The 72,089-nt window shown below is 42.7% G+C and overlaps 3 protein-coding genes across 6 annotated transcripts in view; 1 reads left to right on the top strand and 2 right to left on the bottom strand.

Annotated features, from left to right (window-relative positions):
- egln2 (egl-9 family hypoxia-inducible factor 2) overlaps positions 1 to 3,751 on the bottom strand; it is a 19,424-nt gene extending 15,673 nt beyond the window's left edge. The window contains exons 1-2 of one of the 2 annotated variants that reach the window (XM_051957780.1): positions 3,436 to 3,751; positions 1,449 to 2,883 (exon numbers count right to left, since the gene is read on the bottom strand). In XM_051957780.1, the coding sequence (XP_051813740.1) occupies positions 1,449 to 2,672 (1,224 nt within the window). In that variant the 5' untranslated portion in view covers positions 2,673 to 2,883; positions 3,436 to 3,751. The remainder of the gene's footprint in view (positions 1 to 1,448; positions 2,884 to 3,435) is intronic. The other variant, XM_051957781.1, reaches the window with a different exon arrangement.
- Positions 3,752 to 13,532: 9,781 nt separating this feature from the next.
- On the top strand, positions 13,533 to 20,870 carry tmem160 (transmembrane protein 160). The gene is made up of 4 exons (XM_022220827.2): positions 13,533 to 13,877; positions 14,091 to 14,115; positions 18,668 to 18,760; positions 19,543 to 20,870. Exons 1-4 carry the CDS (start codon positions 13,656 to 13,658, stop codon positions 19,857 to 19,859), a joined length of 657 nt encoding a protein of 218 aa, XP_022076519.1. The 5' UTR covers positions 13,533 to 13,655; the 3' UTR covers positions 19,860 to 20,870.
- An 11,052-nt stretch (positions 20,871 to 31,922) lies between these two features.
- Positions 31,923 to 69,596, bottom strand: npas1 (neuronal PAS domain protein 1). 3 transcript variants are annotated; one of them, XM_051957779.1, is made up of 13 exons: positions 69,279 to 69,595; positions 68,821 to 69,022; positions 59,651 to 59,821; positions 58,011 to 58,249; positions 47,143 to 47,210; positions 45,349 to 45,438; positions 38,386 to 38,560; positions 38,079 to 38,194; positions 37,427 to 37,623; positions 37,165 to 37,271; positions 36,790 to 36,937; positions 35,390 to 35,502; positions 31,923 to 35,303 (listed from the first exon to the last, which is right to left on the bottom strand). In XM_051957779.1, exons 3-13 carry the CDS (start codon positions 59,743 to 59,745, stop codon positions 34,198 to 34,200), a joined length of 2,454 nt encoding a protein of 817 aa, XP_051813739.1. In that variant the 5' UTR covers positions 59,746 to 59,821; positions 68,821 to 69,022; positions 69,279 to 69,595; the 3' UTR covers positions 31,923 to 34,197. The 3 variants fall into 3 exon arrangements, with proteins under 3 accessions (XP_051813739.1, XP_022076536.1, XP_022076530.1); XM_022220844.2 differs by having other exon boundaries at positions 38,079 to 38,191; positions 68,821 to 69,596; XM_022220838.2 differs by having other exon boundaries at positions 68,821 to 69,595.
- Positions 69,597 to 72,089: the final 2,493 nt, after the last annotated feature.

Here is a 72,089-nt window from a genome sequence, read left to right as displayed (position 1 = left end):
AAAGGCTGCTGATGTGCAGTCGTCCCACAGTCCTTGTTCAAACACTGCCTCAAGCTTATGTAAATGACTAGAGGAGCATCGAGGCCAAGGTGTTACATGTGGCGTTGAACAGATGGAGGGAACAAGGCTGTGGGGCAAATACAGTACTTTAGGAAAGAACATGTTGTAGATTATTCTATCAAACATGGAGCAGTTTGATAGGAGGACAAAAGCCACCCATGACCAGCGATGGGTGACGGTTTTAAATGAATCCTTACATCTTAGTTCAATCGTAGACACTGAATGTGAATACTGGCCACTTAGCTTCATGATTGCTGCACATACATTTCTTAACATTTGTTTAACAGTCTCATTTGTGGCTCTCCTGATTAAGCAAAGACTGCAGGAGTCTGCCGGCTTGCAGGTAACAGTTTTCACCTAAATTCCCCAAAGGGAGAAGTAATGTTGTGTCTGCTTTTGAGATCAGAGCCCTCTTGCGTTTATTTTCCACCTGGGGACAGTTTAACATGTGCAAAATCATCATTTCTATTCATTTTGATCAACTTACAAGATAAAAAAAAGATTAAATGAACAGTTACTAAAAGAAGCTGCATTTCAAATTTCCTACACATGCATTATCTGGAGGTGTCATACTCTAAATCTTGAACCCAGAAGCTGCGGAAACACCAAGAACAAGTTGGGTAACAGTCTAATGTGTAATGGTTAACTCACAGCTGTTAGGGACACGGACCATGAAACTAGATCCTGAGAAACACAACCACAGTGACGGAATACACACAGACAGAGACGTACGGACAGGCAAAAGGTCCGATGAAGTTATATTTGGGTGTTTTCAACTTCATGGTTTTTGCCCAGTGCTACAAGGAAAGTAGTGTTTCAGGCCAATATCTAAAGAAGTGCACTGCAGTAATTGAGCATGGCATCTGAAAAATATCAATGGAAAAGAGAATCCGAGGCATGTAGTGTGGTCATGGTGGGATGAAGATTAAAAAAAACATGGGTTACGTGCCATGAGATAGGAGATAAAGGAGACAAAAACAAACAAACAACAAAACAAAAAAAGTCAACTCTTCTTGTGCTGCCATGCCAGGGCCGAGCTCATGTGATGATAGAAAAAGTTGGCAGAGATAAAGTCATGGCAGAGGAGATACAGCCACAGAGGATTGTTTTACTCCTGGGCACCAGTGGTATGAAGGCAGGGACAGAGGAGCAAATTTAGGCAGGTCTAAACCCGGGCACAGGGCCCACCTCCTGTACACCCATGTGACACCCTCTCACTGCAGTGTGTGTGTTTGCCTGCCTGCATGTTGGCATCACAAAGATAAAGCAGAACAGACAAGACACAATCAACTAACCCCAACTTTAATGATGTCACATTGACTTTTTTCTCATATCTGCTGTTTACCCCAGCTCCAAAACCTCTCCCCCTGTCTCCCCCGTCCTCTCACCTTAGTGCGTCCATTGATGACACAGCTCCCTAGCTGTCCATTGGCAGCGCTGTACATGACGGCCTCATCAATGTGAGCCATCAGCGCCGCGATGCTCTCGCACCCAGGCTCCTTCCCCTCCACCCAGGCGATCTGGTCGCCCCGGATGCTCCGAGACGGGATGCTCTTCTGGCTCACCAGCTGCCCGCCCCGAAACTTCCCACTGCGATTCAGAACCTCCACCTCCTCCAGCACCCTGTCGCCCAGCTGGGGGCCCAGGAAGTTGTCCTTCACGCAGATGCCGTAGTACTTCATGCAGGGGACGATGACCTGCTGGGCTATGTGCTCTGCCGACCAGCCGCTCCCTGCTGGAGGTGGTGGGGCAGGGATGGAGGCCTGGCTGGGTGCAGCTGGCAGGCCTGAAGCTGCCACCCTGTGTCCATTGTATTGGTTAGTGTGTGGGACCAGAGGCTGGCCGCTGTGGGAGCTGTTCATAGTGACCGTGAGAGGGGCAACTGCTCGGGTCACTCTGGAGGTCTCTGAGGATTTGTTTGCAACACTTCCATCCACCAGCCTCCTCCGTTTAAAGTCCGCCTCTCCTGAAGCAAACAGCAGGTCAGCAGAGCTTCCTCCCCCTGGTGACCCTATTAAAGGACCATTTTGAGTTTCTGCCCCAAAGTCCCAGTTCTCCCCCCCTCTCCTCTTCTGCTGCTGCTGTTGAGCCTGTCTGGCTTTCAAGTCCCCATTGATCCTCCTCACCACTAAAGGCAACTTCTCATGAGCAGTCCGGTCTCCGTTCTCCACCAAACATGCCCTGCTGGTGAGAGGACACCCAGGGGAACCAGTTTGCCCCGCTACCCCTTTCACTTGGTAACCATTGGGTGTGTGCGCCAGAACGCCCGAGTGGTTCCCCTCCACGGTGGCAGACGGAGACACCTCCCCGCCGTTGTAGAGCGGCACGCCGGTTTTGGACTGCTTGGTCGGAGTTGTGATTCCGGGGGAGTCGGTTTGAGAGGCGAGACCGGCGAGTAACTCCGCGGCGGTCGGGCTCCCCACCGGCGCCGCGCAGAATCCGTTCAGCCCCATGTCCGCCCGGTGCTGGCTGTGGTGGTGGTGGTGGTGGATCTCTGCAGGCGCACAGGCGAGCTGCTGGCCGCTCGCCCTTCTCTCTTGCGGCGGTGAAACAGAGACGGATCCGCGGGAAGAGCTTGGGTTTAAAAGGTCCGTCTGTCCCAAACTCTCCATTTCATCTCGTCATCTGCTGGGTGCGCACGTACTCCACGTCCTCGCCTCATTTTCTAGCTGAGCCGCCGCTGCCTCTGATGCACAAGAGCCCCGCCGAAGCTGCAACTTTCATGCCCTCCTCTGGCTTTTACGGTCTCGCCCATTGCTCTCGTGAAAATCACCTCTAAATCTTCGGGTTTGTTTGCATCCGTCCCCGAAACATCTTTGAGATCTGTGGAGAGTCAAACGAGACACTTTAGGCCTATTTATAGCACAGTACGGACCACCTGTCACACAAGTAAATAAATTTAATACTTATGTGGGGCAACAAGCATATGAATCATACTGTATGTATCATACTGTATGGCGTGCTGCTTATATATGGTTAAGTGGGGCAGGAAAACAGTGCTAGAGTTGTTTTTGGTAAAATGAAGATGATACATTAATACTGGCACTAACATGAGCAAAGAAAACACACAGACTGCAACATTTCTGCTATTAAATTAAGTTTAAAAGCATTAGTTTAAAAATGCAACATTTCAGCGAAACACCCTTGGAAATACTTATTTGTCTTTGTTTGCTATTGATCCCCAACTTAGCAGCCTCCTACTTAGACTCGCTTCTTAACAATGGAGCGGAATAACATCACGATCCGAGCACTGATTCCACGTAGAAATAACAATAATAATAATAATAATAAAAAGTCAAAAATGAAGCATATAGAGGTGGTGGTAGCAGTAATAATAAAATAAGTGGAACATTTTTCCTCGACCGCACCGCTTACCTACGGCAGCCTGCAGCAATGCAAATCCTCAGCGAGCGTACGTGACAGGCTGAGAGTACGCATGTTATTTCCGGGATTGTCTTGCTCGTGTGCGCGTCCCATCCAATTTTCTGCTAGGTTATAAATAAAAGCCAGGTGCCGACTTCGGGGGGCTTCTGACACCTTAAATCCAAAACCGGAGGGGAGGTTGGAAGGGGGACGAAGCGAGATGCTCTGGAGTCGCACAATCCTCTCAATCACCCAAAACAGCGTCCCCCAGTTTGAGTCTGCCTTCCCCCTGCTGTTCTTCCTCCTCCTCCTCCTCCTCCTCCTCCTCCTCCTCCTCCTCCTCCTCCTCTCTCTCTCTCCACTCCCGCTTGTCGTTTACATGCACACTAACCATGTGACCACTTGCTACTACAGCCGACCTTCGGCTACACCATCAGAAAACGCCCCACATCACAGCAGACAATAAAAGCTGCTTTAAAATAGTAATAGTAATAAAATAAATCTGCCGCAGAATATACAGATTCAAACATCTTCTGCTACAGATGTGCTTCCTTCTGTTGTATTCTAACATGCATGTACTTAATTGTGTGATAATGTCTCAAGGGGAAAACACACGTAAAAAAGTGCACTGACAATGTAACCAGAGTTAAAGGATGTCAGAATGCATGACGTAGCTGAAGTTAAAACAATGTCAGAAATGTCCCATGTGAGAGTTTTCTTTCTATTGATGCATTAATTTGTGTATTTTGATGTTGTAGCTGCATGAGGTGGACAAAAGATATTTATTTCAAAAACATGAAACTATAACAATACATATTGTCATTATTGTTGTTGTTGTTGTTGTTGTTGTTGTTAATATTATCATTATCAATAATACTAATCAAACTACTACCACTAATAATACTACTACTAATAATAATAATTGTATTTATATAGTAACTTTTAAAACTAATATAAATATACAGCACCCTCCATAATTATTGGCACCCCTGGCTAAAATGTGTTCTTTAGCTTCTAATAAATTCATTTTTTTTCTAAATAATATAGGACCACTATGAAAAAAAGAGCAAAATCCAACCTTTAATTAAAGCACATTTATTCAGTCGGGGAAAAAAATTACACATTAAGAAATAATTCTTTTACATCAAATCATGTGTGCCACCATTATTAGCACCACTGATGTTAATATTTTGGACAACCCCCTTTTGCCAACCAAACAGCACCTAATCTTCTCCTGTAATACATTTTTGTATAATTTTCAGTGTAAGAGTATGCTTCTGCAATAAAAATTGAATTTATTTTAAGGCTTTCAGCATGTCTTCACCAGGGGTGCCAATAATTATAGAGGGCACTGTAGAGGATACTCAGTACGACAGCAGACATGCATTAGTCGAGGAGTGTAAGAGTCAGCTTTTCTATTTTTCTTTGCAGGAGACGGTATCTTAGACAATTTAGACTTTGACTGCCTGCAACTAAATCCAAGTCAGGCCAGATAAAAAGTATAAGAGACCAGAGAAGCAAAAAGAAAAAGAAAAAGTGGATAAATACTGTAGAGGTAAATATGATAAAAGACACAAAATGCAGGATTTCACTATAAATAGATCAATAGAACAAGCCCCACACGATGCAAATAAAATAATAAAAGCTGCAAAATGCCAGAGCGCATTACAGAAAAGAAAATATACGGACATGAAGGGTGAAGAATAAACAGGATCAAAGAAAAACAGAGTGTAAAACGTTGAAAACTAAATAAAATGATCAACAATATGCATGGAAGTACTTCAGATTTATATGTCAGTATTGTTTTTCAGCAAATGTACAATTTATTTACATTCAACTGCTCTTTTTAAACAGGCATTGTCGTGACTTTATTGCTTTTTGAAATGTACAATATCGCAATGATGTTCATTTTATTACATCGATTTGAAAAACGGCCATAGTGTAAAATGCTGTGGTCTTTTATGGTGGCTTTATGATCGCAATATTACTAGTCATTTTACCCCCATGTTAAAAAACACAATTTCTCAGAATGTACTGTATATATACTGTGTGATGTGGGCAAGATTTCCTCTCACACCGAAGGTCACACAAAGCTTTTAGGTTTAGAATGAATTCACCAGTCATATGCATGCCTACTCACATACATGCTTTCCACCAGAGAGAAAGAAAGGCAGAGAGGTGTGCAGACACAGATGCAGATAATATACAGTATGTAGCATTTTTTTAAATTCAGTGAACACCAGAATGACATGGAAACAAAAGAAAATCCTGTTAATTATTGCATTGCAGACAATGGCCTAATACAACCGTATTTATTCAAAATATAAACCATCTTGGCAGAAACAACACAGTGTCTACCTGCTGACAAATTCCCACTTTTCGCAATTTTTACCGCAATGTTTCGCTGAGACCTTAAAGGATTGTAGTTATTACTGACAGTCAGCTGTTGTATAGTTTCCAGCTAGTATCAGAATTGACACTGATTTGTCCCTTGCTGCGCCCAAGATGTGAGAACTCCTCTGACCTCAGCACTAAACCCACGGGTGAGCTGTCTCTGCTTACACTGAACATATTATTGTCCACCTATATATTTGCATAGCTGGAGGAAATGAGGTAATGTGCTGTTCTGAAGCCAGGCCAGGGGTTAGGGCACTGGATTAGCGCCTCACCCTGATGGATTAGGGACAGAGGGTATTGACACAACACTGGCATGCCACATCCATCCTTTGCTTTCAGTGCAGCCATGTCTCAGCCCATAGATGGACCTGAACAGCAGCCATGTGAAGTGCTGAGGAATCTCACATATCAGCAGGTATGCATGCAGGTCTGCTTCTAATGCAAATGCACGTAAAAGCGCACACAACGGCATGTTAGTTTCAATGACGTGATCATCATTGTCACCGTATAGTAAGCAGTCACTTGCAATGAGACTTTAGAGGCCATAACAGACTAGAAACAGCACTCACAGGCATGTGCACAATCCCTGCTGTGATATCAATCAATCAATCAATCAATCAATCAAACAAACTTTATTTGTATAGCACTTTTCATACAAAATTTGTAGCACAAAGTGCTTTACATAGAAATAAAAGGACAAAATAAATAAAAAATGAGAAATACAACCACCCCTCCAACCCACCAATCCACCTGCAGCAAACACACTCACTTACACACACACACACACACACACACACACACACAAAGATATGTGGGACAGATTTTAACAGAAAAACGTAAAAAGAGGACTGAGGAAACGCTATCTTTCATTAAAAATGAGGGAACACTGGAGCTATATCTTATATATATATATATATATATATATACACTGCACGTACACTGTATCTACCCATATGTAGGTCGATGGTGTTTGTGTGCGACAGTGTGCATTACATGCTTGCACGTATTTCTGTATGGATAGCCACTAAACATTAACCACTATCTGTGTGCACTGAAGTGTCATTCTGAGGCTGTCAGGCAAACAGTGGTGACACCATTAAGTCTATTAAAACAAAAAAAAATGCCACTTTGATTTTGCACAAATTTATCACATGAAATCTAACTCTTACTTAATGAGTGCTGGGGTAGCTGGTCGATGGTTTTTGCCACATTGTGAGCCAGACTAGTTGGTTCCACCAGTTTAAAATTTGTGTTAAGATAAGCCAACCAACAAGCTCATATTTGCTGTGCAAACACAGTATTGATATTCTCATCAGAAAAAAAAAGATCACATTTCCTAAAAAGTTCAACTATTCATTCAAACACTCCTGATGAGGAGGAGGAATAGTCGTGAGGCTGAAGAGAAGATGTCATGAAAAAAGATGAGGTCTCCAGCAGGCCCAATGGGTGTTTTATCGATAGCGTCAGACTGCAGCATTTGTCAAGTCACTGAACTCAGCTGAGCAAAGACCACCTCACAGTTGGAGATCAAAACATAATTCCAGATTTTGTTTGTACTGCATCTGTGTAGGCAAAAAATCAACTTTCTTTCAAGTCTCTCTGGACATGGCTAGATTATACAACTGTAGAGCAAGAAAAAAAAGTTGTATTCACAGCTGAAAGCTATGTAGCAGAACACACTATATGTATAAGTAAAGACTTGTTGATGTGCACTATTTTGAATAAATTTTTCAAGTTTTTTCACAGTATAAAGGCTTCATGGTGCGCGAGATGTTCCTTCTCAGTTAAAATAAACCTCGCACTAACATTTTAGGAAAAGACGTCACACAGAAAATTAAAAATTACTCATGAAAGAGCTATCACACTTGGTTTATGCAACTGGCTTTGTGGGTGGATGCAAGAAATAGGAACTAATATTTTATGGTCAGGATAACGTCTAACACATTGTTGGCTTCAGGGACTTTGGGAAAATGTTTCATGTGTGGGTGGTTTCTGTTAATCATCACAGTACATCAGCCACATAAGGTAACCATAATGAACCATGTGATAACCTCACAGTCCTGTCAGTGTAAAGGTGAAAGAGCATTTTTTAGGGTAATAGAAACCAAGCCTGTCAATATGTTTTACTGCTGTCGATAGGGAGGCACATTTTATTGCCATTGATTTGGAAAAACAAGATGTGATAGGAAGTGCGTGACTCTCCAGCAGCGCTTCCTCAACAACACAGTGGCCCAAAGGTTAAGTCTAACGAAAAAATCCAAAGAGATAGCGTGCTTAAAGGGACAACGGAAACACTTACAAGTCAGCCCTGGACTGAATGAGTTCATTTTCAAGTCACACAGCGTACACAGTGAGCCAAGATTACGGGAAATAACACAGGCCTTCCAAGTTTTGCCACTGCCAAGCAACCACAGAAGTCAGATACTGCTGTAAGAATGATACCATTGTTTTCATAGCAGTGAGAGATGAATGATGAATCATTGTTTGGCTTCGATTGTAAGGGAGAAGCAAGTTCCTGCACCACTCAAGGAAGTGTTTGAGGAGCTCGCAGAACATTTAATATCTTGCATAGAAGTGAACGCTCAGCAGACGCCGGCAGTGATGGCTATAACGTACGCATAAAGCACACATATGTGGAATCAGCTCTGGATTTAGAGTCACGGACAGAGAAAACAGGTCACCTCAAAATAAATGAGGGTGTCCATGTTCCAGGAGATCAAAAGAGGAGCTGTACCAAAATTATAGGAAAAAACAAGCATGGAACAAACACATCCATACACCTGCAGCATTAAATAACCCCGACAACTTCCCATCCTGTATCCTGTAGAGTTGGGACATAGTAGTTTATAGCTTACAATGCACTGTTTATATAATAAAATGAGACAGAATTGTGTAATTCGAGGGAAAACAGTGCATCTGTAAATCCATAAAATGCTGGTTTTGTATTCTCATTCTTGTATATCTGTCAAATAGTGCGTCGACTTGTTAAGCAGCAACCTTTGTCAGTCCATTAAGGTCAGTAAATCATTTGTGAGCTGATCAGTTGACACTTATATCTAACACTTGTTTGTCCCAGAGACTGAAAAACAGTGTACTCTTTGCCAAGGTCAGTGCTCCCAGTGCAGCTGGCTGGAATCCCCCAGACTGTGTAACACTGACTAGTGCAGCTCCGCACGTATACACATCTCCTCCTCTCTGTCCCTCTCTCTATCTGTCTCTCCCTCTATTTCCTCTTGCAACAGAAATCAGGCCAAGGCGATAACAAAGAGTTAACACACAGCTGAGGCCTATAAGTGGATTTGTTTTCTTGTTGTGTTGCCGTTCTTTCAGATTTTTCTTTAAAAAGCCAAAGCACTGTTGGAACAGTTCTGTCTAAATGTATGTTTGTCCATAGAGCTATTATTACACAGAAAATATTTTAGGCTTAAACCATACTGGTTGCACCAAGGGGAAAGAAATGGATGCACAATGGCCCAAATGATGAAGGTCATTCCAGTTGGATGAGCTGCACGTTGAAACAGATAGTAGCACTTTGGTGTTATGGTTTTATAATATATATGAGAGGAAGTGAGGAAAAAGTGGTAAATGTGAAAAGGAGGCTGGAAGACATATCCTGAAAAATGCAAAGACAACGTTGAGGACGTGAAGTGAGGCGGCCTGAGAAGAGAACCTAAGCGAAGAAGCAACCAAGAAAACGCAATTTCACATTTTTAAAAAAATCCTCACAAGACCCATCAGCCAGACCTGCACGGTGCGCAAAAATAGAAATCTGAGGAAATGAGAGCAAAGGGGAAAGAAAGTGAGTGAGCAGAGAGGACAGAGAGGGATAGGGGTTAGTAAAGTGGTAAGGCAGGGGAATCTGAGGATCAACTGTGCTGCGAGCCCTCCTTAAAATAGCTCACGGAGATATACAGGAATTTTCTATCTGCCGTTAAAATGCTTAATCTGTTCTGTCCACGCAGAGCATTGTTAGAGCATCAAAACTAACCGTAGAAAAGTCAAATTCATCCCAAGTATTAACACAATCAAGATTCAGGTATACTCCAAAGATACAGATTCAGAATGTGACGATTTGAGTCTAGTTTGTTTGTGACCTCCTCGTTAAAATGCAGTCTTTCTCTGTGCTGTCCAATGTACTCTATCAGACCTTGCAGCTGTCTGATAGGCATACTGTGCAGTATTGATCTTCTCATATTTCAGGTCCTATGCAATTTGCAGACTCATGTGTTTGAGTTCAAGCACACCGTTTGAAAGGTTGCTTAGGAAACAGGTTAAACCGACTTCGTCCTATGTTCAGATACGTTGCCCTGCTCCCTTCACTGACTCACACCCACAGAGGAGCTTATTTATCAGAAAATATAGTGTGACGTGGACAGTGTCAAAGGGTTAGAAGGCATTTTAAAGTCACAAGAAAAATCAAATCTGGAAAATCCTTTGACTTCTCATGTGCTTGGACCTCTGGAGTGGTTCTGTGGTGATTGTTGCTGCAACACTGGGTCTCTATGTGTTGCAGAGTGGGGCATTCATGGATCTAAATTAATTTTGGATGCTTGATCTGATTGAAATTTGGAGGCCAGGCTGATGCCTAGGACTCTTGATTGTGTTACTTCAGTATTTTTAATGTTGTGGCTGATTGGTGTACAGAAAATCATAGTAATTGCAGTAACAAAGTTACACTGGGTGTAGCAACAGTAGGAGGTGGCTCTATTGGCAACAACTCCATATTTCCACTTCCAAAGAGTGTGGTTATTGTCTGATTGATTTATTTCTCCCATAATCCCCTCCTGACCTAAGTGAGGATGCCAACAGTCCATCTGCCATGTATTAGCTAACATTCAAGCACATCAGCAAATTCTTTTCAGTTTTATAAGACATCATTTTGCTGTAATGGTCTATAATGTTTCAGACCCTAAAAATAAATACCACATGTAATAAAGGGTTTACATGGGACGTTTTACAACAGAGAGCTTTTCTTCTCTTCACTATGCAGATACAGCACCAGCGGTACAATTACATTTCTGCTATCTCTCTTTTGATTTTGACAAAACAAATAAATTAAGAGTTGCATTGGTGCATTATGAGGCTTCATATCTGACAAATAAAACAAGTGAGTTTGGTGTCTTAAACTCTGGATGAACCTTGGTTTGAGCACTTCTTATAATGCATTTATCTACCTTTGCACAGGCAGTATGTGTGGTAAAATGTATGAAAAAGAAAACTCCCTTTCTGGTGTAGGTGTAAGCATGCGCATGTGTGCGCGTATGTATGTGCGTACACAAACATCAGTCTTTTTCGGTCCATTGTGTTGGGGACAGTAGCGTGCGAGTTGCCAGAGGTTCAGCTGCGACATCACATCAAAGATTTGGCTTCCTGTAAAAGACCCCACTGTCAGCGCACACACATTTACACACACGCAGGAATACAAACACAAATACAAACTCCCATCTGTGCGGCTCTCTGGGCTCCTCACACTAAACAATCAGGTATGATAGGCGTGGTCAGTCTGAGTCCCAGCAGGCCCAAAAAGACAAAAGACCCTCAGGAAGAGGGTGACCGCTCATCCTTACCAAGTGTACGTGAAAGCGCAGATCTGCCTCCCGAACACACACACACACGTACGCACAGGGTTATACAGCATCAGTGTGTGTCTGTGTGTGTGTCTGACATGTGTGGTAAATAGAGGAAATAATAATATCAGTGTGTGCATGTATCTAAAACCTGATGTGGCTTTGTTTTGTTTCACAACATACCAATCCCAGCAGATGTGTTCCACTCTTAAACACCGTCTTATCACTGAATTTGTTAACTTGAATTGCCTGCAAAGTACAGTGGATCTGAACAACACAAGGTTAGAAAAATACACCCAAAGAGCTTAATAATAGGAGCTATAAACTTAGCAATTCATAGTGCACATCTTTTTCTCATTCTTAGTTGATTTTCCACCCTACTCAGTTCCCTAAACAATGAAAGTGTTGTAGCTAAAATGAGATCTAAACATGTCTCTTTTAAATCTAACTTGCCAAGTAGCTCCAAGAGAGAAGAATGAACAGGACACATGACAGTTCGACATTGAACAAAAATATAAATTCAGCATACAAATAATGTTTAAAAGCCCATTTCTATTTTTTATATGCTCTGGTTAGAAAGCCGATACATTTAGCAAATCATGTGTAAAGTGTTTTTAAGCTGTCTAGCTGCTGACAAATTCTTGATCATTAAGTTAATCAATACCCTAATTAGGTGTGGTTTTCAGGAGCAATAATCAGAGAGTGTGACCAGACACTCCTCTGACTAGTGACTATAAAGGTCCACCATAAAAATGCTGCTTTATAAATGACATGATGCCACAGATGACAATATAAATATGACAACAGGGTGTTGATGTGCTGGATGTCAGTCAGGCCTGTAGGCAGATAATTAAATGTCAACATCTCAACTATTTGCCAACTAAGAAAGTAGTTTCCGACAGCTCTGGATGGACATGTCTGACAGAGTGATCCTGTCCCCCAAAATGTCCCCCAGCTTTGCCTAGTCCTTCAAAAAGACTGGAACCACACTCCCAAGTAGTATCGACCACCTCATTAACTCTGTGTGTCATAGATGTGTGGAAAATAGTGGAAACACTGACTTGGGATTGTTAATCTATGATCTCACTCTCCATCTGCCTATTATCATTTCCTACATAGTGCATACTTGTTTGTTTCATGACGTCTGTTCTGCTGTTGAGAAGTCATGTGTTGTGAGAACAAACACTTATTACACGATGTTTAAAAGAATGAGTGTACTTAATGGAGCATCACGTGCTTCATTTGTGCTTTTCTTCAGTAAAAATCCTGAGAGCAATTTCATGTGAAAAAAAAATTCACAAAAACTGCAAATGCTAACTTGCTTTCAAGCTCCTATAAAAAAAAGTCTTTCATGACTTACTTGACATGACATCCTATGGACCACTGAAGCTCAGTGTGACTGAGCTCAGTTCAGTTGTGGCTTTAATTAATATACATCCATTAATTTTGCTTTTATTACATTTCTTTTTAGTAAATGAAACTCTATACCTTTGTTTTTGAAAGTGCAGTCTGCAGTTACTTACCGGCTTTTAAAAAATCATATATATATATATATATATATATATATATATATATATATATATATATATATATATATATATATATATATATATAAATGTGATAAATGACTATTCTAGCTGGAAACGGCAGATTTTTAATAGAATATCTAGATAGGGGTACAGAGGCCCATTTCCAGCAACTATCACTCCTATGTTCTAATGGTACATTATGTTAGCTAATGGTGTTGAAAGGCTCATTGATGATTAGAAAATCCTTGTGCAATTATGTAAGAACATGAATGAAAGTGTGAGTTTTGAACAATAGTGTGCATTATATATAGCACTATCTATCTATCTATCTATCTATCTATCCTGTATTGAAGTTTTGCAATCAAATAAATAAATAAACTGTCTTAAGCCAGCTTGTCCTTTGGCGCCCTCTTGTGACGCGAATGTGCAATCGCGTGTTATTTTTGTTTGATTTAAAACGAAAATATGATTATAAAGCAAATGCTAAAAACGAAATAACAAAATAAGCAGTGAGTTAATTAATCTAATTTGAGTCTTTTCTGTAATTAAGCTGTGTTTGCGTCCCGACTGTCGCATGGCGGCGCTGTTTTATCACCGCCCACTTGCTTCACCGCATCGCGCTTTCAGAGAGTCTTCCGGCTTGTCGTCGACCGTGTGAGAGTTCACAGGTTATGCAGAGGTCGTGTTGTGTTTTTTTCCCTCTGCAGCTCGTATTTTACCCACCGGGACTAGTGATGTGATGGCTTTCCTGACTCTGTTCGTGAGGAAGCAGTTGCCGCAGGCTGTGAGCCACTACGCCCGGCTGGTGAAGCTGCCCGGGCCTCCCTCCGCCGGAGCCACTCTCAGGAGGCTGCACGGCTCAGCCCGGCGGCGGGTCGTGGAGAAGGGTCCGTGGGGGAAGAACCGGGGGCCGGAGCCGCAGCAGTACCCGCTCACAGACCTGGACAAGGCGGACGCTCTGGTGGGTTCAGCCCCGGAGGAAAATGCTCTGTAGGCAGACCATGCAGGGAGCGTTTCCTGCTTCGGTGTTGCTGCTTTTTCTTTCATTTCTGCTATGAAGGAAGTGAAATGCAGAATTACAGATAAAAGACATTTTCTGGTTTTAGTATTGCCAAATGTATTAACAGATAATTAAGCCTTTAATTTAATTTCTCCTTTCATTTTGTTATTGCAGATGCTGAGAAAGTCTCATGAAACAGGTAAATTCACCAGAGATATATAGTTGATCCCAGTATCATTTATACAAACACGTACCACAGAAAGGTTTAAGTTGAATTTAGCAATTTAAGACTATTTATTTAGGTCTCTCTTGAGAATGAAACCCAGTGTCTCAATGAGATTACCTGTATAAATTAAGGCAAAAAAAAAAGGTAATGATTAAATTGTAAACATTGCAATGAATACATACACACAGATACATAAATGTACACTTTGTCACATAACTAAAAAATAAATATCAGTAAAGGAATTATCTCATCTGGATACACTGTAAATGAAGAAAGTAAACCCAGAGGTGCACAGAGGGTGACCAAGGCAAAGCTGCTGCACCACCCTGAGGTTCAGCTTCCATGTGCCTGACCTGGACAGAGTATCACCAGATAATGACCATACACATTCCACTGCTCAGTCCGTCAGCCCTCGAAGCAGGCCATTAGAAGTGTTCAGGTGAAGATAGTGGGGGATTCACGGGTGTCTGAGAACTGAGGCCTGTGAGTGTAAGTAGGGGTGATGAAAGGCTCGGGTGGCCATGGACTAGCACTGAAGCCATGGGACCTGTAACAGAAGGTGAAGGGGCTCCATTATCAAGAGATACGATAAGCTAGTTAAGAGGCAGAGAAGGAGCATGGCTGGGTTTTTGTTCATGCAGCCAGACTTTGTGTTGTCATTGTGTGCTTTCATGGTGACTTGTATCTAATGCATTTGAGTGAAACTATCGAATAGTTTTCTTATTACATTGCTTGCTGCATTTTATTTTAAAGGCTTACTTCGACACACTTTTCATTAAATTCTTTCCTTTGCACACCGGCATTATTTGTGTAAGGATAGAGCATTACTGCTGCAGTGTTTGAGACTTTTCCCTGCTCTCGTGCCACTCAGTGGTGACATGGCAGGTGTTTTACCTGTAATGACTTGAAAAAGCCTTTAAAAAGCAGCTTGGTCATCATTAGTTGGGATTTTGGCCAGAGACTGAGAGGTGCAAAGCAGCAGCACTGGATTCAAAAGCAGTCCAAACAATGAGTCAAACATCCTGAAGCTATCTTATCAGCTGAAAATGTCACATATGAGCAATAGAGCTCAGCTCATAAATGATGCTGGCCTTTCAGAGATGTATCAGTGTATACTCCAATATGAAAGCTTTATTCTATAGAGCACAATACAGACAGCGATGCTCGGGGTAATTTAGAAATAGTATCATTACATAGTTTGTCCAGCAGAGTGGCTCTGACTGTTTGTTTTCACTCCTCTCAGTACTGAGCGGCACATTTAGCAGACTACAAGCTGGATCTTCATGGTAAACTGCTGATCAGTTGGTGAAATAAATTGCTGGAAAGTTAATAAATAGTGACCCCATCATTTTCCCGTTTCAGTGAAACTTAAATGCACTATTTACACACAATAATGCCCGATACATAGATATCAGAATTTTTTACTCGCTCCCTTAATGCGTAATGTTTGGAGGACATTTAAAACTTGGGTTCAGGCGTGTTGCTCTCAGTTGTACATTTTACAAACTGAAACAGTAAAAGTCCTCTCCAGTCATTGATTAAACCCCTAAAACTTCATCTCTGTGTTTCAGAAATACATACTTGTAAGTTTTTTTCTATAAATAAAATCCCTTCCTGCCTTAAAATAGCTTAAATGTAAACCTTGTGGTTCCTTTCAAATATGCAGAACTATGAAGTCCTCTGTCTTTATCCTACCTCACCCTTCCCCAAACACTGCAGTTCAAGCACTATAAACTACTAGTTATATATGTTTGGATAGGAAACCAGCTCTACAGAGGAATCATGATATGAAAAGCTCCACCCTGCAAGTTGACAGGGTTGGTTATTTTGGTTTGTTTTTTATGAAACCCATGTAGACATGGTCATCAGTAAACTGTAGTTTTAAGGCGGAAATACTCAGCCATGGTGTTAAATTCTTAGTTCTTTCACGATGCGTCTTCCGACACATTAAAAAACACCATACGGACAAGTTAACAAAGTAGAAAAAAAACACTTTCGACTCAAGGGTGTCTTCAAACTGTGGCCTCTTTTGTCTCCTTTAGTGATTCGGTATTGAGTTAGATGTTTAGTATCTTTTAACAATGACACAATGCAGCAATAAGAGTGCAGTGAAACTACATTTCATAGTTTACAAGAAAGCAGTAAGGAACACAGCTGTGCGGTGTGATTAAAATCAGCCTCACAATATAAAGTCTAATACAGCAGAGCTGCAATAAATCCTCAATTCATGAAGGTTATAGTGAAAGAAACCATTTCAGAGAAGTATTGATTCAACTTTTCTCATTCTGAAGGCCACAGTTTGGTCTATATTGTGTTATACTGATGAGTGTTACTGTTATTTTGTCCAATCCTTTTATGTCAGTGACTACAGGCTTCATAGTCGACATAAAGTTGAGTCTCTGAAATAGTTCCATGGAAGTTTATTGGAGGTCTGTCATGTTCATTAGTATTATCTAGGTGTACCTATGGAACTCGCAAAATAGTGCAGTGACGTCAACATATGCACAAATCACACTTTAACTTAAAGTACTGATGCTTTTTGCACAGAACGGTGTTCCGCTCCTCTGCATTACATCAGAGAAAACATCTCACACGTGTAAAACAATAATAATATTGATTTATTAGTGTCAGGAGGCTGGAGCCTCAGGGCCAACGTAACACTTCAGCAAATACTGAATGACTGTGTCACTGCAGCATCCATGACCATGCTATCACTTTACTCTGGTTTTTACAGAACTGAGTCAAAGATTAGACATGAAGACTCACTATAATAGTGTCTACATTTGATAGAGTTTTTTTCAATCCAAAGGCCCTCCAAGCCCACATAATTTTTCACATTTAGTTAGACCTTTTCTAGTAGTAGTAGTAGTAGTAGTGAGTATATTGAATGAATCCTTCTTGACAAATGTCCAAAATGAATACACATAGAAATACATTTAAATGAAAAGGTGAAGCTTTAGTTTATTATATCCAACCTCTTCACAGAACAAATGCAAAACAGATGAAAAAACCAAACTTCTAAATGTATCACACACAATAATTATCATACGTCATTTTAATAATTTGTTTATCACCTTCAGTTTTTGTGTTTTTTTTAAAAAGCTCAGCTAGTTAACTACATATTCCTAATTACTTGTTGCAACAATTTTACCATTTTTTTTCATTTATCTGTCCATTTGTCCTTACGAGCATACCTATTCTCCTCAATTCGTACTGGTTCTCTAATTTCAAACAACCTCAGAATCCTCTTGTTCCTCACTTTCATGCTAATTTTGTATAAATTAAATCATAGGACCCATCAGACACCGACATTATTCTCTTCTCCCTATATTATCTCTATCTTTAGGACTTTCCTATATCATTCCTCTCAGCTACAACCGTTACGGTGGAATTAGACAAACATTTCCTGCCTGTTCAGTTTTATGTCTGATGGGGTGAACAGACCAGCCTCCTGCAGTTGTGTCTGATTCAACTTTGACACCTAAAATGACAGTTTTTACCTGCAAAATCTCCAGGGTGCAGTCAGTTTGAAAGACAGGATTGGACTGACTTCACATTCAGGGAATGTTATTTATTTATATTCTGGTTTTAAAGCTGGCCAGCAGATAAGACGGGATGCTGTTTGGCTGCACTGAGTGTAAAGACAAAGTGACAAAGGTTATTGACAGTGAAATCTTTCATAAAACACTAACTTACACCTTTGTGAACTGCATTTGCTATATTTTACACCCCAACCTCCACTGTTTCCCGTTCTGCCTGATTTTGGCCAAAGTACACGTAAATCTCACCAGGCAGACTTTTGGACTGACGGCCCCGTGAGCACAGATCTAATGAGAGTGAAAACATCGGCGGGCCTTTAACTGACTGCTGCTCAGTCTGCCCAGTGTATTTTTTTAATTAAACCTGCAGTACAAAAAGACAAACCTAGAGTTTAGAAATGTCTTTTTCTTAATCTCTGCTTTTATCGGCCTCATTTTTGCCCTCAGGTTTAGTTGTAACTGCTGTAGCTCTTACCTGAGGTTGCAATTATTGGGATGTGAGCACAATTCAGCCAATTAACATTTATAAAGAGAAAGCTGGATTGTTCTCACACTTTAAAAGTCTTTCAAAGAAACTCCACTTCCTTTCAGTTTTACGTTGTGGTACAACACTGCATCAACAATTAACACTCGCAACAAACTTGAGTCTGAATATTTATCTGTGTATTTAATTTGATCACTTTTCTAGGCTCAAAATCTGCCAAAATCACTATGGAGTGCAGAGTTGTGGCATTCAAATCTTTACATGGTTTAATATAAGGTTGTGTTGCACAGCTGTGGCTGTAACTTAGCACCTTTTTATGGAAGTGTTAGAATTGCCAAATGTACTGAAAGGATCCGGATAAACTAAACAGGCTCTGAGGCCAGTAATTAGACTGTAGTATGCAGGTACAGTAAAGTGTGATTGATTCTGGCTCCCTGCACAGATCTTTCTGGTCAGTGTGTAACCTGCCAGCTGTTTATTTCCGGCTTTGACTTTTTTGCAGGATTCCTCTCATGGTTCAGAAACGGCCTGCTGGCGACTGGGATCGGAGTGATCGCATTCGTCCAGAGTGAAGTGGGACGAGAAGCAGGATATGGTACAGACGCAACTTTTTTTTTTTTCATACATAAAGCAGAGCTTCAAACTAACTCAGCTCAAGCTCTCAAGAGCTTGAGATTCAAAATCAGTATCAAAGGGTTACCGTGGTCCTGAATTCTTAAAAACTTGTGGTTTAAAGACGAAATGAAATAAAGATGCTTTTTGGAAATTGATTTAAACTACAGCATCTAAATGTGCGAAAACACCTGAGCTCCTTTTGTTCTAAAATCGATCGGTTTCTCAGAGAACCTTGTCATGAATATTTGCTTTGATGGAGCATCAGTTTTAAAATAAATGATTTCACAAGGATTTCTGCAATTGACAAAAATAGTTTCAAGTAAAAAGGGAGTGAAGGTCCTTGATTCATAGTTGTAACCAATGTCATAGTTACCTCAAATTCCAGATTAGGCCATTAAAATGTTATGAAACAAGACCTTCATGTAATTAATAGTAAGTAGGCATTGATTGATATCTGATGGACATTAATGTTTGAAAAAGCAACAAGACAAAACCCGTGATGCTTAAACCCAGCGTTGTGTTGTATTATTCGTGTCCATTGTACCATTTCATGCATTCTCAATGTAAAATCATGGGCACAGCTTGTGTAACTTCTTTAAAATCTTTTTGAAGACCAGTAAATATTCTGCTTAATCTTTTATTTTCATCTGAATAATTAAGAGGATGAGTAGATCCAAACCTGCCTCCATCCCAGATTTAATTACGGCGAGGAAAATTAATTGGGCATCCACAATAATACCGTGTCAATCTGTTTTTGCTCAGCCTTCTTCATCCTGGGAGGTGTGTGCGTGTCGTTTGGCGGCACCTCGTACATTGGCAGCCTCTTCGTCTTGCGGAGGATGATGCTGCTGTCTGTGCCGGCGCTGCTGCTCCAAGGAGCCGCGGTGGGCAGCGTCGCCCTCTTCTGGCTCTGCGCTGTGTCGCTCTACATCGGCCGGCTGGAGGTGGAGATCATCCACGAGGACGAGGAGGGGGAGGACGAGGAAGAGTGCCGGGAGTGCCGAGAGAGGCGCGAACACCGGGGCTACCGAGGCTCCAACGATAGCGAGAACAGTGACAGCAAAGGGCCAAACAAGTAGAGATCTTCCAGGAATGAAGTGTGGGAAGCTGTGTGTGTTTGTGTGCGCTGCTCTGATTCAGGGTTTCTCCTATTTGTGTGTGTGTGTGTGTGTGTGTGTGTGTGTGTGTGTGTTGTGTGCGTATGTGCAGGCTGTGTGTGAGTCTGTAGTTACAAATACATCATCTATTGTTATAAAGATTATTATTATTTTTAAGGTGGTAGAGAAAGACTTTAAGACCTTTTGTTAAACTGGTCAGAAAAATAGCTGATAATTTGACTACATTCACACTACACTGGTGAATAAATCAGCTTTTTTTGTAAGATTTCTTATGGGTAAATGCTGCCTCGCTGTCTGAAAATTATAGAGTTTTTTTTAAGTTATTTTTTACATTCTCGGTTCTACAAAGACTCACTGAGGACATAATTTGTTCAATTATCACTGCGCTATATGCAATCATTTCCAGGCCTCTGTTCTCAGCCACGCTGTTCGTCTTACCAGTATCACTTACTGTAATAGAGCACTTGAAGGTTTCAGAAAAATCTTAATATAAAACAAGCCGCTTGCGATATGCTGGGAGACCTCGAAACAACGGACATACAGTGTGTACATTTCAGGTCTGTCTTTTTTAAAACAAAATCATTGAGGGCTTAGAATAGCTTTTTACAGATTTTTTTTTTTCTTCTGTTTCATAAGGGCAATAGCACTTTTGTCAGCTTTTGTTTGTCACTGTAGGAGCTCCAGACTTTTGGAATATTTTTCTGTCATTATGTATTTTGCTCTGTATTGTTCATACTCATGTACAGTACCAAACTGCAACCAGAAAACCATGTGAGTGAATTTTACACCGTCTGGTGATCACTTTAGTTGCTGTTGTAATGGATGTAAAGAGTAGTTGATAGAACAGTTGATGATACTGAGTTTCTGTGCGGATGTGGGGTTTGCTATCATGGTTTTGTTTTTTGCACCACTTCCAATGCAGCCTACTGTACGTACAGAAATAAAGCAAGAAGAAATCTGTGCTGAAACAAAGTCAAAGCTTCTGTGTTTGTGCTTTTACCACTTCTCCAAGAGATCTTTGTACATGTGTTTTGAGATAGTTGGTAGGAAATACAATTTTCCTCAGTATTTTGGGTGATAATTACGGTGTCAAGAAGACAGGAGCCACTTAAATAGACTATGAAATAGAGATTACATCATTGAATAATGCAACACCTTCAAGAAATTTGTTTTTGTAACTACCTTTCCAATGCATTTTCCACCTCATTTGATGCAAACCACATATATTGAGATCATTAGTCCAAGTGTAAAGCTATACAGGCAGCAGTCCCACATCTGCTGGGGTCTAATAGTGTCCAGTAGGTTTTTGGTAATTAGAATAACACCAAATTTGTCAGGAAAGTTGCACCACTGCAGCACAACTGAGATGGGTTCTTAATTGTGACCTGGCCTTAGTCAGTTTATATTGTGCTTACATGCTGCATATGCCTCAATAAATTTGCATTTAATCAAAATAAATGACACATGGTTGCAGTGTAGTTTTTCTCCTGCATAGACACACTTTCTTCCTTTTGTTAATCTTGGGGCATGTAATAAAGCTCCTGTTAAGGGATTTAGGGAGAATTTAGTGGAATAAGCTTTCTGTTTTCATGTGTAAGAAATGGCAATATGGACGTTCTGGTGGGCTACAGAGTGGCTTGGTGGTTAGCACTTTAGCCTTGCAAGATCCCTGGTTTGCGTCCCAGGTTTCCCGAGATCTTTCTCCATGGAGGTTGCATGTTCCTGTGCATGCATGTGTTTTCTTTGGGTATTCCAGCTTCCTCCCACACTATTAAATTGATAATTCTAAACTGTCCGTAGGTGTGAATGTGAGTGTGCTTGGTTGTGTCTGTGTAGCCCTGTGATGGTCCAACCTGTCCAGGGCGACCCCCTGCCTTTGCCCAGAGTCTGCTGGGATAGACTCAACCCTCCAGCCCCAATGAGGATTAAACAGTGTAGATGATGATGCAATGGACATTTGGATCATGGGAAATGAGTTCAACTTCTAATTTTAAGTGTTCATTTTTCATTCTATAACTTCTGAACATAAAAACATGACTTATTCCAATTTGCGATCTTTTGAATTGAAATTAATCAGCGGAATTGTGCTGCTGAGAGTTTTTGAAGAAGCAGAATCAGCATTTTAGCAGACTTCCCAGCATTGCACTGTTTGAGAGTAAAAATTCTCCAGAGAGCCTTTCATTGGAATTTAGAGAAACATCTTCATGGCGAAAAATGTCATTTTGATGCATGTTGAAATGAGTCATTTACACAGTTATGACAACATTCCTCACTGTGATAAAGGGTTGTGTTGAATTCAGATCCCACATTTATGCATTTATAATGTAACTACTTAAATAGAGCAGCATCACGGTCCGTGTACGGATCTGGTAATTGGATTTTCCGTTCTGAAATGGGTATAGAAAAACAAAAAACGAGTGGTTATTTGATTTTCGTTTTAAAATGTAAAAATAAAATTGAAATATAAGGCGTTCTTCCTTTTCATGATCAAAAAGCGATATACTAAATTTTAAAAATGCTTTCAGTTTCATTTTATATTTAGAGTAACAAAAAAAATATATATATATAATCAAGAAGAGACAAAAACGAGAAAAGGTCCGTTTTTTCATTTTCTGAGACCAGAAGTGGTCATCAGAAAGTGTGGAGCCAAACTACAACAAGATTCTCAGAGGATGGAGCCAGAGAGGAGTGATTGGTCAGACCAAAGATATACACTGACAGTCAATAGAAACTTTGAGACCATATTTTTCAACATAATTTTTATTTTGAAGCCCGAAACTGGATTTTCTTCATATGAATCATTTGTTTAGCATACAGAAACAAAAATCTAGAGTTTCAAGAATGATTTCAAAATAAAGAATTTCACAAAAGAAAACGGCACCTGCCAAACACAGAGTCACAACAGTCAATACCGAGTATGGCCTCCATTTGCTTGGATGCAGGCAGCAATCCGTCGGCGCATGCTTTGGACCAGGCTTCTGATTGTGGGTTGGGAACAGCCCATACGCCTGGCTACATCACTGTAGCTCAAACCGGCCTCCACCATACCCAGAGACGTTGTTCATGTGATAGACGCGGCATGATGCTGTTCACTGGACTAACAATGGTGGCCTTTTTATAGGCCTTCAAAACCCATTCTCAAGTTGTGCAGATACTCACTGAGTATTGGTTGGTGTGTATTTGGTTCACTTTTGCAAAGTGACCAACCCATGTGCAATGAATCATGACAAAATGACAACCCATCATTATCTCAACTACCAGGGCACTAGATCATCAGTAAATCCACAATGAATAATTACAACCCCCCTACAAGTAGAATTCTGCCTACATTTCTACCTCAAAGTTTCTATTGACTGTCAGTATAGATAGAAGACAGCGTTAGCTATCTAGTTTTCTATCTATGTATTGTCGGTAAGTCTGCTAACATCTCTGGCTGCTGTTTAACTTGTTTTTAGAGTGAAATACGTTAAGAAGATAAATACTAGAGTTCCTATATTATCAGAGTAGCGACAACTGGGGATTTGAAGCCATTTTGTTTCCATTCACTCAATATATTACCCGCTGTGGTAATCACATCTGAAAGTGGTTTATACCGGCAGATTCATGACACACAACACAAGGGACACGTACTCACTACTGATAATCCTCTCCAAGATACGTACTCACAACAGGAAGGAAACAGAGGCGGCAAGTCCAAAAACGCAGAGTCTTAAAAGGAGTTGAATCCACAAACAAAAAACCACTAACGTCAAAAGCGTTAGAATCCAACAGTGGAGAATCTTCAAAAGTCCAGAGGCGGGGAAAAGCCATATATTGGAAGGTCTGAACTGTGATGCTCCCACACACACTGAGGGGAGCAGAGGACTTTTAAACAGAAAGGGGAAGGCAGGTGAATCGTGTTGGCTGATTACTCCACAGCTGAGTCTCATGCTGCAATTGTCTGTCCTTCAGCAGGTAATCAGCTGAGAGAGAGGGAGACAGGGACAAACACCAGGCAGGAGCTGAAACAGCATCCTGACAGGGGCAGAAACAAAAAACCAGTCAGGAGCCGGACGGCTTCCTGACAGCTAGTTTAACATTGTGCAACATTACCTCTCTGAATCTCCATAATTTCATTAAATTCCTTCTCTATTCCACTGCTCAAGTTCAATCCAGTATATAAAGTGACATTAATAGTAAATAAATGAACAACCAGCCATTGTATTTATTTATTATTGCATGTATTTGTAGTAAAAAAATGAGTTAAAACATCCTACTTTTGGATCTAGAACTGCACAAGCCGTTCATTTTCAGTCACCTGATGAGTTAAACTCCCTTTTTTATGTGAGGTTTAAGCAGAAAGTCTGAGTGAAAGAAAGTTGTTTATAATTTGTGATACCTGTTATCTCTGACTGAGGCTTTAGTTTTTTTTTTGAGCCGATTTCCACGAAGAAACTTTGTTCAGGAAGATTTCTCAGTAGCTCAGAGGATAGGCTGTTTTTTACACAACCTTGTAAGAGAATGTCTGTCAGTGCTTTAAGCAGAATTTAGAAAAACAACACTTCCTAAACAGATATTTTGAGGCTGTGATGTTGAACATTTGAGAGTCTATCAGTGTGTTTGTTTGTAGTCTTTGTGTTTCTAGGTGGAAGCTGAATTAGTGAGGATGACTCCTGCTACTGTCATCTCTAAGCTCCTCACACATCTTTACCCGCACAAGAGGAAAATCACTCCTGTAGAAAGCAGGTGTGCTTGTCATTACTATAAAAAGATGTTGCCTGGTGACCTGTCAGAAACCCGTTATACAGTCAGCCAAAATAATGTTTACACACATCAGGAAAGGAAAAACTTGCATAAATATTTCAATACCAGATTTATTCAGACATCACCAGTTATGTTTGGCCTCTACAATTACAAGAGGTGCTCAAAGTGGAGGCCACTGGCTTCCAGACATTTCTGTTCTGTTGTGGACGTCACTTGTTGATGCTCCATTCATGAGGGTGATGCCATCTGTTGGGAAAACCTCGTACAACAGGACATAGAGTTATCGTGACTTGATCAAACTTTGAAAGAGGTATCTAATTGTATAGAAGTACAAAAGAAATATTTATAAAAGTTTTTTTTTCCTGATGTTTTTCTTTTCCAAAGCTTCTTTGGTGAAATCTGGCTGATGTTTTGCTTTGAAACAAAGTGCTGTTGAGGTCTGTGTTTTTAGGTTTAACCCCACAGTTTCTGAATGAACTGGTAGTTGTTGTTTCTTTTTCTGATCAATGTGGACGTTATAATTGATGGTAACATTTACTGATCATATAATCTGCATGACAACATAACAGTCTAACATTATGACCACCTGACTAATACTGTGTTGGTCTAGCCTAGCCGCGCTAGACCCATGTTCTGAAGGCACAAGGGTCTAGGACCGCTCGACAGGGAGGGAGGCGGGCGAAAAGGTTGTCTATCAAATCCCTCTGCAGCAACTGGGTAGGTATACAACCAATCAGCGCAACGAATAGGCTGACGGAGTTCCTAGAGCGCCGGCGGATTGTGGCTAAGTCCCATTAGCTTCCCAACCAGCGGAGCCAACTGGTATATTAAGGATTTGCCATATCCTGTCGGCATAAGTCCAAATATGTCTTTCTTCTCAATGAAACACTTCAGTGCCGTCCTTTGTTTATCTTTCAAGTTGAATTTCAGCTTCAAATCTTTAAGGGCTGTGGCCAAAGCCGAGTCGAAAGATAACTGTTTATTGTGCGCCGGTTGTTTCTTTCAGAATCGTCGCGCCTCTGTCGTCACTTAGTTATGCCCGCCTTCTGACTCTACACTTCATGGTGATTCGTCCGGCCAGTTTTAGGAGCATCCAGCCTCGAGCCTTATGGAGGGTAACTAGACTCACCCTGGCAGAGAATTAAATTCGTTGCCGTGGGTTGTCTAGCGCGGCTAGGCTAGTTTTGGTCCCTTTATGCTGCTAAACTCCTCTGAGCCAGTGGTTCATCAGGACCTCTGGGGATGTCCTGTGGATCCTGTGGGTTGCAGGGTGGGTCCCACCTTGACCAGGCTGATCCTGGACCATCCCACAGATGCTCAGTCAGATCTGGATGTGGGGACTGTGGAACCCAGGTGAACAGCTGAGCTCTGTTGTGATCCTCGAACCACTCCTGAGCAGTTTGTCCTGCTGAGGGTGACAGCTGGTATCATGTACTCCTGTTGCCATGGAGACTGGGGGGTTGTTTGTCCTGCAGTGTTTAGGTCGTGGTACGTGTCAAACATCCACATGAATGTCAAGGTTTCCCAGCAGAATGTTGTTTTAGAATGAGATGATGGATGTTGTTCTCTTCAGCTGTCAGTGGTCAGAATGTTGGCTGATCAGTGGATCTGTCTGCCTTTACTTTGACATTCAGACTTATACAAAAGTGTAGCATGTGTGCAGTGCAGATGAGATTTACTTTATTGTGTGCAGGTTTTTTTTTTGTGTTGAGAGCATTTTTTTTAATCCACCTGAATGAAGACCCGATCTTTCCCTTCAAAGGATAGTTAATAATTACTACGGCTTCCATAGTGGGCCCATCAGAGAAAATCATATCCATATACAGATTTTTATTAATTCCAGGGCTGGTTCAGTAAAGATTATAATAATAATAACTAACTACATTAGATAATTCTTTGTCACAGTTGGAATTTTGCAGACAGAGAGATGGTTGAGAAGGTTTGCAGTTCTTGTTTTAGCAAAATATGTTAGAAGATCTTTATTGTCGTTGTACATGAAATTATCTGCAAACCAGCAAAGTGCATCAGTCTGACGTATCCAAAAATAAATAAGTAAAGAAAAATGCTTCTAAAGCAAATAATAAACAGAATATTTTGAGGGAATATTCTAAAAAGGAAAGAAAAGGTCCATTCTCACTCCTCTCAGGATAAACTGTCATTAAAATGACTTTAAATTTAACTTCAACACGAGATAAAAAACATTTGCTTTCATGACTGATGTCAAGTTTAAATAAAGTTCATGCTACTTCTATAAAATGATGAAAGTGAATAATTGTATTTCTGTGATCTGTGTTTCATTTCTGTCTTTTCTCCTGTCATCCAGGTGTTCAGAGGGAGCTGATGCCACATCTGGTCCAGCCGATGGAAGGTCTCGAAGTTCTCTGACTGAAGATGGTCCTCTGACTGGATTTAAGGTTCAGATGCTCAGTAACAAACTCCACCAATGAGCCAGCTGGGAAGCTTTAGGTTTATTAAATGTTGCTATGAAGGTATCACTGTTTTTCTTTGTGAATGCAATGTGCTCCAACTGAACCTTGAACTAGAACTTGAAAGTAAATCCTTCCATCTGGAAGGATTTAGTTGCATTAATAACCTCATAACTTTCTAATTTTTATTCCAGTCTTGGTTGGAAATACAATCTCTGTATTGATTCAGGTAAAAACTGAACTTCACAGCATGTTGGAGCAAAACAGCCAGATGAAAAGTGTGATGGTGTTGGATTGTCAGACCGTAATGTTGCAGCTCAAAGCAGCTTTTCTATCTCCCTTCATTCTGACATTCAGATCCAGTTGATGGTGATCCATGCTGTGGAAGTCTCACATCTCCTCATTTAATTACAGTGTTTGTTTACCAACTCTATTTAATAAAAGTCCATCTAGTTTTTAATGAGGAATGTGATGTTTTAATTTCTCTGTGAATAACTGCAATCTAATGGAACAGCTGGAGTTGTAACATCTGTCCTGATATTGATCATGAAGTATTGATCAGAATACTTATGTTCAGCAGTCATCCCTGAAATTTTACATTAAAATTGTTACTTTTGTTGTGAATTTTGGTAAGAAGCAGAAACTTTAGCGTTGCCATGGATACATGTGTGTTAAATTCTGTCCATGTTTCATTTTTGGAAATGCAGTCCGGCAGATGAGTTTGTTTTTACTGACAGTTACCATTCAGTCTGAGATATTAAGAATAAATAAATGTGCATAATGTGGAAATGAACAGATTCTATTTTTATTTATTCTACAGCTGCTGCAGGTAAAGTTCCAGAATGTGGAGGAATTTAGTCTCACAATCACAGACAACAAATATCTGAAAGTCGGGTTATTGTTGTTTATCAGCAAATACAAAAAGATTCATGTTAGACATATTCCAGTTAAGACTCTAGAATGTCATGATTTATGTAAATTTACCTCAATAATATAAATGTTCAGGTTAAGATTGTGCGTGTGATATTTATTATGTGAGATTAGCTGATAAAGGTTTATGACTCTGCACTATAATAATCTAATAATAATCTTGTAATGTTGGAGTAATTCTAGGGCTGGACCCGAATATCCGAATATTCGTTCGCTACGGCGGTATTCGACGTTACCGGGCAGAACGAATATTTGGCGTTACTGTCTATATATATACACACACACACACACACACACACACACACACACACACACACACACACACACACACACACACACACATATCTATATATATATATATCTATATATATCTATCTATCTATATATATATATATATATATATATATATATATATATATATATATATATATATGTAGAATAGTTTTTAACAAAACTGTGAAATCCAAGCACTGGAAACAGTTAGTCACTTGATTTAAAGTGAAAATGTACAAAAACATGGAAATGCTGAATACATCTAAACCAAGAATTGCAGAATTTCAACAACAGAACATCCACAACTAACTTTATTAATCCTGGACTGGGCTGTTGAAGTACATTCCTCATCATGAATTGGAGATTTCTTTCTGGAATGGAATCCTCTTCCCGGGGCTAGAGTTGACATCTGTGCAGTAGAAGAATGAAAATGATTTCATTACTGATGCAGAAAAGGAAAAACACCTTCTATTTCTATTTTAATTTTTGCATTATTAAACGAAAATCAAATAACCACTCCTTTTTTGTTTTTCAATAAACGTTTCAGAACGGAAAATCCAATTACCAAAATATACACGGACCCATCACATGTTGTCTTGGTGCTGACACTCATATAATGTCTTCACTAGATACAGATGTTTATTATTTTTTCCTGTTAAATAAAAGACTGGCTTGAAACTGAGAAAATGCAAATAAAAATATATTCTGTAAATACTGTCGGTGGGACTCATAAGGCGATTTTGATCTAATAATTCAGTCTTTCATTTCAATTAACTCAAGAACCTCCGATGATCCACAGTGTTTGTGTATAAAGTAGAGGGTCAGTAGAGACATCCTAACTGGTTAATCTGGCACACACTTAGATAAAGTTTAACATTTTTCTAGCAGTCAGAGATTTCACATTTTGTTTATTCAGTTAACTGTTCTCTTTCATTTTCAAAAAGTATATATTTCCCAAGGTATTAAGTCAGTTTCAAAGCCTTCTTCCACTGCCAGCAGTAAAATTGTGCATAATGAATCTCTCCTTTCTGTCTTTATTTTGGCCTAAACATCATCCATAGTGGGTCTGAAAATACTGGAATTAGCTTATAAAATACCCACCACATGTACATTTTAAACTGAGGAACGTCAGCTTTCCCAAATGTGTTTAAACTACTGAATTCCCACAGACACAGGGACATAAAGAAGATTTAACAACACACACTCCAAAATTAAATACTAGTACACTCATGAAAAATGAGAAAAAAAGTGCAAATATCTCTTTCCTTGATCATAAGGAATCAGCTTTACCACATTATCAGCGCTTTAAAGGCCTCTACCTGTAACTAAAGACCTCATAAGAAGTTGTCATATTTTTCTGGAATATGCAAACAAGGCCCGGTCTGAAGTGTAAGTGCTGTCAGAGTCAGTAGTTGCTCTCCCTACAGCAGGAGTCAAAAGATGTACAAACTGTCCGCACACGCTTGCTGTACATGAATAATTTTTATAATGAGCTGCTCATCTGCGAGCATGTATGAATATATGAACTGAGGCGAGCAGCATGTGGTTGTGAGTGTGTGTGTGTGTGTGGGAGTGTTGGCGATGGGGGGGCTTTGTCTGTGATAACTATCGCTGACTGGGTTAGGGCGAAGGTCTGTGATATCTCCCAGCCATCGACACACAGTGCTGCTGTTGAGACTCACCTCGGAGTCACCCTCTCTTCCTCACCCTCCTCCTCCTCCTCCTCCTCCTCCTCTCCTCCTCCTCTCCTGCGCTGAATCCCAGGGCGTCTCGGTGCAGTTGTGTTTCACATGCAGGGTGTGACTGGATGGCTGCTGCAGTGTGACCACCACCTCTACCTCCTCCTCAGCCTCGAGACCCTCTCGCCTCCTCAGATCCTCTTCTACTCTTTTCACCCTTGAGTCCTCTCTTTCTGGACTCCTCCTCACGTTCGCCTCCCCTCCCCTCCCCTCCACTTCCCTCCTCGACTCTTCTCCTCTCCGTGGCTGCATCTGACTGCACAGGTCTGTTTGGCATGCAGGAGGCTCCTGAGGCCTGGCGCGTCTAAAGGGCAGGGCGCCCAGAGGCAGGAGACGCGCCCTCACTGACAAACACCATCTACCCCAGACCATGAGCAGGCTGTATAGAAACCACAACACCGGCGCAACACAACCCAGAGTCCAGGTCTGGCCTCATGCATCTCCAAAAACCCTCAGCCGAGCATCTCAGCCCTGAAAGTCGTAACCTCTGCTTATTTTTAGTGCAGAGATCTTATCTGCTCTCAGGTGTTAAATGCCATACGTATGGATCAAAGGATCTGCCTTGAGAGCTGCATTAAGTATGGATTGGCCTTCTCCTGGCTGAGAGAAGAGGAGTTAGGTGGGAAACAATGGCAAAAATGCGGGGCTGCGGAGGTGTAGTGAGCCCGATGTCAGGTGGAAACTGTCTGGGTGTCTCCCTCCATCCCTCACTCTATTATTCCTTCCTATATTTTTACTCTTTCAAATGCATTTACATGTGCTAAGGTATTTCCCCCGGGAGCACGACTCTAATTCAGGGGGTAAGATAAGCCATCAAAGTTAGTGACAGAGAGGGCGTACAGGTGACTCAATGACAGGCTGAGTGGAAGACAGTCAGGAGAGCTGCCTTGACTTATGCTCATACACACACCCCCACACACACAAATAGCAGCACAATGACTTCAACTGTACAAGCCCGCACCTTTACTTCTCTGTATAAAGACGTTATACCGCAGAAATGAAGAGATAAAGAAGAAAGGTTATTTTGCAGCTCCACTGACAGCACATCAGCACACACCCCCACTTATACAGTACATACGGTTTTGCACGTACAATGGCATTTTCTCCCCAACAACTGCTCTTGTTTAGTATGCGCTTCCTTTGGTCTTGAGGAGGAATGATCCTCACTCTAATGAACTAGGGCCTGCCACTTGAATGTAAAACAGGATTTAACCCGTCTTCAATGTCAGAGCCCCTCCCTGGGGCTGCTTCAGACAACACACACATTCGCAAATTCATGGAGATGCACACGCACGCAGACACACCAGCAAAACCGCCAATGTACACACACGCACACACACACACACCCACACGCGCAGCAGACACACGCCCGCAGCAGACACACGCCCGCGGTCGACACACGCCCGCGTATAGTCCCTAATAAGTGAGACGCTCTCTCTGTGGTTTTTTTGTTTTCATTTCAGACCAATTTATGGTCAAGTCTTTGCAGAATCCAGCACAGTCGCGTGATGTCCCGCCAGGGTCGCTCTCACCTGCTCCACACTACTTTTTATTAAGCATTAATAATATTTTGGTCTGCTTCAGGGACAAGCAAGTTTTCCCACCTGCTCCGGTGATAATACGATATAAATAAATACAAATATTTGCACTGACACAGACATTTTTATTCATTCTACCACTGATTTATGTAGGGTTGTTTGCATTTTAGTCCTACACATGTACTTAAAAGCTGCAGTTAAATGTCTGTCAGATACTTGAAATACTGACGACTTGTGGCGTATGTACATCTGAGGAACAAATGTGCAAAAAGTGTCCCAAATGTTCTGTAAAATCACAAATAAAAAAATTTAAAAAAAGAATCGTGCAGTTTCGTGTGTCTCAATTAAGCAAGAAAGAAACAACAAAACATTAAGTTGTGCTCCTCTACTGGAATATTTTATTGTTATCATCATCTGTATCACTGTCTTTATTTTTACATTTGTTCATTTTATCTGATGAGTGGGTGGAGTATTCACAAAGATGGGAGGATAACGTTAGATTCACAGTGATGGGCAACGGGGGGGTTAGCTGTTTAATTTGACAACAAAAAAACAAAACAAAAAAAATTAAAAATAGAAACAAAAACACACACACTTACACAAGCAAACGCACACACACACACACACACACCCATGCGCGCATATTATACCAGTAAACACCCGAGAATATGTGTGCTCACACATGTTTTGAACGTGACTGCTACGGTATGGGTGTGTAGTGCACAGCAGATCTGAACAATTAGAATTTTTTTTATCCGCCGTTTTCTTTTTTTCTCCTGTCAGTCATCAGAGCATGAGGTTTGCACATACAATGAGCCCTCAGATCACACTGTCAATCTAAATTTCGAAGCAAAAAAAAAAAAAGTGCCAGAAGACTTTGTTTCCAACAGACTATATAAATTTTACGGGCATTTGTATCAAATGATAGATCGGTTTGAAAGACGTCATTCCAAAGTGCTTGAAAACTGCCTGATGTTTATTTTTCATAATTTACATCACTGTTTATTATTGTTACATTTTACTATATGCACACGTTTTGCCTGTGTCAATGCCCACATTTTGTCAAAACATTTTAAAATATTTATGTTTGTATTCTGGAATGCAAATTCTCAGTGGTTTGAGTATCCGTTCAAATAGTTTGTGACATGCTTAATACTCACACTAATTTGAATTTATTATGTAACAAGTATTTAGTTTTTTCAGTCCTGACAGAAATTCCAGTCACTGTGTTTCATATTTTTCCACTTTTTAATTTAAAAAGTTGTATTTCCAGTTGACTGACTGATTGAACTGCATCCAATATCAGAATAATTCTCTTGTGTTTTATTGACCTCGAATGGTCGTGTTTTAATGACCACGTGTGGCCCGTTTATTTGTCTGTCTTTTTAAATGAGCATTTATCTCCCTCTGCTACACTGTGGTCAGCCTGTGATATTAGTGACCGCTCTTGCATTGTTTTCTGTTTTAACAGGGTCACACATCGAGTCATGAAGTGCTTTAAGTTCCCACCAGAACAAATTTCAGCTAAGTGCTCAGAAAAACACAGAGGTCTAAATGATAAAAAAAACAAAAAAACACTTCTGTCCAGCACCATTTCCCCTCCTAAAACATTTTCAGAAACATCTTTTTTAAAGAGATTAAAAAAAGGTATTCGGATGATATTGTACATCCGTTAAACAACGTTGTTTTGTCTGCATTTTTTTTTTTTTACACCATTCTTCCATCTGGCTGATCTGGTGAAAAACAAAATAATAGAAACATTAAAAAATAAAAATCAAGAATATGGCTTTCATACACAAACACAGCTGCAGCATCATACAGAATATACTATAATTAATACTCAGTTAAACAAATTACCTTCCTATAGTCAAACAACAGAAATAGCATCCTGTCTGCATTGCATTTTCTTCCCTTATATATAATGGAATGTCTGGGACTACATTATTCATACTTTTGTCCCAACAGTGTGCTTTAAGTATGTCTGACTGATGAATACTTTTTTTTATTTTATTATTATTATTCATTATTAATTTGAGTCTTAATACAAAACACCAGAAAGCTGTCTGCATCTATTTTCAGGGAACCCCTACAATCAAACTCTCATCTGGAGTCCAGTGTAAGATATGATCTGTGTAATACTGCAATAATAAAAATTTATATCCCAAAGTCACTTTCATTCCTACAGACAAGTGTCCATCTCTTTCTAATGGTTTTAGGGTTAATTGGGTTAATTGGAGTGACAGTAATGAGGATGTGAGCTGAGGGTCTTCATGGTTTTGTCTCTATATACAATATGGCTTCTCTGAGTGGAAGAGACACATAAATCAACACAGTCATCTAGAGAAAGACACAGAGCAGAGTTCATTATTGTTGTAGAGACGAAAAGTCTTGAGGGACACCAGTCAAAATCTGCCCTGTCCCGTTTTCTCTGAGAGTCGCTGTCACTTGTCCACAACAGGCCGACACAATAAATTCCAACTTGTCACACACTTCAGATTGTAGTTTTTCAACTCATTGTCCAATTAGTAACGAGGCTTAATGTCCTGCCACTTCTGTCTCTCCTGCCCTTTTCAATGTCTCTCTTCCTGTCCTGTCACCGCACGTCGTCCTTCATTTTTATTTTCTCCTCTCACTTTCTGCCCTCCGAGGCTCAGTCCTCCTCTGTGCCTGCAGCCCCCCTCAGTCCATTCATACAGAAGGGCAGGCCGGAGGAGAAAGGGCTGTCAGATGGGGAGAAACCACTGAAGGGTGGCAGGCCGGCCAGCCGCTGTAGGTGGGGGAAGAAGGCCGGTGGGGGTCCCTTGTGGTGGTCCGAACGTAGCTGCAGGCCATCACTGTGTCCCGCGCCGTGGTGGTGGGAGGGGGGCAGCTCAGGTGGAGCGTAGCGGATAGTGCTTGGGGCGTAGAGGCTCTGAGGGCCCTGCGGGCCGAGGGCAAGGGGGTGGAAGAGGACCCGCCCCGCTGCACCGCCTGCAGCCAGTCTCTGGAGCAGCTCAAAGTCAGGACCGTTACCTGCACCGACACTGCCGCCACCGCTCCGACTCACCACCCCCGAGACCACCCTCTCCTCGCGGGGCAGTGGGGAGGACACGGACATGGCGGGGGACAAAGCCGGGGACGGGGGCGTGAACAAGCCTTTTGGTGGGGCTTCGCTGCTGGAGGAAGAGTCGGGGATCGGGGTGGTGGGGCTGTCACCATTCAGGCTGCTGGAGGGTGTGTGTGCATGTGAGGGCTGGGTGTTGTGTGTGTGCGAGGTGGAGGTCTGCGTGTGCGCCCCCCAGCGCCCCCCGGTGGTCAGGGCTTCATGTTCAGTCTTGATGCTGGGGCTGCCAGGCAGTGGAGACGGGGTCACGACGCTCTTCAGCTGCTGGATCACAGCTCGGCCGTTGTGCACCCTCCCGCTCCTCTCCCCTCTGGTCGGGGTGTCTCCACCTCGGCTCTGTTTACCTCCTCCTCCTCCTCCTCCCCCGCTGTCCTCCTGTTTCAGTCTGTCGCTGTCTCCCCCCTGGTCCCACTCCGTCTCTTCCTCCTCCTCTCCCTCGCTTTCGCTCGCCAGGTCTGAGGAGGCCGATACGCTCTCCTCAGCGTGACGGAGCTCCTCCAGGCGGCGGCGGGTTTCGGGAGGTGCGCCCTCGGGGTCAGACCTCAGCAGGCGCTTCCTCCTGTCCTCTGATTGGATGGCAGCGCCGGTGAATTTCTCTCTGCCTTTAGTGTCGGGATCAGACTTCCCAGCTGAGCTCTTCACTGGCTGCGAGCCTGAGGAGAAAAGGAGATTTTTTAGGCAAGTGTTCCTACGTGTCGGTGGACATTACGGGAAGCTTGTAATGTGAACAGTGTCGTACCTCGGGCCTGCGGGGAGCTGTCGGCGGGGGACGAACTAACTCGAAGTCGCTCTGCCCTTATGCTCTCTGGTAGCTGCAGCAGATCCAGGGGAGTGTCGGGCAACTCTGTTCGACTGGATGGATAGATGTGAAAATGGAAAAGAGAGAAAATGTGGACGTATACACAAATGATCAGCGAGCACTTAAAGCCACTTACACTTAAAAAAAAACCACTAGTGCTGTGCTGATTTGAGTGAATACTTAGAGATGGAAACAACATATAATCAGCCTAATAACAACCTCCAATAGCCAAACTGCCTCACACCCTTCTAACCTCCACCTAACACACACACACAGTCCTTAACACATGCTAACAGACACATGAGCAGACCCCACCCTTGAAGACACACAAACACAGATAAAAACACACACACGATGCCCCACTCAGCAGCCCACCTATACACAGCTAAGCTCAGACAAGGAGGAGGCTGTTGGAGAAGTTAATGAGCTCTTGTAATTACAGCACTAATTAACTAAAACACCATTCAGCCCCAAAATTCTGACATCCATTTGTTGTAATTATATAGCTTCAGTCCAATTAGCATTGAAATTCAGTCTAGTCCTCTTGTTTTTGTCTGACTGCTCGGTTTCTGTGCACACATTTTGTTATGTTGTGTGCGTGCGACTGTGTGTGTCCAGTGTGTGCATGCACTGCATAAGCACATCTTATCAAGGTCTGTGTAGTAAATAGTGCATATAAAGCCTTAAGTAAAAGTAATACTACATTTAAAGGGTAATTTATGTTTAAAAGGGAGAAAAAAGTGCAGAGTTTGGGAATTTTTTTGATCAGTTTCAAAGCCTTCTTGCAAGAGCATGTCTGCTAATTCAGTGTAATGATAGTAAATAACTGTAGAATAATGCAGTGTTATTGTATGCAGCAGCTAAAAACACAACTAAAACGGATCCAGAAACTTTTTATAATATTTAAATCAAATTAAATAAGCATTTTAATGGCAAGTACAGAAAGTCGCATAAAAAGTGTGGCACTTTTTATCTAGCTTAACTTAAAAATAATAATAATTTGCTGTGTGTTGGTCATGATAATGGTTAAAATAGCAAAAAATTCAATTTCATTCACTAAGTCTATTTTCAGAAAAATCTTAAACTAATAGAAATCCATCATCTTAAAATTAAAAAAACAATCTAAGGCAATCTTGTAATCTTCATAGAGCAATCCTAAATAACGGTTAAGTTTAACAGGCAATAAAATGTGCTTTAATGTCACAGTTTTCAAAGTTTTACTCTCACGTTGGAAGTGATACAGCTCACTAACCCAATAATCACACTGCATTTCATCATTTTTCCCTTCAAAGGATCTCTGTACACAGTGTGGTGCCTGGACTCATGGAGAACACACTGACCTCAGGACGTAGTTCACCCAGATGACGTTGCGTTCATGAGGGGCTTTGTGGTTGATGGAGACGGTCGCGGTGGACTGGATCCACAGGTAGCCTCCTCTCCTCTGGAGCCAGCGATAGTAACCCGTCACTACCTGTCCTTTCCTCAGCACTGACGGGAGGAAGACGGGTGGAAAAAGTACGGATGCGGAACAGGAGAGGAGAGAAAAGGGACAGAAAAGAAGCCTGTTACTGGTTTGACAGTTCACAGCAGCGGCAGCAGAGGGCGCCTATCGCAACAGGACGGGAGGAGAGTTCAACAGGCTCTCCTTGCCCCCAGGTTCAGCAATTAGGGGGAGGGAATGAATTTTTTATATGCTGCATATGGGTGTGACTCACAGTCCTCGTGGCTCTGCCGGAGATTTTCCAGGTCTTCTACATGGATGAAATGGTAACAGGTGTGTCCCACCACCTCTGCTGGGGTCAGATCCATGTACTCTGAGATCCTGAATGCAGCAAGAAAAGCAGAACAAACACATTTGTCAACTAAATTGGAGCACACGTATCTTCTGACACCACTAACTGGTTGGAAATTCAGCCAACTACTTGTGAAATAAACATAAAGGTGGGAGCAGATTTCTGACACTTGGCATTCCCTCACCTGTTCTCACAGTACGTGACCTGTAGGTCCATATTCACTCGGAAGACAAACATGTGGCTCTCCATGCGGACTTCGTTAAGTGTGGAGGGCGGCAGCGTGTGAGCCAGTGCAACCAGACCCATCGGTCGACGGACGGAGCGCGTGGAGCCCGGAACAAGCGCAGGGCGGCAGCGGATTCGTCCCGTCACGTGGATTACCTGACAAGCAGAACATATTCCTTTCACACAATTTGCAGGAGGATGACAAAATAATAATCATGGCGAAATTCGAATTGATTGATGCACTGCAAGACAGTTAAAGAACAATAACAGTGGTAACAAGAGGAGCTCAGAAATATTGCATTCATCAATATCCATTAAACATGAACACAACACAGTGTTGGATTGTGAGCCAAAGAACGCAGCAGCTCTGGTATTACAGCAGCGAGTGCAGTAAAGTGTGTTATGTGCGGTGGTTCGGTGTGAAATAAGGTCACCGCCGTAAAACATGCGGAAAACGACCAACTTGACAGTGCTGTGAAACACCGGCAGCACAAAACAAAATGACAAGGGCCTGCTTGTTATTTTAGCATCCCAAGAGCAAGCAGGTAAATTAAAGTGTGCATAAACACGAGATACGCTTTCAAATTAAGATAAATTATGTCCCAAGATACCTTGTATCCAGAAGACTTGACATGCAGGCCTCTTTTGGTGAGTGTGGACTTCATGCGGATGAAGAAGCCACGGTCAGGAGGATCGTCTGCAGGAGAGTGTGGACTAGATGGAGCTGCTGAAGACAAAAGAAGAAGGAGTCGAACATAAAAACAGAAAATATCCAGTATATGCAAAATTTGGCAGACACTGTAATTTAAAATTTTTATTGTGTTTTTGTTTTTAAAATTGTAAACAGAGTCCAGCAATTTAATAGTAGTAATATATTTGCTTTTGCGTTTTTTACTTCTAAACTGAGCGTATCAGTACCGGGTTCAGGGGTACCGGCCAGGGAGGAGGTGGATGCGGAGCTGGAAGCGCTCTCGGGGGCCGTGTGGCAGCCGGCCTCGGCCCGCAGATGCGGTCTGATTCCCAGCCGCTCGGCCATCTCGACGTGGTCCGCTGGGTGGATGTAGTCAAACACGCTGCTGCCGGTCAGCTCCACCTGATGAGAAGGACACACACACATCGATCAAACCCAGATGCTTTGAGCACAAATAACTAAGAGCGAGTCCCCACACACACGTGCGCCCACACACACACACACACACACACACACAGGAAAAATCAATATACGTTATGACAGGAAAATGAAAGCGCCGCTCTGGGTTACAACTCAACAAGGAATGTGGAGGTTGTAAGACACCCCCCACCAACACCACCACACCCCAACACACATACATCTAAGTCCAGTCTCAGAGGACCGAGTCACTACAGTACTACACAAATAAAACCGGAGGAGATAAAAATCAATTGTATTTGCTGATTAAAAACAGGTGAACTCCAACTATCTCCAAAGGTCACATTACTATTCTTCTTATTCCCTGTGTCCCTCCCTGCTCCTTCATTCAGTTACAGTCTATCCCAGCAGGCATAAAGAGCAGTGCAACAGCTCATACAGCTCTATATGATCCTATCATCATAATGCATCATAGTCGCATCTCTAATCATTTAAAGGTAATAATGGCACTGCTCTTGCATGGCATCCATAAAAGCTGCACAATCGGAGAAGGTGTGATTCCATCTGAAGCTGTATAAATGAATGTGTGCACATGTGTGTGTATGTGTGTGCGTGTGAAAGGAGGGGGGAAAGCATGCATGCTTACACATATCTCTACAGCTTCTATTACATCTGTGAATGTGTGTGTGTGTCCGTGTATGCATGTATGTGTGTGTGTGTGCCAATACCATTCCATCTGATAAAGCCGTGGCTGCAGCAGCCTCACACCCTTGTCTGTAGGACACAGCCATTTATTACCGGATTAGAGCCATTTACTGCAGGCTTTATGGGAGCTTCAGCAGGCCCTCAAGGACATCACAACCGGGGAGAGGAAGAAGGGGAACAGGGAAGGCGGGAGCAGGGGAATGAGAGCGATTGACGATGAGTGAACAGAGAGAGAAAGATCTGGGGTGGGGGTGGAGGAAACCCCACCAAGTGAGGCAGGATGATAGAGGGGATGGAGTTTCTTAGTCCCACACATGTAGGGCTTCATTTCTTTGGGAGATGCCCCAGTTTTTGGAATTGTGCCACCTGTAATAAACATGTTAAATACTGGATTTGATGGGCACCATATGGAGCAATTGTCCTACACACTGACAAACTGTGCTGCAGCCAGACTGTAAAAACGTGAGAAAATGGCTACTTTTGCTGACCTATGTAGCTATTTGGATTCATATTTAGGCATTTAAATCATATTGTCCTTATAATAAAAAGTTAAAAGGAGTTTTTTGCCTTTATTTGAAAGCCATGATCAAGATAAGACGGCTAAAGAGAGTCTACAATATGCAAAACATCATTCTTTTCAAGGAATCCTAACTACTATGCCATTGGGCAACTCAAGATTTAGGTGTTTAAAGGCTGTACCAATTCCATGACTGAGCTCATGTGAACTGTGCGGTCTTTTCAGCATACCCACACCATTTTAATTTCCAAATTTTTTTACTCAGGAGACAGGTTTATAACACATAACAAGAGAAGCGACCACATTGCACCAGTCATCGCTGCTTCTCACTGGCTACCTGCGAGTTTTGGAATGAATGTTAAGATTTTATCGTTTTTTGTTTTTTTTAAGCTTTGAATGTTCTACTACTAACGCCGTATGAGTCTGATCATTGTCTGAGTTCATTGGGCCCCCTCAGGGGCTTACTAATGGTTACTAATTCCTGTCTTGTTACTTGTCGCCTGTGGAGCTCAGTGCCTGGAGATCTCACGCAGCCAAATTCAGCATCTTCTTTTAAATTTCTTCCTAAAACTCACTTTAATCGTTTGGCTTTTCTTAACTGATTCTTAATTTTACCTTGTTACATACTAGGTTTTAGTTCTTATGTATTTTAATTCTATGTTTTCATTGTCAGAAGTACGAATCATATGTCCCTGTATTCATTATTCAGTTATTTATTGTTTCATGCCAAATATATGAAAAGAAATAATGAATACTTTTTACATTAATATGTCTTTTGTTTCTATTCCTAAAATGTGAAGATATTTTTTGAGGAATCATCTGGCACTTTGGGGTGTTACAGAAATATATCAAGTCCAGTGTAGTTTGGAATGACAATAGAAAAGCCCACCCATCATCTAGGAGCAACTGGCTGCAGTGATAAAGTGAGGCTCTGGTAGCAGGAATACAGTAGGAGGTGGTTCAGCTGGCAAAATCTCGACATTTCCACTTCCAAAGATTGTGGTTGATGTCTGATTTATTTATTTCTCCCTCTTGATCTAAGTGAGGATGGTAGCCAAAAGCCCAACTGCACTGTATTAGCTAACTTTCAATAACTTTCAAGCATATCAGTCAATTCTTCCAAATTTTAAATGCTAAAATTTCGCTGTAATGATCCACAATGTTAAAGACGATAACAATAAATACCTGTTGTATTAAAGGCGTAAAATAGGAAGTGTCACAACACCCTGAATCTTGTTTTTGTTTTCAGATCCTGCCTCTCTTCACTATGCAGCTATATCATCGGCAGTGTAATTGCTGTTCTGCCGCCTCCCGTTTAATTGTGACATCAAACCTGATACGTTTATTAATGTTTTAAAATTAAGAATCTGCATCTATGTATGAAGAGGCTTGATTTCTGACAAATAAAATCACTGGTTTCGGTTAGCTAAACTCTGCATGAGCCTCGCTTTGAGCATCTTTTAATATATTGGCTACAAGAAGATCTATCTATTAATCGATGTATCTATTTATCTGTTTGTCCGTGTGTTCGGGGTTACATTGTATTTCATGAATAGCAATTTCTCCCCATTGCTGTTTTCAAACAAGATCTAAATTTACCTTTGCTCAGAACACTGGACCAGCCCTCTGAAAGAGACACAATCCCCTGGCCCTGTGGTATTGGAAAACAAGGTAGAGAGACAAACAGGTCCTTATGGGCTTTACCGGGCTTAAGACCTATCCGAATAATATCACTCCATCACAGGCAGGAGGGAGGGATTGAAAAAAGATCAGACAGAAATGAGAAGATGAGAAAGAGACGGAGCGATTGAGAGGATGAGTCAGGCTCAGACATAAAAACAGGTATAGAATGTGGCGCGAAGGGAGACGTGAGGAGAGACTGAGATCATTCAAATCTCTCCAAGTGTGTGTGTGTGTGTGTGTGTGTGTGTGTGTGTGTGTGTGTGTGTGTGTGTTTGTGCGTATATGCAAGCACACGGCGCGCCTCTGTTTCCCTGCGTATGTGACTAGACTGTCTGTTTTTATGTCTCCGTGTGTCATTGTGTGTCATTGTTTGTGTGAGTAGTTGTCTGTCAGTGCATCTGTGTGAACCCGAGCTGTGTGTGTGTGTGTGTGTGTGTGTGTGTGTGTGTGTGTGTGTGTGTGTGTGTGTGTGTGTGTGTGTGTGTGTGTGTGCGTGCGTGCAGATATGCACGTGCATGTACGCTCGGCGGTGAGGTGGGGATGGGGGGCAGCGAGCAGGGGAAGGAGAGACATGATATAAATAATAGCAGGGGGCTTTAATATGTATGAGGCATCCGGGCAGTGGTCCACAACATACTCTCAGCCCTCAGCCCTCACTGACTGATGGGAGAAGAGAGAAGGAAGGGAGGGGGAGGAGAGGGGGGAGGAGAGGGGGAGCGGGGCTGCATACTAACCATTCGCAGATCAATTCTCTCCTCCCTCAATCTACCATCCTTCCTCCCTTCTCTTTACCCCATTTATCCCTTTCCCCCCCTCCTCCTTTCCTCCTGGCCCCCTACTCTTACTTCTCCATCCCTTCCAGTGTCCTCCCTCCGATTCTTCATCTTCTCCACCTTTTGTTTCTCCATCCATCCTTCCTCCCCCTCCCCAACCTCGTCCACTATGTCCCAGGTTCATCCCCCCGTGCTTCCGGCCCGGAGACCCGGCAAGAGGGAAAAAAAATTATACCTGCAGGCGCCAGGGGAGTGGGCGGCGGGCTGTGCCCTTGGTCAAGGTGCCTGACCTGGGCTAAGCCGGCTAAGCAACCCCACTGTCAGGGGAGCGGCCCAGGGTGTAAGCTGGGGCAGAGGGGTCAGACAGGGGGGGACAGGAGATGCAGGGCAGGGGCGGTCCACAGGGGCGACATGCCCTCTAAAACAAACCGCCAGTTATACTTTCTCACTCAGAACATCGTTTGTTTGTCTGTCCTTCCCTTCTCCCCAGTGTTCGCCTCCACTCGCCAACAAAGTATATCCAAGTGTTTTCGCATCTCTCTCTCTCTCTCTCTCTCTCTCTCTCTCTCTCTCTCTCCCTCTCTCTCTCTCTCCCTCTCTCTTTTTGTATGTTTTTCATTGCATGTGTCCATAAACACCAAACACTTCCTCTCATATATCCCCTAACTCACTCTATCTGCCCTTTCTGACTGTCTCTTTCTGATCATAAACCCGCCCGCTCTCTCATATTTTCAGGAAAGGTAAACGTAGCGTTGTGTGTTCAAGGTTTTGAGCGTAATCTTCGATCATAAATAATTTCATTAGAATGCTGATGGCTTAGGCCATGTTTGAGTAGACGTGATGGGTTAGGCCATCTGCTCAGCTGATAAGAACAGCTCTGTTTTATTAGCATCTCCACCAAAGCCTCGGCTGTCTTGTTTACCTAGGCAATCCCAAGGCGAATTTCATTCCTACTGCACATTTAAACTCTATTTACACACTCACACTCTCTCTCTCCTCTTTCCCACTGTCTCTCTTTCTCTCCACTATTCCTCTGCTTTATTTTCTTTTTCTCTTGTAATTGTCTGTCTGGTTCTCTCTATATCTCCCTTTTTGTTCTGTCTTCTGGCTGCCACCACTCTTACTGTTGTGTGGTTTAGCATTTAACTTTTTTGCCCTCACATGTTTAATCTGTGTCTGAGTGAGGGTGAACATGCCCATCATTTGTATGTGAGTTTTTGCAAAGTGAAGATTCAAAAAACTCATCTTACATTCAAACACGCACTGAATCTCCCACCTCAGGTCAGTTTTTTCCCCCCAAATTTGTTGTAATTAATACAATATTAGCTTAGCCATACGAACATTAAAGAAAGATTGGTAACTGTAATCGTTTCTCTTCTCCATGCTCGCTGTGAAGAGATCTTAGCTGTGGAGTTGATGCCTTGGAGCTGCCACTGATGTTCACTTCCCTCAGGGCATGTGAGACTACAACGATAACACATGGAGACTGCAAAAACTCTGATTAATCAGTCTGTGCTTTTTTTCTACAACTTTCCCATCAACACCTCATGAAAATCTCATTTTTCTTGACATCTAGTGGTGTAATTCATCACCTTGCTGCAGTGATGTATGCGACATCACTGTTGGTTGTGGTTACAGGTGCAAGAATGCACATGTCTGAGCAAAGAGGTCAACGGTGAAACAGCCTTTACACTTTCAGCCAAAAACTCTGACTTTCAGCATTCACAAAGTTGAAAAGGATTTTTAGTAACAATTAATTTCTGCTTTGCATCTTAGACAATTAAAGAACGTAAAAGCACTGATGGCATGCAGTCATGCTGACAGTAGTTTCCTCTCTGGTAATGACACTGCAAAGGATCAAAACTACATGTACAACACATCAGCTTTGAGTTGAGTTGCAATGATATCAATAAGCACTGAAATGTAACAATAAAAGATCTATATCATAGCTATCAATGATGGAACTCCCTGTTAATCCAATTTGTTAAGTCCACGAACATTTTTGCAGTCTGGAGCCACGTAAAATCTGCATCATGTCTTCGAAACAAAACTAGAGACAGCTACCAAGAACAAGACAGTATAACTTACATTATACAGTCATTTCATATTTACTGACTTTAAATTTAGAAAAAATATCTTTGGAAGAATTTGGATTTGCCCCCAATTTCTTACACTATGTTAAAAAAGGGAGGGGGGGTGTCTAAGTAAAGACAAAGAAATGATAACATTAACTTTTTAATATACCTATGACATATGAGTATTGTTTGAAGACGGGATCGCACCAAGAAGAATAGAAATCCAAACACAGCCTTTAGTGTGGCCAGTGATATCCCTCAGTCACAGCAGATTCACACATTTAAAACTACCTCTCATTTACTTCTGTTATTGTCCCTCCAACTTCTCACTTTCCCCTCTCTCTCATGCTGTACCCATTCTTCTTACTTTGAAACATCCCTCTCTTATCACACCTCTCCTCCTTTCCTCCCCCTCTCTTTCTCTCTCTGGCTGTCTCTATCTATCTTCCCATCCCCCTTGGTGTTTTTCCCCCTCCCTACAATCAATGTGGCTTTTAAGATGCCTATCGATTTGTTCCCCTAGACAGGCCCAGCGCGCTGGGGCGACACTTTGATTGCTGGGCCAGTAATTACTGTTATTATTTATGCATCTGGGCAAAATGGCAGGACTTAACATTCACAGTACAAGAGGCCACAGGCAATCAACAGAGGTGAGCACCTGGAGAGGGAGAGAGGGTGGGCGAGCGAGGAGGAGAGAGAGCAGCATTGGCCCTGAGAGAGTTGCACTCCAGAGATGAGCGCGAAGAGTGCAGTCAAAGATATTCACACTCACACACACACAAACACGCGCGCACACTCCTGGGATGGGATATGAAAGCATAAGCAGAAGACCGGCACATGTGTGCAAATGCACTTGTATACAAAGGATTATTCTGGTGTGTGTGTGTGTGTGTGTGTGTGTGTGTGTATGTGTGTGTGTGTGTGTGTGTGTGTGTGTGTGTGTGTGTGTGTGTGTGTGTGTGTGTGTGTGTGTGTGTGTGTGTGTGTGAAAGAATGAAAGCTGAGTTGAGGTCGTCTTACCTGTGAGAGTCCCAGGTAGATAGAAACCGTCTCTGAGATGTAGAGGAAGCGTCCCTCCTGACTGACCACAAACACAAAGCCATCTAGAGACTGCAACACACAACACACGCACACACACACACACACACACACACACACACACACACACACACACACACAAACACAGACATAAAGGCAAACAGAAACAAGACAGACAAATTAGAGCAATTAGTGTGTGTCGAACAAATTACAATGAACTAGAGAACAAACAACCCGTCACCCCTCGGCCTCTTCTCTTAATTCACAAGTGCACTCACACACACACACACAGACACGCACACAAGAGACACACATGCATAACTGCGAGCAGACATGAAACGGCTCCCGTAGACGCAGCTACACACAACAGCTGTGAGCAAGACCCGCATTAAGCAAAACCCACGGAGAGCGACACACACAGACACGCGTGTACGCATCCACAAACACAAACAAGTACACATAAACAAATTGAGCAAAGAGACACGAGAAACGGAGCTTATAGACCAGGGCTGTTTCAATCAACTCAATAAACTCAGAGTGGGAGCTTTGGTCCTGGATCTCGCAGCCGCACACATAAATGCGCAGATAGAAGCGCAGTCATTACAGCCTGCAGTGATTCTAATGAGAAGTGAAAGGTATACAGCCAGCCCATTAGGGGGGGGACTGCTTCAGAGAATAATATTAATCGTCATAACAAGCATCCAGAAGTGTGCCGACGCAGTCTCGGCCTCATACACATGCACACGGACCGGGGCCACTTTCCTCTAGAAAAATGATTGCTATTTTGGCGGCCCGGTGCTTAGAGTGGCAGCGGTAATTTATGCAACTGACACATCCAGTATGCAAATGTGCGGCCGGGGTGCGGGGCGTCGTGTGTCGCGGCGAGGAGAGACCAGCCGCCTGAATGTCGGAGAACTAAAGTGCAATTATCAGGCTATTACGGCGGGAGGACGGCTGGGAGGGAAGAATCATACAGTTTTTCTGGAGCGTTAATTTGATTTCTATCAGCGCCGTTCCCCAAGCCTCTCTTCCTCTTTAAAAGGAGAGCAGACATATGTAATGCTTCTTTGTTTTACCACAACCTTCTCACTTATAAATTCTCAACCTCTATTCTCTAGTTCCCCCCCTTCTCTCTCACTACCTGTTTCCACTCGGACCTGTTTCCTCTCTTCCAACTATCTGTCGTCCCTCCTGGTCTTCTGTACAGGCTGCAGTGTTACCTTCTTTGCCTTCCTCTGTCTACATTCTGCATTTCGTCACCCCTGCAGCCCTCATGCCTCGGAAACCCCTCAGGCTCCATTCATCTGCCAGTGCAAAAAGGGAGGCTTTTTTTTTTTTTTGGGGTAGCCAACAAAATCGTCCAAACATCCGAGGTTTATGGGATGCATGCGTGTGTGTGTGTGTGTGTGTGTGTGCATCTGTGTGTGTGAGTTTGCCTGGAAATATACGTCGAGGGAGGAGGACTTGAGCCAGTGCAAACTGTGATGCTACAGCACATTTATGAGACAGAATGTGCTTGTTAACATAAACATTGTAGCAGAGCTGAAATCCATATATGCATGTTAAACTTTTTAATTTGAAACTTTTCATTCAAACAGGGGGATTAAGTGTTTCTCCAGGATTTTGAGCAAAAAATGTAGCACTTCTCAGGCTAAATAAACCTCTTGGAAACACAGACAATCTCAAAAATATGTACGAGAACGCAGATGCATCATGTGAACACATGTAGTTGTTGATACTGTTATAATCCTTGCAGGAGGGTGTGGGTGTTGTTACCTGCAGGAGGTGCGCTCCAAGGTGCTGCTCAAACATGTCGGTGGCCAGAGAATGAGATGATCGTCTAACTGCAGAGAGAAAGGACACAAACGCACATTAGACACTGTCTGGAATCAATGATACCTGTTGATATAGTGGCAATAAAATGTTTTTTGTTGTATCATCAGTACGTAATAAGATGACTCTGAAGCTGAAGCAGATAAATGGAATTCAGACGTTGTTCATGTTATTAAACACACGTATGATTGTCCTCCTATGAAGAGAGCCACTAATGCAGGCAATGTTCATAATCTGACAGTAATCATCAAGCTCTGCTGTTATAAAGACACTGTTTAAACATTCCTGCTCAATCTTACTTATGTCATTTTAAGTACAGAGTCTGTCTAAGGAGCAAATACTATGGAAGCAACTTAATTCCTCAGAGCGAAATTAAAAGAAAAAACTCCAAATCTGAGAAATCATTTTGTGCTGTGGGGTTCGAGGCGTGGCCCTGTTTAAGTCCAGCTGTAGACCTCAGCTACATGATGATCGCCATCTCGTGCTGCTCTGATTGCCTGTCATCACTCTACAATCAGCGTAGTAATAAAAGCAAAGAAAAGTTCCAAGATATGCTTGAGATATGAGTTCGATTTGTATCTTTCCATTTACAACGGCAGAACATGTGAGAAACATTTAAAGCAAAAAACACACTGGTGGCTTAGTCCAGCCCTGTCTTTAGATTTTATTGTGATAATTTTAATAATGAGCCCTTTCAGAGTGAAATTAATATTAAATGTGAGACGCTGTGCTCTAGGCAAAGTGAGCTCATTCCACTTTTTCAGTGCTTAAGCCATGTTCCCACATCGATACCATACTAACGGCAGATTGGGCTTTGGAATTAGTGTTATTTAAAAGATTTAAAGAGTTTTAATCATACGTAAAGGTGCGCTGAAGAAATTATACTTAATAGGAATCTGAGTGAGGTGAGGAGAAAAAGTTAATCCAGGAAGTCCCAGAACACAGCAGCCCACATAAATATCTCATAATAATCAGAACAAATCTGCCATCTGTTGCTGACAAAAAATGCTCACGCAGCCAAATGACAACTATTTTAACCCAGTGACAAACAACAAAACATAGTTTCATTGATAATCAGCTATCTGTTGCTATGTTTTCTTAGTTATTTTAATGATTAGAGAGGTAATATTTCATACACAGTTATGAGAAAGTTTGACATGTACAATGATGCCACTGCTGCAATTATCCTGCTGTGAGACTGTAAAATAAAACAAAGCATTCTTACTTCAGCAAATAGATTTGATCAACTGTACCCTATTATTATGCTATTTATGAATGTTTAATGCATGATTGGAATGACAGATCAATAGAGCCACTATTTTTTGTTATTATTTTTACTTATAGGAAGAATAGGAAGTTAGATCCAGGGTTTTTCATAAAATGTAAAACAACCAGTGACACAGCCTCAGACACTCAGTCCTAATGACGCCACTGATGAACTACAAGGGATGAAAAAAATCCAAGAATAGCTGAATATTTGAACTCATTTATAGTACCAAGAAAGAGACATTAATACACTTGGCAGTTATTCCACTTTCGGGAAGGTTATTAAAGCTCAGACATATAAGAAATCACCCAAAGTGATCGGTAAATAGTGTGGTTTTGTAATAATGTTGCATCTCTGTGACGTCTTTAGATCTGCACTGAAATGAAAAATGAAACTTGAACCAATTACGTCTGATAAAAGAGGAATCGACTGTGCTTTTTTAAAAAAAAAACTGCGCATAAGGAGGGGCGATATGTGACGCACAGCGCTCAATCTCCACGCCAGACACGCAAACAAACAAACCCACACACACACACACACATAGTGTCTGCATCACCACTCTTAATGCATCCCAAACACAAGCTATCAGAGCTGCTTCAGTGCCAAAGTGGTGCTGTTTACCAAGGCAATTACAATACAAATAGAGTTGGAGGTGGTTAGGTGGAGGGAAGGAGGGAGGGAGGGAGGCAGGGAGGAGGGTGAAGATAGGTACGAGAGGAGCAGAGAGGGTAGAGGGAAAATGAGAAAACACTAAGGAAGGCGAGGGTGATCACTTTCTCCAAAGCAAACATGGGGTGGAGGGGGGCTGCAGTGACGTGGAAGATTAATTTAGCAATCAGGCGTATTTACTGTTTTATGTCAGAAAGAGTCGGTGACGGTGTGTGTGTGTGCACCTGCGAGCGCGTGATTGCAAAAGTGGAGACCATATGTGAGAACTAATCTCACTCCAACAGGGCTGCTTTTTTTTTGAACACAATGTTCCCTATCCGGCAGAGACAAACTATGTGTGTGCAAAAAATGTGTGTGTACAAGAGTATATGAATGTGTGCATGTGTGTGAGTCTGTGACTTCAGGGATCATCGGATATCTGTGTGTGTGTGTCGCTGCAAGGCTGAGGGAAATCAATACACGTTATGACAGGAAAATGAAAGCGCTGCTCTGGGTTACAACTGAACACAGAGGGAGGGTCGGAACACACGCACAACACACACACGGTCACACACATATATACAATCACACACACATATATATATATATTGCCCAGCTGCCTGCTTGTGATGTGGCTTTGGTGAATAGAAGAGGGAGGCATTCCATTAGAGCTATAGACGCACACACACACACATGCACGTCAGGAATACACACAGCGATGAATTCTCATGCACACAGCCGCAACATGCCCTCCGATTAAACAACACAAATACCCACAGACACACACACACACACACACACACACACACACACACAAACTCTCTCACACACACATAAATACAGAGTTGCCGGACAAAGCCACAGTGGCATTGTGAGATTGGGGTCCCCCTGTGTGACAGAGTGTGAATATAAATAAGGCAAGTCCATTCAGGGCTATGAAAGGGGGTCTGGTGCTGGGACCCTTCAGCCTAGTCAGTTGCTGCCTGGAGGGGGGATGGGGAGCCCGTCTTGCTCTCTGCCTGCCTGTCAGACTCCCTTGTGGGGCAAGCGATGGAGCTGCAGCGCTGGGGAGCCTGGAGGAACCAACCCCCATCATGAGAACGAATCAGAAGAGGGCACGAACGCACCTTGAGGCTAGTTTGTGTGGCAAAAGAATGAATAAAAATGCATGGATTGTTTATGTGTGTGTGTCCAGAGTTTGTGGCACAGATCCCTGGAGAAGTGAAGGTGAAGGTGGGTGATCAGTTGTGCTGAGTAGTGTCAGCGGGGCGAAGGAAACGCTGGATGTGACATGAGGCCAGCAGGGCTGACGGATGAGTCACACCCACGAACACACACACACACACACACACACACACACGCAATCACACTCAGACACAAATACACAGAGGACCATTTATTGAAGACTGCCACGGTACAATAGGGCGGCCAGGAAACCAAAACACTGGACCTGGTGTGTGTGTGTGTGTGTGTGTGTGTGTGAGCGAGTGTGTGTTCTTGCACACATGTGAGGGGAGAGAGAGTCTCACAGCGGTGTTGGTATCTCACCCCGAGAACAAAGATCCTTCTGTAGTGCTGCTGTGAACCCCTACTTCCTACTTCTACATGAGTGTGTGTGTGTGAGTGAGGGATTTGCATTATTCCGTGTGCGTTCCTAAATATTATCCCTCTTCTATCGTGTCCAATTACAAATCCTTCATCATTTGGAACAATTTAAACGACAATTTAGGTTTTCTCGTACTTCTGGCATCTCATTCCTGTCGGAAATAATAACATTGTCCTGCCAACACCTGGGGGATGCAACAACATCAATACAAAAATGTCAGACGGGACAAGTGACACAAGCAGCCACATGATCCGACATTTGTTAACAGACCTACAGTGTAGCCAGATTATCCGAACAACGTCTTCAGGGCTTAAAACTGCAAATGAGTTCGCTCAGAATGTTAGTAATGGACCCTTATCTTATAAAAAAATGTGCCTACTTCATTTTAAGTAGATATTATTGCACACTGCAGTCCTAAAACACTATCTGTGGTCAAACAAGGTGGTGGTCAAACAAGATTTATGCCCATTTGTTGTGTCTCACAGCAGGACATTTTCCCTCTCTTGTAGCTTCTTTAACCCTCTGAATGCCAAGCAGTGGCTGGGTATTTGTTTTTTGCTCTTTAGCATTTTTCACTGCTGTAAATTCGGTGGAAGCAGCACAACCATGACTAGAAGTGGAGAACTCAAAAATGTCTTCTGTGCAGAACAACACAGTTACAATGCCATCAAAAATAAATCAAAAGGAAAAGCAAGAGTTGAATTTCTTTGATTATTTTTTTCAAATGATGGCTGTTTTTTATGCTTGTTATCTATCCACTCGGTGTAAACACAACCTGCAGTTCAGCCGAAAAGTCCCAAAATTTTTTGTCATGTGATTGTTGGTCACAGCTGAGTCACTCCAGGCTGGAACACAACCAGGGCAGAATCCAGTTAGAATAAACGATTTCTTTTTGGCAGCATGTGACACAAATAATACTACAGAGATTTTGATCAAATAACATAATTTTAACTTAGATTTGGGTCATTTTTGTCAAAAAAAATGAATATCACAGATATGTAGTTGAAGGACTGCTGGGAACTTCACAATTAGACAATCTGTTGTTGCAAAGTGTGGCTCTGATAATCTAAATCAGGATTTGGGGCTCAGAGAGTCAAGCAGAAATCTGACCTCTTTAACCCAAAACTGAGTACCAACATTTCGTAGAAAGTGGCGATGCAGAAAAGTACGGAGCTTGAATTTCTCAGTCAAAACTTTCAACCGGTGCAGTTGGATTTCTGACTCGGAAAGTCACTCTAACCTAAGATGACCGCTCAGAATATCAACAGCAGTAAAAGCTGTAGCGATGAACTGTTCATTAGTACATTTACCATATGTGTGTCTTATTAAATCAGTTGAACACACTAAACTGCCCCACTTCATCTGTGGACCAAACACCACATAATGCACCGTTCTCAAGTAGCATCGAAACCAAACGTCTGGTTTTCAGAACTTGAAAACGATCAGCTGACGCGTGACAACACTCTCTCTAAATGGAACAGATCAAAATTTATTGCTCAAGGATCCTGTCCCAGCAACTCCTGGACCAAATTCGCTGCTGGAAAAACTACTAATTACCAAATTACAACTCAAAGTGGTTAAAATAGCCTGGCTAAACTGCTGACTTATTTAAACACGTCTGACTGCCTGATGACTCATTCTTTGCTCTGTCTGACTTTGTCGCAGCGCTGTCGCCATCCTCCCAGGTCTCAGCAATTACTTTAGTGAATCCACCACAGATACAGCAGACAAAACCAAGAAAATTAGACTCGAGTTGTACTAAGCTATGATTCTCCTTTCAGAAGGTTTATATGAATAAACACTTTTACGCCTGTGTGCATGCAGAGCACACACGTGCAGCCGAGACTCCTGATTGTTGTGTCACTCTCCCGTTTCATTAGCTTCCCAGGACTCTGCTGCGAGGTTTAATTTCATTGTGGGAATAAGAGACAGAATGGGACAGGGCGCGATCGGACACGTTAATTATAGTCTGACTCACAGGTCAATTCTCAGGGTCTCCCCAGTGCTCCACGAGAAGAAAAGATTTGAATGATTGAATGAAAAATTTGAATGATTTTCATTATACCTTTGTCTAATACATAATTTAGTCCCAGTTAAGTCTGCGAGTAACGTCCACACACACACACACGAACACATACCCCAAACATCCCCCTGCTTACATGCACACACACACACCATCTTCCTTTCCACCCCCACAGTGTCAACCTTTTTAACCAGGTTAGGGTGTTACCATGGGAACCAAACAGATAACAGACCTAGTGAACCTCTTCGTTCTCTCCCTCAGCCTCCCACCCCACACCCTCATCTGTCTTCTTATTCGTCTTGGCCTCTCAAGTTTGGCTCAGCCGCCGTAGTTTCACCTTTTCAAAACAACAGCCCGATCGCACGCCAAGTTGTTTACTACCATCCACATGTGACGTTTTCGGCCGTTCGACAGACGAGTGAGAGAAAGAGTGACCCTAATCGCACCGTCCTTCTCCGGCACAATTATCTTCTCACTCTGACATCCATCCCTCCCTCCTTCCCCCTGTATCTCCCCTCTATCTCTCCGTCTCCCTCTCCATCGCTCCCTCGCTCCCTTTTGCGGTCGAACATAATTTGAGTGCAATTAACTTCCCTTAAAAGCCCCGGCTGCTTTAAACGCTGTGAATTAGAGGGGAGGCAGACGCAGGGAGATCGTGAAGAGGTGGGGGAGACAGGAGGGAGGTGAGGGAGGCGACGGCAATGAAAGAAAGGAGGAGAGAAAGAGAGAGAGGGAGAGGGAGCGAGTGGAGGCAGAATGAAAGTCAATGTCACCAACGGCGGGGAGGAGAGAGGTGTGTTTGACCTCACTAGCCGAGACAGTAAAACACTTCAGCTGGCCCTGTTGCTGGCAGTGAGTTGTCATTGTACTGTACCTTGTAAAAGACTGAGGGGTTCTCCAGCTGCAGTACTGCACCTGGTAGAGGCTGGGACGCTCTAATTCCTGATTCATTTAAAATGCAAAAACTGAACTTCACACTAGAGATTTTAAAAGATAAATCTGGCTTATTACAAGTTGTATTATTACTCTCAATCCATTACGTTAAGGTCGTACTCAGCAAGTCATATTAGCACCAAATCCATCTGGTATTATATTGTTGTGCATTATTCTTCTCTCCACACAGTCTGCCCAGTTTTTAAGTAACAAATTTAGGAGAGGATGCCTTTTCAAACGTGCAGTTTCTTGAGTTTGTTTTTCTTAGTTATCATTAGCAAAAATTTACCTCAGAAATCCAAGATTGCTCAGTTTCTACAAGAAACACAGAGATTTGTAAGATTTTAAAGGTTCAGTGATTCAACTTTGCTAAAGTGAGGTAGAAGTGTACTCCAGGGCGTGTCAGTACAGCGTTGGGTGAGGTCTGAGATGCACTTCTCACCATGCTGGTAAATAAAATATTTTCTATTTGAATTCAATGTAGTTGGACAGACGACAGAAGCAAACAGCTAATTAACATCCATCACAGTTTACAGACAGACCTTTTAAATTATGTTTACCAAACTGGACTTAATGTAGCTTGATGTCTGCATGCAGCTTTCTTGTCCATTAAAGACACTATAGTTGCACTCACTTTTGGTTTTATCGCTTTAGTTAATCTGATCCCAGCAGTTAGTGTGCTGAGCAAAATCTTGTCAAATCTTGCTGAAAGGGACATTTAAAAGAAGACGTGGAAACAGAAGAAAAATGTCCCCCAAAGCAAAATTTACTCAATATTGAGGTTTTCAAATATAAATGATTTCAAATAGTCCTTGAATCTGCTGTGCAAATAGGCGCACAGACAATCACAACACCAAACACACACACCCCAAGCGGGAATGCACATCATGGTCATTTTACTTTTCCTGCCTTCAGCCCTTCCTTTTCGTTTGCTCCTTCCTTCCATAATCTGTCTCTCTCCTCCTCCTCCCCCCCCCCCCCCCCCCCCTTTCTCCTGCTCTCTCAATCTCTCTCTTTCTCTCTGTGAAGGTCATGCAATTGATTTTCCTCTGTCTATTCATTTTTCAAGACTGGCTTTGAAACGTGGGAAGCAGACAAAAGCCACTCCGGCCCCTCCCCTTCGCTCCATCCCTCTCCTCTCCTCCGCCCTCCACCTTCCTTCCCTCTCGGCTGGCCCTCGCCCATCCAAAAATCCTCGGACGAGAGGGAATGTGGAGGAATGCAAACCTCCTCCCTCCTCCTCTTTCTCTCTCCTCCTCACCCTCCTCTCTGTCCTCCATTCCTCCCCTCTTTCTGTCTTTATTCCTTCTACATTTGTCCCTTTCCCCTCCTCTCTGGCCTCCTCTCCCTTTCAGCCGGATCTCTGACCACATTCCACTAACGGAATTAAAGTCATGCATCACACTTAAAACCCTGCCAATGCATTGTGGGTAGACTTGTTCAAACTGATGTCCAAATTAGCATTGCATTTTCAGTGTTGGCCCCGCGGAGACGGTGTGACCTGCTTGTAAAAATCCCCAAACATTTAATAAAACACTTAAGGTATCAGACCTAATAGAGAAAATGGTAAAGGTAATTCAGACTGTGATATTGTCCATAGCCGGTGTGTGCAGCAGTTCAGTGTGTTTGTCAAGTGCCTCGGCATCCATGACCTTCACGTAGCCGCTGCAGAGCTCTATGTATTTACAGTTATTGTTCACATTTGTACAGGAAATGCTTCTCATTGTAGTGTAAACAGCATTCCTCAAATCTGTCTTTCCAGCACACTTCCACACACCACTACCTGCGCACCTCCTTTTCTAAATAGCAGGTATTTTATATCAAGGCCAAGAAAAGCCTGGAACACTGGGGCAAAAAAACAATTCACTACATGTAGAGTGCAGTCAAGGCTACGGCCATGTTTGAGTGTGCTGCAGCATGGATATTACTCGGACATTCAGGATGTTCTGCAGAGCATGGATGATTAGATATTGATGGATCCCAATGGATTCACCCATAACAATCCATATTTCCAGATATTTTGCCTTTGAATTACAGCTCACTGTGTATGTTTCATGCAGTTTAAGTTCTCTGAGTGGAATACGTTTGGTTTACAGTAAGATATAGCCATGAAATTGTCAAACAGGAATCAAAAATGTACTGATTTCTACATTCCCCACTGGGGTGTGGATGACAGCTGCTACAAATTGTTCTCAAGTGAAACAACTGACTATCATGCAAACACAGGTCCTCAAATCACTGGAAAATTATGAGCTACAATGTGTGAAATTAGAAGTTTGGAGATGCTACTGTTGTTCCGCTATGAATTACAGTATCTTGCAAAACATCCTTTAATGTAAAAATTTATTTTGTTTACAACTGAGTGTGTTAGGTGCACATTTACAACTTTTAACCTGGAATTTGGTGCATTTGTGTTTAGATTTGTGGTACATTTCAGTTTAATAATGAGTATTTTTTGCTGGTTTCCAGAAAAACGCAACAAAAATAAGCAAATTTGCAAAAAAAAAAGTTGTAAATTTTTGTGCTTTATTGCTAAAGCAAGCAGGTACAATTGATGCTTACAGTGGTTTCAAGTTGTGTGTCTTTATATCAAATTATTAAGCACTGAATACAAGTATGCCTCAAAAATGATGGATTAGGAAAATTTGGCCAAATTTCTGTCACTAGTGTGGCCAAAGCTTTATAAAAAAAACTGGACTGTACCTTTCTTATTATACAAACACATTGCATGTATTTATTTGAGAATTGAATTTATGTCTGGTAAATCCTGTGGATTTAACAACGTAACTCAGGCTTGCTGAGGCACAACAGAAGAAGCCATATCTCTGTTTTCACAGGCTGAGAAGTTCTAACTAAATTGAACTTCATGCGATAAATTAGTGGAATGTCCCTTTAAGGATTCTTAGAAAAGTGCTGTTTTGGCATCTGAGCTGAAACTCCCCCACATTTGCACAGCATCGGCGAAAGTATTCACACTTTAACATTTAAAACCGTCCCATATCATCAAGAATCTGTGGTACGCATTGTGGTAAAGCACCGGACACACTGTCAGGCAGAAACACGCTATTAACATGACCGTTTTCAGCTCATATCTTCTCAAATTAGTCAAGAACACACACACACACACACACACACACACACACACACACACATGCACAAAGACACACATCTAATTGTACTGTAGCTGCATCGTTTCCCCTCAGTAATAGTAGCAATTAGACAGGCTGTATAATTACACTGTCCTCGTTATATAGTTAATTTCTGTAATTACAAATTGCACCAATAGTTTCCTCCCTTTTTGTGTATCATCCCCCCCCCCTTTTTCTCTCTCCCTCATACACACACACAACAAATTCTATTCACACTCACACCAGCCTATGGATGGTCTTTGTATGATCATATTCGCATGTATGTTTACAGGCTTGTGAAGGAGTGTGTGCTTCAGCGCTCACAGCAGCAGTAATTACGATCCCTAATAGGAGGCTGGATAAATGTCTGGGTGCAAACTGAATGTTTGTGGCGTGGGGTGTCCCAGTGGGCGTAGAACGTGGGCTGATCAGCCTGCTGAGGATTTTCTGATTGAAAGTGAGATGTGAGCAGAAAACATGGCTTCAGCGGTTTGTGTGCACTGGCCAGACATCAGCATGTTTATCTCTGCTACGTAGTTTTCTTATAGGCTGAGATATAGGAATCATCAGCAGAAAATGATCCATCAAAACCTTTTGATTCTGCATACTTGCTGTTTTCAAAGTTGACATTTGTGAACATAAATTATGAAAAGTGAAAAAAAGATTAAAATGTGTCCAACAAAGGCTGTAGCCTGGATTTTAAAAAATACAGAGGTCATAAGTCAATGAAAATTTTTGACCAGGGTCCAAGCCTGGGTCAAAGAAAAGGCCCTAAAATTCCTATTATGTGCATTTTTTATATTTCATGCAATTATTTAGTAGCACGTAAATTTAGTCATCCCGCTTTAAGGCCTACAGGCTGCTTCCATCCCTCTTGAGGCTGCCAGAAATGAAAATCTAGTGGAAAAAATTACAGTATGAATCCTTCCATTGAGAAAAATAAATCCATTGTGAGTATACTGAGTCAGTGTGTCTGTGATCATAACTTCAGTTTAGCTTATACTTACCACATAGTTATCATATGAGATCAAGTGAACACAAACAATTAATGCAAAGAATTTTCCTCGATTTCTGTTTGAGCACATGTTTGAAATCATTTTTGGTTCCCTCTTTAGATCTCAAAAGGCATTTTTACAACAGCAATCAAAATCTGCTGTCATGTACAGAGAACTTAAGTGAATGAATTCAGGTTTCCCTTAGGCTCACCTTTGCTGCAGTTGCTGTCTCCCTCCAGCAGAGGGCTCCAGGGTGGGTCCCCTTGGCTGGCGAAGGTGCGCATGTGCAGGTAGCTGATGGTCAGCCGGATGACCGAAGCCTTGTCCAGTTGGCTGGTGATGGCCCCGGGCAGCGGCAGCATCTTGGCCAGCTCAAAGAACTCAAAATTCTCCTTCCCCCGCCGAGAACGAGCAGCATTTCGAGATTTTTCTTTACGCAGGTTCTGGAGACTGAGAGGTGGAAAGAGGGAGGGTGCGCAAAAAGACAAGGCAGGGAAAAGTGGACAGACAGAAGCAAAATGAAGACACAGATAAACGCAGGGAGGAGAGAAAAGATCAGGAGGGCAGCGAATACAATCTGAATCAGCACTGTGTAAGATGGGAGCCAGCGGTAAACGGTATCGCTTCATGGCCGTTTACTGACCACCTGTTGATTGATTCATGCTCTGTGTAAATGACCTCGGCATCAATCTGCAAAACTCATTTCATAAATACATATAATGGTAATGGCTCCTGCAATTGGAGTGAAACAATCTCCATCTCTGACTCATCTTTTGCAGATTGGCCTGGTAATTACAGACAAACTCACTTCTTTTATCTGCTGGAGTCCTAATAATGCCATTTGCTTCAAAATCCATACGTGAACACATACACACAATCTTTCTCACTGCCTATCTCTCACTTTCCTCTCCCTCCAGCCTCCCTCTCTCTCTCATCTGGTCCCGGGCTACTGAGCTGAAGCCGTGATTGAGGGATCAATAGGCGAGGGAGGGGCAGAGTGACAGAGGGGGGCCGGGGCTCAGGTAGCCTGTCTCTGTGATTGGGTATTGACTCTCCTCAATGGGGCCTGAGTGGTGGAATTATGTTGTCACAGCCACTTCACAATTTGTGTCGGTGCTGCGCTGGAATAAAGTGTGTGTTCCTGTGTGTGTGTGTGTGTGTGTGTGTGTGTGTGTGTGTGTGTGTGTGTGTGTGTGTGTGTGTGAGAGAGAGCTGGAGGAGAAAGACGAACCAGCCATTCTCCCTCGTGTCTGTGCTGTTGATTTTCATCCCAAGAAAGAGACCACCAGCGGTGTGAGGAAAAGAGAACAAAGAAAAGAGCAGCACACAGCGAGCGCACATATGTTTATATCTTAATCAGCTGACACAGCGGTTGCATTTCTGCCCGCTAGCCTCTAATAAGTGAAATCAGTGTGTCTTTCTGTGAGTGTGTGTGGACTCATGCTGCCAGCCTCTGTAACATCTCATTATTATACCGCCTCGACCCCAGCCACCGAGAACAATCAATACGCGCGCATTGATTCTGCTTAGTTTTTATATCCGCCTGTAAATGACTGCCCATTAATAATTCCAGCCAAATTTACTTAATCTCCCACTAAGGGGAGGGGATTCACAGTTCTGACAGGATTGGCAGGTGAGCAACAATACAGGTTATATGTAGCGCCGGGAGAACAGACTTATGTCTTCTGAAACTCTTCTCCACGCTGTCAGTGTGTGCAAGGGTGTTAATGCATGGATTTCACCTTGCGGAGATTAATTCATGGGCATGCATGCAGGCTTATACAGTATCTGCCTGTGTGTGTGTGTGTGTGTGTGTGTGTGTGTGTGTGTGTGTGAATGTGTGTGTCTCACCAGGGCAGGGTGGGAGGCTTGGCCAGTAGTCCTTGTAGGAAATCCCACTCCACGCTCACACATTTCCCCTCGCTGACAAATGGCATGGTTGCCATCCTTCTCCCAATCACGTGCCGCCGCCGCCGCCGTTAACGAAGGCTTTGATTGGCTGAGAATGTGACAGACTCAGACCTGGAGATGCATGAGAGACAGCAGAGGACACAGAAAGAGGGAAAAGGAGAGTAAGGTCTGTTTATTCAAGAGTAATAGCCATAAAATGGGTATGAACTACTTCAACTCTTACAGGGGCGTGAGCACATACGGCCTTTTTGGGATGTCAAAATTGAAAATATTTCAGGGAGTCTATCATGTTCAAGTTAGCAAACATGTTGCTGTCAAATTTACTACATAATTAATCTTAGCACAGAAGACTTCTAAAGCTTGGAACGAGCATTTTTTTTCCATCAAAAAAAGGATGAGGTTTTATCTCCTTTTGCGGTTTCCAGTCAGCCCTTTTAATGTGACAGAATATAATTTGCATCAAAAAGCTGGGATGAAAACCCATCTTACAATTTCTTACTTGATCTATGTGAGGAAAATGGTTGTCACGGCAAGAGAAAGAAAGAAAGAAAGAAAGGAAGAAAGAAAGAAAGAAAGAAAGTAGTCAGGTTGAGAGAGCAATTAGTTACTGTATGTAGCCTACTTCCGCACATAAAGGTCAGAGGCTGTTCCCTGGGTAATACACATAAGACAAAACACCAACCCTGCTTTGAAGTCACAATTACGCTGAAAATCACAGATCTCTAAACGTCTCCCTTCATCCCTGAGAGAACACTGAAACTTGTCAGCGACTGGAGTTTAAACCACGTCTCTCTGAAGACAAAGCGCACCGTCCGTTCTCCACCAGATCTTCCTTTTGCTGCCTCCTGCCAGTCTCTAACACCACCACCCTCCTGCAGTGGAAGTTGCCAATATTCTTCCCTGTCCTCAAACAGAGCCCCGCTCCTCACCAGTCTCCCCTCCCCTCCGTGCTGTGTTGACATTTAAAGGGCTGGTGTGGCCCCGAGCACCTCAGTGTCATGCCCTTGGGCCCGAGATGCCCTCTCTCTCTCTCTCTCTTCCTCTTTCTGCCTCTCACTCTCTAACTCCCTCTTTCTTTCGCCCGGCTGGGTCAGCACAATCGTGTCAGTAGAGCTTTGCCAGGGCAAAGGAAAAATGGATTATGTCTTGAGTTTGAGCATGGCTATGCTGACCTTGGCTAAGAGGGGTCAGCAGAAGCCAGGCAGGTTTGGCAGATATCATTTTCACAAATCTGGGCTGAAACAGCCAACATTAAATGCATGCAAGAGAAAAACTTCTTGGACCGATTTCAAAGGCAGAGAAGTCAATAATCAATTCAACAAAGAGAGAATAGTTGTTGAAAGGGGAGATAGGGTCATCAACTTACCTTTAATAGTTTTATTCTGTATTTAGGCTGCAACAGTGAAGCACAAAATTTGCACTTTCTATTTTTTAACATGGTCCTAGGTCAAAGATAGAAAGAATGGCCTCAGTAGAAGAAGTGAATATAGTAGCCTGTGAATATTTACCTCCTGACCATGCAATGTTTGATCAAAAAGCTGGCATTAACAGAGTTTACAAAGTTCAGGGGTTACTACGCAACAAAGGACAAGTTAGAGGGAATGTCCTCAGGGGACCACAAACATTCAGTCCATTTAACTGTTGCTGACATATTTCAGTCTGGATCAAAGCTGATGTAGTGATGTAAAAAGCTGCTTTACTACATGAACTTGTTTACCTGCACTGGACTACCATGGATGATAAGTAGAGCACGGAGACAATAACTAAAATTTTAATCACATAAAACTGTCATGTTTACCTTGTCAAGGACAAATATATTGCTGGAGTGCATGATTAATTACGGCATGATTCATTAAGCTTTCTGTTGGCTGATTGATTGTTGACTGTCTGGTTAGATGTCAGTGTCCAGAGCTCTTAAAAGTCACATCATGTGGAATTCAGGAGACTTTAAAATTGATTAAGCAAAACTGAATCAGTAAGAGAATTACAAAGTTACTAATTTGATCAATGTTGCTAATTTTCCAGTCTTGGATTTAACCTCTCCCTGGAGCATTGATAGAATAGTTTGTCCCGGGCTTAAGGTTTAAGGCGAAGGCTTTATACAGCTATAGGAAACCTATATCTTTTTATCCTCAAGCTACCGGCTACCTGCAACATTGACAGTCCTCTTTTCAGAGAGTGTGGTGAGGAGAGGACAGGGTCGAGCAGAGGGCAGCGCACCTCTGTCTAACAACTTCACCTTTCTCACCTTCTCTACCTCACCTGGATAAATGCACTACATGCCAAATTAGGCTGCGTACAGTAGGACACAGAGATCAAAAGGAGACACAGGGAGGAAACAATTTACTCTCAAATTGTCACTGCCTCACACAGACGCACAGCGGCCGCCTCCGCGCCATATCTGTATGTTTATCTCTTAATTGACCCTATCTGTGCTTATCTAATCTCTCCTTCCATCTTTCTGTCTCAAACTATCTCTCCATCTCTCTCTGTATCTCCCTCTATCTGGGCAGACACAGGGGCGTAATGGACAGGGGCCTCCACAGTAATTATTCAATCAGCCTCATAACCTTGTCGCAGGTTGGGGCGGCCCATTAATGCACTCACCCAAATGGACCCTGCCACTTTGACTGCTAATGCTCCGCCTTAGCTAGCAGCACAACAACAGGCTGAATGTCACAAGTGTCATCTAGAGAGAAACAATCAAGAGGACCGAGTCGACTTATTCCATCGCAGCACAGCGGGGGGAAATATATGGAAAAGGAAAGTGTGACTTCAGAGAGCAGCGAGAGTAAGGGAAAAAAAATCCTGCGCCCACAGCTGTGGAGATCAACTTGTATCAAGTGTGACCGCAGGTGTTCGCAATGTGTTGCTGCAGTGCTACATATTCATAAGTGTGGTGTGTGTGTGTGTGTGTGTGTGTGTGTGTTTGAGACCCCGACCCTATAGAGCACTGCTCTCTTGGCACTGTCTCAACAGCAACAGAGAGGAGGGCACTGCGGCGAACGTTCACAGCCGCTGTTTGCTGTACGCTTCTCTCTGGCTGCTCGCTTGGCTCCTGCTCTGTTTATTTTCAGCAGGGACGTTTAATTAGGGCCTCCAGCTGTCAGGGGTTCGTTAGCGTGCCCCTCCTCTCCCCGAGTTGCCCCTCCCCATAGGGAGTCAGGGGCATCAGGCAAATGAACACATTTAAGTCAAACAGCACGCCGACAGACAATAGCTCCACTGCCATGCCACTGGCTCCCCTAGGTAGAGACATGGTTGTTTTATGCCTCATCTCCCCAACCCCTGGGGCCCAATACAGAGCCTGGCCAAGACTGTGAATGTGCAAGCAGAGGAGCTCTCATAGCCCACTAGAGACCACATGCACACGGCAATCATGCAAAGGTGAAGAGCAGGACTAAGCGCATGCGATGCACAGTTTGCGACAGAAAGAAGAAAGGTGTCAGTTTGGAGGAATTTTGACTCATTTTGAAGTATTACAGATCATCAAGACGCTGATTATGAGAAATATGTTCATCTGTTTTTACTTTCACTCAATTCACTGAAAAAATACAGAGGGAAAGTAGATTTTCTCTCTTTTTTAAGGATATTTTACGTCATGCGCATTCAGATTGCAGGCCAGCTGTAATGGCTACCACTATTTACTATAAACATAACATCTCTGGAGCCTGTTTCTCCAAATTTACAACATTTTAGATCATTTCCCTCAGTCTTTTAGACACATTTCTCTAATCAAACCGCAAAAAAATCACACTTGTAGGACTTCATGCAATTTGCAAGAGAAATCTGTGAGACTCCTGCCACTGGCAATGCGCCGTAAACTAAAGATCGCATGTTATTTTTGTGAAACAGGACCTTTGTTTCATGTCGTTCCATCTCTCCACCTCCTCATTTTTGTGTCCACTTTTGAGTAAAGGCCAAGAATGTCTCCCAAATACATTAAAAAATATTTAGCATTCTAGTCCTTTCAGTATTTACAGAAATAAAATTTTACTGATAACATTTTTTAAGACAGCTCCGCTCTCTTTCTCCTGCGCCCAATCTTCTTTAATTATCCCGAGCCAAAGGTAAAACTGAACCGCACATACAACGGCAATGTAAGATATTCCTGTGAATAATATTTTATCAAACAGAGAACGTTCAATATCATGGAAAATGTAGAAAACATGGTTTGAAATAACATGAACAGAATATTTGATGTAGCTAGTTTTCTATCTCGCCTTTCATGTTGTTGAGTGGTTGTAAATGAGTGTCTGGTGCGTCCGGGGAGATGAAGTTTGGTATTCTGGTTGGAGGGCTGAAAACTACTTATCATGCATTACGGCCCTGGTTGGACCTCAGGATTTGGAAGTCAAAAGACTTTTTAATGTACAATTTTTCAGCCGCTGATCAATCGACAGCTGCTGGACATGAAGATCTCTCTGCCTGCTCTCTCGCGCGGCATTCCATATTCCATCTCGCTCGGCATTCTGATCGAAGCTCCGGCTGCGATTGACCTTGACGACTCTGGATCATTCCCAACCCAAGGTTCTCTTCAACTCTCAAGGGCCTTGGCGTCCGCCGCCACCCCCCACACCCCCACACCCCCACAGCCCACTTCGCCTCTCCCATCGTCTTCACCTCTTCCATCCCCTCTCCTCTAACCCCCTCTTTGCTCCTCCCTGGCCCTTGCCTGGGTCATTAATTATCTAATGGAATCAATACGGCATTAGATTGGACCAGTGTGACCCCGCCCGCCCCCAGGTATCTCTGCGGTGATGAGGAGGAAGAGGAGGTGTTCGGGGGAAAGGGTGTAAAGGAATGATGATAACAGCCTGCGTGTGCGGAGCAGCGCTATACAGTCACAGCGTGGACCGTCCCTAAACCGAAAGAATACAGAATAAAGAGATCAGCGATAAATAAATGATTAGAGGGAGAGGGGGGTGGATGGAGAGCACATGGGGGATGGAGGGAGCATAAGTAGAGGCGGAGAGGGAGGCAAATCAGACGGTATGAGCGAAAGAGGGAGGGAAATGATGGACGGATGAAGACATAGATGAAAAAAAGGAGAAAGAGATTTGCTAATGTTCACCCTTGGTAATCAATATCTTTCTCCTCCTCCTCTTTTATTACAGGGAGCTTTGGTGTGTATGCTTTGATGTCCACTCCTCACAGGCGTGGAGCTACATCGAATCCAATCCCTGCCTGTCATAATTACCGTCTACCTTGGCCTAAGCATATACAAAAGAAATGCTCCACTGCACCTGCACTGTATTAAATATGAAGCACGCAGAATCCCTCATATTTACGGGAAAAAAATGATCTGTTCTGTAAAGACTGTTCGGCAGAGATTTTTCTCAGATAAACTCGATGTCATTCCTCACTCTGTAATTAAAGTAATGAAAAAGACTTAAGCTCCACAAGTATAATAACTTGAGGAAAGATGCAGACTTTGTCCCATAAGCTGACGCTTTGAGCAGCAAACTGCCTTCTGTAGAGCATAAAAGGCAAACAGGGTAACATCGTATTTGCTGCCTCTGAAGGAAGGCAAGTATGTTCGTTTACAACACAAAGATATTCACTTATAAATCCATTAGCCCTCTATTTGAAGTAATATGTTACATTCTGGGGTGAGTTTTTCTTATTAGCGAAGGGAGACTGTGCATGAAAGGGATAAAATCTCAACATTACGGAGAGATAAACGTTTAAATAGTTCTCCAGTGCAACTGAAAAAAATCTAAGTTAGCAATAAAAAGAAAATGTTCAGTCCATCATGAAGTTAACCATCCTTAACCTTTATGATATCTACGCTTGAAAGGGAAAACCCTGAGCGCAGGTTTAAATAATAACTGCAGTCTATTGTGGGGTTAAATGCCCCAGCCTTAATGCAAGGGGAGGCCTGAGGTGAAAAGTGGGACTTACAGAAAAGTCAATAATAAAAGCCTCTTATTCTGAGCTGAAAAGAACGCCAACGTGCTCACACGAGTGGAAAATAACATTCACATGCGGTGCCTCCCAAATTCTGTAAAAGTGAATCGTGAACAAACAGTAAAAGGTAAAAAAGAAGACAAAAACTTCTCTCTCTCGCTGTGAAAGAGTCAGCCAAGTGGATGCAGCTCTCTATACGGCCGAAGATGGTAAATCCACTCCCGCAGGCAGAGACCACATCAGCACTGACCTCCAAATAACCACAGGCCAAAGAACAGCACACAGGGTCACTCATTCTCTCCAACACACACACGCCAAAGTGTGTACTCCAAACCGGGACTTGAAAGCACACTCTCATTCTGCACACCAGGCATAGACGAGTCCACATGCTAATACAGACACATCAATTAGCATGGTGCAAATGTCAGAGTTCAGAGCCGTGTCAAACTCTTGATAAGAGTTGCAGAAGTTGTGTAGGTGTCTTGCAGCACACTTGGGGAAACCAGGATACCCACTGGTCTGTATTCCCACACAGTGCTCGGAGCTTTTGTTTGAATAGTTCCAGATGTAATTGTTAATTTATGTAACTTCTACTTTATGTCGCGGCATAAATTAGAGAACAAGGAAAAAGATGAAAAGACATGAAAGAGCGACTGCGAGGGAGATTTGCAGACTGCACCTGATCTGATATTTAGAGGGAGAGCGGCTGCTGGAGCGGATGCCTATACATTGTGTGCATATCGCATGTGTGTGTGTGTGTGAACGTGTGTGTGTGTGTGTGTGCAAAGGCTGGTGGATCCCTTCAGGCTGGTGTGTGAATGACAGCGAGGGTTATGTAAGGAGCCACAGCGGGGCCGGAGTGGACAGTCCGACCGGAGATCAGGTCAGCAGAGTGTGACACTAAACACATCTCTCTGACACTGCGCTGACACCCTCTGTCACAGACCCACACACTGTCTGTCAACGCCGCTCACGCACACACACACACACGCACACACACACACGCACGCATGGCGAGAGCGGGGAGTGTGTGAGCGGCTGCCTGTCAATACGCCACACACTGACCACCTTGGCGTGCGTGTAAGAGAGCAACAGAGAGAGACAAAAATATCAAGAGAGGAATAGAAAGAGGAAAGGGAGGGAGAGGTGAGGCGTCTGTCTACCTGCGAACTTGTCAGGGAGTCACAAAAAAGTGACTGTCTGCTTCTGAATACCACCCGAGATAAATTCATAACTTACCGACCTGCCGTGGCCCTGCAGAGATTTCAATTTTATCTACTCATGTGGTCATTATTTATGCAAACCAGCATCATCAGGAGCACACATGGGCAGAAAATGCCGCTCAAACCACCTTTCGTTGCATTTTTCCTGCTTCATTCTCTCTGCTCTCTGCAAACAGCTCTCTTTGTTGCCAGTGTTTTCACTTTGACAAAGTAATCCAAGTCAGGGTCTGTCACACAGTTGCCTGTTGGCATGAACCACGGCTCCTTAAATCCAAAAAGCCACAGAAGAAAATCTGCGTCTGGGTCTAATAAAAAAGGCCTAGAGGTGGGTCACGACCAAAGCAACATGCACATGCGAGAAGTGAAACGGATGGAGGGGCTTAGTGGATCAGTGGGTATAAACTGTACCACTCTCATGCAATGGCTCCGTCTGACCCTGCTTCATACCAGCGTCCTCACCAAATCCTTACTGAAGAAATGTCGACAGTCAGCTGGAAACACTCGCTACATTCAATTTTAAAAAGTGGAGAAAAGATAAAAATATTGCTCTGCCGGCTGCAACTTGCTAAAAAGTGCCAGATTACATGTGAGCGTGGACGGTAACTCTTTTTCACTACTCGTAACATTTTGACACCTCATCCTGGCACCTCAAAGAGTGATTCTGCGCCGAAGGTTGTTATTTGGTTGGAATTTATCTGCAGCACCTGCAATCTCAGCAGGTGCGGGTGCAAATGATGCTGTTGGAGGTGCACGAAACAGAGCGCGGTTTATAGCAAACACACAGCAAATTCTGATTTCGGAGTGATGCTCCAAGGAGAAGGATGAAATAAACATCCTAGACAAATATCTACATATGGACATACGCAGATGCACAAATGGAATCTTGCAGGAAAGCATCCAAAATACACTTTTATACCTTCCCATCTATACTCAAACATGCTTTTTTTTCCCTGTGCAAAACCTGTTCCACTATTCTGATAGTCTGACTGGTACTTCAAGGGACAAGCCTCCAAACATAATAACAGGAAAATTATGGAGGGGAAAAAAAAGCTGAAAAAAACCTGAAATCACTGTGTGATGGTTTGATGTTGTTATTTACTTTACAGCAGCAGCGAACACTGTGCGTTTGTCACAGTCATTCTGCCAATTTGGACCACCTGCTGCAAACACCCTGAAGGCAGCGAATGTTACCAAGCCAGTAAACTGTGACCAATTCTGCCTCTGCAGGTGGAGACGGGCACGCAGCCGCTCACTCTCTGCCTCTATATCTCCAACAGCACACACACTCGCACACATATGGACACAGAATCCATCAGAAAGAGGTGCACTCAATACAGAACATAAACATACATAATTATTCGGCTTATCTGAAAAGCGAAGATTGGTGTATTTGCAGGGGAAAACGCTTGCAATGAACTGATGAAATGCACAAAGAAGTTTGTGTAAAAGCGATAACGGTGCCTTCGAGGGAGAGCAAACATTTAGCATAATTATCTGATTAAATGAGTTATTTGTAATAAAATATAAATCTACACTTTTATGCAAAAACATGCACATTTACCAATGTGTGCATTTTCTCTAATCAAATGCATGTCCAAACATGCCTAAAAGCAGAAAGTTTTTTTTTAACTTAAATCCAGCTGCTAATGTACTAATTTAGTGAAATAAATTAGTTCATTTAATGCAACATTTCTGTCCTGAATGAGACATAGCAAAAAGTTCTCACTGTCACTTCCAAGCTCATTTTTATTTAAAGGGAATAAAGTAGTTTAGGAGTGCATATAACTGAACACAATAAGAAGACAATCTAACAACAGAGCGACAGATTAAAATTCATTCATTTTGACATGACAGCAAAAATCTAATAAAAAGGATGCAACTTTACAAGTGTGTGTCCACCGTGAGCGTGTGTGTGTGTGAGAGAGAGTGTGAGTCATGCATGTGTGCTGTAAGTTGTTAGATTCAATATCTACTCACCTGACGGGCATTTCCAGCGCTCAGTCTGCTGCTGTTGATCTGATCCACTTTGTCTCTCTTCTTCTTCCTCCTCCTCCTCCTCCTCTTCGGTGCCCCTGCTCTGCCCTGGCAGTGCCCCCCAGCACCACCACCACCACCAACACCACACCTCCTCCTACTCCTCCTCCAGCAGCAGCAGCAGCAGCAGCAGCAGCACCTCGAGCTTAAACACAGCAAACAAACACTGTGAGCCAAAGGGGGCTGGGACAGGGGCAGCGTCAATCCCCCTTCACTTTCACAAAAGCCGTGGCTGCGCAGCCGGACACATCACCGTGGGCTCCCGTTGCAAGAGTGTGTGTGTGAGTGTGTAAGTGTGTGTGTGTGTTGGTGAAAGAGAGGAAGAGAGGGAGAGTGTGTGTTTGTGTGAGTGTGTGTGTGTGGATGTGGCTGGTGTAGCTCTCCTTGGCTCTCAGACTCACTTCACTAACACTCTGCTCCGCTGCTTCTTGGAGATGGACTCGGATTAGGACACAGCCAGTGTGAGAATCTCTTTCTCTCTTCCCTCTCTCTCCAGCCGGCATGCTCCCTCCTCCCACCCTTCCTCTCCTCTCTCCCGCTCACTCATTCACTCTCCTCGCTGAGCTTCTTTCTTTTCATTTCCTCTTGGGAAAGCCGTGCACACCAGTTGTCTCTTCAGCTGCTCCCTTTCTCGCTCTCTCTCTCTCTCTCCCTCTCAGTCACTAGTAAATATAAAAGGCATGCTTGTACAGCCCCTCGCCTCAGTCTCTCTCCGGCTCTCCCTCCCTAACTCGCTGTGTCTCATGCTTTCGTTTACCCCCACCTCCATGTGCCCCCCACACACCCTCCGCCTCCTCTTCCACTTTCTTTCTCACTGTCAAAGCTGCCTTTCAAATGCTGATTAGCAGCCTGACTAAAAGAGAGAGAGAGACACAGGGAGGGAGAGAGAGAGAGGGAGAGAGGAATGACTGAAACAAGTGGGAGATTCCATCACATCCAAACATATTGTAAACTGTGACTCCCGTCCTGTACAAACACACACTTGTTTTTGTCACTTTGGAGGACACTGCATCGACTTATGTTCATTCCTGGACACTTATTCTAATCTAAAGGGACAAATCTAACTCCCAGACTGCAACGTTTTTATTGTGGGTAACCAACAAGTGCACCGAAACAAATGAAAAAGCAAACATTTGTCACTGTTTTTAAACATTTTCTGATCTGAAGTTCGACGAGGAAGTCTTAGATTGCCTACAAAACTGTTTAAAATTATGTGGCTGTTCTTTTGTTTTGTTCTTTGGTTTGATTTATGACTCTATAAAAGCATGGACATCTTACGGCTCCGATTCTAATCAATCAGCGCTGCCACCGATCTGACAACATCAGTGTTAAGACAACAGCTACTTGGTTAAAGACAGCCATGGTTAAAAGTTGACTTTTAGTGGGGACTCCTCACCCAGCCATCCGTTCTCTTAATAACATCATGCTGCTTAAGCCTTTTCAGAGATAAACTGCACAACTCTCACAACCACAAAAGGTCTGTCTGATGTAATTATTAACATAGCGTAATGAAGGCATTTTACTAGAACAAACTACAAGGAATTTTTAAATATGGGAAATCCTTCTGGAGAGATGAAGTAAAAGTAAATTTACCATTTAACAATATTTTAGAACATATACTCATTAAAATCACTAACAGATGAAGAGGAAAACATGGATTTTCTCATTAGAATGCAATGTTCTGCTGAGAAATCTTGACAATCACGCTGACCCTTAAACCTTATTCCAGACCAAGCAGTAGCAGCCAGCAGGACACTGCACCCTGCCACGCAGCAAAAAGCTCTCAGATCTGGCTTGAGGAACACGACCAAAAGCCCAAGGCACTGACCTGACCTCCAAACTCAAAACTCAGCTTGACTGAGAATCCACAAGATGCACCAGAACAAATCTGATCCACAGAGGCCCATCCTGAAAACCCAAAGGATCCACGGCCAACATCCCGGTGCCAGACATCTGTTTGGTAGCTACACAACCCCAGGCAAGCGGCTTTAATATTGTGACTGTTCCGTGTTTTTATTCTTTATGTCTAACAATCTTCCCATATAAACTAACAAGTAGTTCTGTCCAATGACTGTGGTTATTGTCAAAAAATGTTAAATATTTCCTTTTAAAACGTAATGAAGTTTAAGCCTAAAGTGGCATCTATTCAAAGAACAGCCCCTTTGTCTGCTGCTTCTCTGCATTTTTGGAGCTTCTGGATCTCAAACCAGTTTCCTTTTTCTGCGACCAGATGACTATTGAAGAACCCCAAATCATTTAATAAAGACACTGTCAAACACTTTTTCCACATCTACACAGAACTGCCTGTTGCTAACACATCTGAAACATTTAGTGGCCTTCTGATAATAATAATACATGAGCCGCCGCCTTTAATTAAGCCCGACTGGTCTTCTTTAATCACATGAGATGAAATTCTAGATAAATTTTGGGGGTAAACGTTTGATAGTGAGAGGGTTTAGTCTCGGGCAAAATTTCCTTGGCACTCCCTTTAATGGAGAATAACAAGTAATGAAAGTAGTCGACTGGTATTAAGAGCCTACAGCATATTTATTGTGGGTTCTGTTGATAAATATTTGAACTCTTTAGGAAACCTGTCAAGACGTTTCCACATTGATATATAAAGAGCCACAGAAATTAAATACCCCAATAAAGTACAAGCAGGATCAACACTGAGTACAGTACTTAAGTAACTGAACTTCGTTACGATCCGCCGCCGACTGCATCTGTAGTCTGCAGACACACGACCACATACACATGGATAAAAACACATTCGATCAAAGATGCACACACACATGCGAGCGTATACGTGAACAAATAATCACACTCAGAGACTCACTCAAGTACTCTCTCTCCCACCAATCTCCCTCCCTCCCCTCCTCCCCCTCTCCTCTATTCGTTCCCCTTGCCCTCAAACACTACTCAGAATATTGATACATCACCCCCTCCTCCTTTTTCCTCTCTCCCTCTCTCTCTCTCTCTCTCTCCCTCCATCACTCACTTTCTCTACTGAATACTGATAGGCTGTCTACTCCGTGGTCTGAGTTTCAAATCTCTCCCTCCCTCTCCCTCTGTCGCTGCACCCGCCACAAAAAAACAGCAACATAAAGGAGGAAATAGCAGAAGTTAATGCACTGAGGTAGACATAAATTCACTTAAGTACCATTTCAGATTATGTCAAGCTAAAAATGGGCTTAACATTGTGGAAAGGAGGG

Source organism: Acanthochromis polyacanthus, chromosome 13, assembly GCF_021347895.1.
Source record: "Acanthochromis polyacanthus isolate Apoly-LR-REF ecotype Palm Island chromosome 13, KAUST_Apoly_ChrSc, whole genome shotgun sequence".
NCBI lineage: Eukaryota > Metazoa > Chordata > Actinopteri > Pomacentridae > Acanthochromis > Acanthochromis polyacanthus.
The sequence above is the reverse complement of the archived record's forward strand: the minus strand, read 5'-3'. Positions and strand labels throughout refer to the sequence as shown.

Coding starts and splice junctions, on each gene's coding strand:
- tmem160 (XM_022220827.2), top strand. CDS start 13,656: ATGGCTTTCCTGACTCTGTTCGTGAGGAAGCAGTTGCCGCAGGCTGTG. Junction 13,878..14,090: donor TGGACAAGGCGGACGCTCTG/GTGGGTTCAGCC, acceptor TTGTTATTGCAG/ATGCTGAGAAAGTCTCATGA. Junction 18,761..19,542: donor GGGACGAGAAGCAGGATATG/GTACAGACGCAA, acceptor GTTTTTGCTCAG/CCTTCTTCATCCTGGGAGGT.
- npas1 (XM_022220838.2), bottom strand. CDS start 59,745: ATGGCAACCATGCCATTTGTCAGCGAGGGGAAATGTGTGAGCGTGGAG. Junction 38,561..45,348: donor TCTACCTGGGACTCTCACAG/GTAAGACGACCT, acceptor CCTTCTCATCAG/GTGGAGCTGACCGGCAGCAG. Junction 35,304..35,389: donor CAGCTCCCCGCAGGCCCGAG/GTACGACACTGT, acceptor TTTTCTCCTCAG/GCTCGCAGCCAGTGAAGAGC.